Source organism: Pelobates fuscus, chromosome 8, assembly GCF_036172605.1.
Source record: "Pelobates fuscus isolate aPelFus1 chromosome 8, aPelFus1.pri, whole genome shotgun sequence".
NCBI classification, from domain to species: Eukaryota; Metazoa; Chordata; class Amphibia; order Anura; family Pelobatidae; genus Pelobates; species Pelobates fuscus.
In genome coordinates this window covers 169,593,675-169,665,763 of record NC_086324.1, presented here as the reverse complement: position 1 = coordinate 169,665,763, position 72,089 = coordinate 169,593,675, and the positions used below count along the sequence as shown (strand labels likewise).

At 40.6% G+C, this 72,089-nt stretch overlaps 1 protein-coding gene across 1 annotated transcript; it reads right to left on the bottom strand.

Annotated features, from left to right (window-relative positions):
• Window positions 1-23,921: 23,921 nt before the first annotated feature.
• Window positions 23,922-54,113, bottom strand: LOC134571356 (uncharacterized). The gene is made up of 9 exons (XM_063429558.1): window positions 54,107-54,113; window positions 49,275-49,604; window positions 48,679-48,978; window positions 48,153-48,437; window positions 46,698-46,811; window positions 41,007-41,453; window positions 40,345-40,656; window positions 24,858-25,208; window positions 23,922-24,385 (listed from the first exon to the last, which is right to left on the bottom strand). The coding sequence occupies exons 1-9, from the start codon at window positions 54,111-54,113 to the stop codon at window positions 23,922-23,924; spliced, it is 2,610 nt and encodes an 869-aa protein (XP_063285628.1).
• Window positions 54,114-72,089: the final 17,976 nt, after the last annotated feature.

Sequence of the window (72,089 nt, the reverse complement as noted above, 5' to 3'; positions counted from 1 at the left end):
CAGTGTCACAAATGTCACAATAAATACAGACATATAACATACCCCCAGATAGCTTAGGTCTGAGCGCACATTATTAGGTGAATACAGTTAAATCGCCATGGAGCCAAAGTCTTTAATTCCACGAACAAGCTCCATGGCATGCTATCTGGGTACCCTCACATGTAATACAGGATAAGACATAAAGTCCCGAATACTCCGCTGTTCGGTTCACGAACGGAGCTGAAGACCCGTAGGCTGGTAGTTCAGCAGTGCTTGGGAGGAAAAGTGTCCGCATTTGGTGTACTGAGGCTGGGCAGAGCACCGCTGGCTGTCCGGGGAAGCTTCCATAACACCAGCTATATGTAACCGCGACCACCCAGTAACAGGTAATTAAGCTGCGGTTAACCGCAGATACTGGGTGGTCAATTGACTGCACACGCCAGCTTCCCGGTGGTTGCGTATTCGGTAGTCTTTCGGGAAACAGGGGTCTGTACGGGCAAAGAAATAACCGAACAAACAGACGAATGGAGGGAGGAAAAACATAATCCAAAGACAGACGGTTCTGTCACAATTATTCTTTCTGACCCGTATTTAGGGTTTACTCATAAACGTCCGTAATATGTTCAGACTGTAACTTGAGACATAATGATGAGATAATAAAGTACTTGGCCGGGTCTGTCTGTATTCTCTGAAGCTGCTGTGATTTTATTTCTTGGGTATTTTTGATCCCTTTTTTCCGTCCTCATAAAAATAATAGTCTCCTGTGTGAGAGATAAAATATTTTGTCATTTGTAAACTGATACAAATATGATAGAATATATAGATTAGTTAGATGAGTCACAAGTTTAAAAAAAAAAAAAAATACAAAGTAGCAAGCTTTCAATATAATACTGTGAATCGATCCAATACTTGGTGACAGCTGAGAACATTTTATATCTGCTGAGAATATCTCTTATCATAATACCGGATTTAGTTATAGTATTTATAAAAAGCTGAATGTTTCCTTCTGTGTAAATAAGTGACAGGTTTTAATTTATCTTAAAGTCCAGTGAAAGCCAGTTTATTTGATTAATTAGTTTTGATTATTACTTTTTATATATAAATGTAGATTATGGGGTTATTTATAAAAGTTGTGCTAATAGTAAAAGTATAGCAATCCTTATGGAAACTGATGGAATATTTATGTTGTATCCATTGGTTTCCATGGTAATTTTCTACAAAGTTAATTTATTGCTTCACATTTCTGTTAGCAACATTTTTATATTTTTCTCCCATTAATGTTCCTTATTCGGATGCAGCATGATTTGTTTTCCAAACACCGGGGGCTAAAAAATCCAACTATCTACCTCTCTGCTTCTTCCTCATATAATCAAACTGGCAGCTTCTATCTCTCTATTCCTTTCCTTCCCACTTAAATTTTCATTTTTGACATTTAATTTAGATTCTTTTTAGTTATATATGAGATGAAGTAGTAAATACTATTAATTTTCATGTATTTTGAAAAAAGCATGATAGGGTCGCTATAACACCTATCCACACACAGGCATTGGTGGAAACGGGGGAGATGACAATGGTTGGAACCCTGGGATCCTAAAAAGTCAAAGTAGATTTTTGACATCATTATATTGTTAGCCCGGGTCCATCAAACATTAAGACTACAGACACTACAGTAAGAATACAACTGAAAATTAAGATCTAGAATATTTAAATAAGCAAGTGATGTATTATTGAGTGGATCTTCCAGAAATTCTATATCTTGATATGGCTTTAGCTTGTCAGCACTGACTCCTGGGTGAATTGAATGAATGCTGTTGAGTACACAGGCTCTGCATGTGGCTTTAGCTGCGAGACTAGTCAGTTATCCTACAGACAAAAACAACGCTGTCCAGTGACCAGAATGTGATTAGAAATTAAAAAAATAAACTTTTATTAGATTCAAAATTTAAAAAAGGCCAGAGAGATGCCTAGCTCTGGATGAATGCATATATAGGGCACTAAATAGACCCAATCAGAGATATAAGGGAAAACAGGGAGGGTATAGAAAGGAAAAAAGAATAATAGAAAAATCTTAAATATTGTCTCTAGTATAGGTGAGTCTGTTAAATAAGAGCAAAAAATGGCAATATCTAATTCCCAATGTGCTGTTTCAGTAAAAGGTGAAACAAAGTCTCCATGATAGAGACATCGATCTTTTAAACAAGTGTCTAATTAGCCAGAAAAAGAGAGGTTGCCAGTATAAATGCCTATGTCTTAGTTACAGACTGAGACAATGGAAATTCCAAGGTGTGGACTAAGTCTGATAGTAACCGCTGCAAAAAAGTGGCCCCGGTTGTCTAAACAGTGACTTGGGGTTGCAGGAAAAAAAAAAAAAAGAAATTGGTTCCACAGACCTAGAGTTTGAACAGTATGCAAAATACAAACTAGCCCAGGGTAGTACATACAACTAAGGTCAAAATAGTTATCAAATTACCCTGTCAGAGAAGATTACTAATCTGTCCTGGGCTAGCTAAAGACGTGTAGCTGTAATATGGATACAGTCAGGCTAGGTAAGTTAGAGGAAAATATCCATGATTTCTAACCATAGGCTTTAATACCTGCCTAAGCCTGACGAGTGTCTGATAACAACTTTCTAGTCTAAATGCTGGAAATCCGTCACTAAGATTCTAAAGCTCTCTAACCTATAATATCTCACTGATAGGGAGAGCATAGAATTACCGGCTAGCAGATGTACTACACTAATGATGTAGAATTATTAAAAACCTTTATTAAACATGTATTGAATTTTTTGTACTAACTCCATTTTAACTTCATTACATGACAAATTTCCTAACAGCATTTAGAATACTGCATAGAGACTGTATTTTCTAGAAGGACATGACTAACACCGGAATTATCAAGTTCCTGTAATATGAAACAAAGTATACTATAGCTAGGCCATGTGAAAACTGCTCTAATGAAATGTTCTTTCATAAAAAAGACCCTGAACCTGACCCCGAGTCTGACATCACTAACTACCCAAAATTACGCCCAAGCCCCCCTTCCCACCGAGTAAGCCTCGTGCTGGGAAAGATGGCGCTTGAGCCATCTGTCCACACCCGTGTCCAAAATAACGCCACCTCCCGGTAGGAGGACACCTAGCTAACCACTTAGTTCTTGAGCCAATTAGTAATATTGATGGGTGGACATTGACATAACCACTTAACACCTAATCCAATTAATGATGTTTATTTGTTGTTATCTTGATATACAATGATGATGTAATTTTGCTCTTATAAGGGTCTGCGAGCCCGCTTTTAATCAGATGCCATTACATTTTCTCGCAGTGCTTTTAACCTGAACTCCGTGTGTCAGTGTGAACTTACTTCTGCGTATACGCAATTTAATCATCTCAGATTTGGACAGGAACAGATAGACATTTAAACATATTTGTTTATTTCTAAATTAATCTACATCACTAACTCGTTCTGAATGCAATGGTATCGAATTTCAAACTTGCTAGTCTAATGCTCGGTTAAATGACTAGAAAAGATAAGAGGTAGAGCTACACGACGGAGCCCCGACGCGCGTTTCGCCAGTAAGCGGCTCTTCAAGGGGTAAAGCAATGCCCTCACAAGCTCGGTTTAAATATGGCGCCAAAAAACCTGATTGGCTAGTAGGAGGAGTTAGGAGATACGAAATTTTAACTCCTTCAGTGTCAATGGGACCCGTTATTATGAAACATTAGATCCTTGGAAACTGTTATATGTGACATATATCAAAGGATCAGGAATAATTAGAAGAGGATTTGGTGATATTAGTACAGGTAAAGGTTGGTGATGAATTAAATAGTATATTAAATACTTATTAATAATTAAATTTGAATATGAATTCAAATATAGTTGAAGAATTGAAGAACTGATCTGTGCAAATTTGCTTAAGTACCTGAGGTGTTGATCTAAGTGAATACTTGACCAACTATAATACTATGAGGATGTGTTTAAATCACAGAGTACTTATGACTGGTTTTACACATTATATAAGTAACTGAGGTTGGGGATCAAGGTGATATAATAATCCCCATTAGTCCCTGATGTGCTTACCATACAGTTAGTATACTGTGTGAAAAGCTTTTAAATACTCATTTAGGATGTATAGCACTGATAGAAAACCAGGTAAATACATCAAATGAGCCTATAGTCCTAAGGGTCTCCTGACTAAATACAATCATATCGTACAAAGTTGATGTCCAAAATGAAGTTCTATTTATGTAACCACTGATAAGGTATAATTTTGTGTGTTAGAATTAATAAAGATATGTATAGTCAAGGGCTACAAATGATGTTAAAGGGGACTCCTGTAAAGTTGATTGAGACAATTCTCAAATAAAAAAAAAAAAAATTTTTTTTTTTTTTTTTTTAATAAGTATACACACCAAATCTAAGTTGTATGGGGAAATAGTAGTAGTGGGTCAGACTACATATTTAATGCCGGAAAATTGGTAATGAGCAAAAAATATATAAAAATAGTAAATAAGGTACCCAAAGTGATAGGGTAAAAATCACACACGGACAAGATATCTAAAAAATAATGATAACTAAAATAATATAATGTATCCGAAAGACATAATGGCATTATTTATGAATGAAGGGAGTATAGTTATATTCTTCATTTAGACCATTAGGTGTCAGTGTCTTGAATTTGTAGATCCACTGAGACTCTTTTTGTAATAGCAATCTATTTAGATTGCCTTTTCTTGGGTTTGGAAGAAGATTTTCAATTGCTTGAAATTTAAGACAGTCCACTTGTCCACTGTGGAAATTCTGAATATGTCTAGCAATTGGAGTGGGGGTGATGGTGTTTTTGATGGAACCAATGTGTTGTAGAATGCTGCGTCTAAATTGCTGAAACGTCTTGCCGATATATTGTAGCCCACAGTTGCAAGGTATAAGGTAAATTATGTGAGTGGTACTGCAATTGATGAGAGCGTTAGTGTAGACCATAATCTCAGAACGGTTAGACTGGGTTGATTTAGATGGGAAGATGTACTTGCATGCTTTGCAGTGTCCAAATCTATAAGTCCCTTTGGTTTGTGTAAGTCAGTTAGAGGTGGCAGGAGGAGATGCCAAATGGCTGTGAACCAGAATGTCCTGCAAATTGGTAGCTCGCCGGGCTGTCAGTTCAGGATGATCTGGTAACAAATTATGTAATATTGGGTTATGACATAATATAGGCCAATTTTTTGATAGTATGTTAGACATCGTGGCCCATCCGTTGTCAAAGGTGGCTATGCATCTCGGAGCAGGGGCGTATTAGCCGCGAGGCAAACAAGGCATTTGCCTTGGGCGGCATTTTCCAGGGGGCGGCAAAAAAAGCCGCCCCCAAATGCCCAAGGCAAATGTCTTGTTAGCCTTGCGGCTAACAGACATGCCGGCGGGCTCCTGGGTGGTCGGGCGGCGCTGGTGGGCGGCCGGCGAGGGAGCACTTCCCCTGAGCTGTCTGCTCAGCTCCCTCGCCAGCCGCAGAGTGAGGCTGGGAGGCGGAGCCGGAATATGACGTCATATTCCGGCTCCCAGCCTCACTCTGAGGCTGGCGAGGGAGCTGAGCAAACAGCTCAGGGGAAGTGCTCCGTCGCCGGCCGCCCGCCCGCCCGGCAGTGCCGCCCGATCGCCCAGCAGCCACTGGACCACCAGGGAGGAAGAGACACCCCTCCCCCCCAGCATTCCCAAAGGTAAGGAGGCTGGGGGGGGGTGTTAAATAAAAAAAAATGTGTTAAAAAAAAAAAAAAAATGTGTTAAAAAAAAAAGAAAAATAAATGTGTTAAAAATACATTTTAAAAAATGTGTTAATGTGGGTGGATGAGTGTGTGTCTGTGTGTAATGCTCACTTGTTGACAAGATGGAAACAACTGCAGATTTCTGAAACTGATATTGTTTATTGCTTTAAAATAAAAAAGATAATCAATTTGAACTGTCTCTTTAATTCCTGGCAGGTTATAAACAGCAGCGGAGTTGAAGTTGTTTTAAGATAAGGCAATTTTAACACAACCAGCGAGAAGTTCCAAATTAGGATGCAGATGATTAATTAGTAGTTGAAACAAGGTTAGGAGGTTAGGTGGAGCAGATAGCGAACCACATAGAATTAGGATGGTTATATATCCAGCTTGAGCAGATCTGGTTTACTTAACTTATGAAGGAGCAATAATCCAAATTGGTGATAGAGATTCCACAGAGAATCGAGGTTGCAGCAGGCAAGAGAATATCCAAAAACAGTCCGAGGTCGTGGGAGAGGAGAAGGAGGGTAAACGATTAAACAGTCCGGGTCCGATACACAGTAGAAGTAGTAATAATTCAGTTTGAAGTTCGCGGGAGCTTTCGAGTTGATCCAGCACAGTGGTGTTGACGCGGTCTCTCTATGAATCCTGGGAACGACCGCGTCATAGGAGGGGGAGTGGCCGCGCTCCGAGAACCCGGAAGTCCACGGTTAGCGAATGCCGGAAGGTCTGACAGAACCCCCCTCATAAGAAGCAGCCACCGGATGCTGTCAACGAGGTCTGGACGGGTAGCGAGCATGGTACGCATTGATAAGTCGACGAGCATGCACCGCGGAGGACGACACCCATGAATCTTCGTCAACTCCGTAGCCCTTCCACCGGACAAGATACTGTAAGGAACCACGATGGATTCGTGAATCTAGAATCCTCTGGACCTCGTATTCCTCTTCACCTTGTACCAGAATGGGATCAGGAGTGGTAAGAACATCCCTCAGGAAAGGGTCGGAGTGGTGTGGTTTAAGCAATGACACATGGAAGACTGGATGTAGTTTCATGGTAGGTGGAAGTTTCAATCTGACCACGTTTTCGTTGATAAGCGACAATATACGAAAAGGGCCAAGGAAGAGTGAACTCAGTTTCTTTGAGGGACGGTTGGTGACAATGTTTTTTGAAGAGAGCCATACTAGATCACCAACCTTGTAAGTAGGGGAAGGTCGTCTACCAGTATCGAAAAACTTTTTCTGAGCAGATGATGCATTTTTAAGGTTATCACGTAACCTGAGGAAGAGGGCAGACATGAAAGAGTTATGGTTGGAGACGTATGGATTAGAAGAAGGAAGTCCTTGATCAGGAAATGAAGAGGGATGGAATCCAAAATTTGAGAAGAATGGAGTCATTTTGCTACTAGCGTGTACCGAGTTGTTGTATGAGAACTCTGCCATTGGTAACCACGTGATCCAATCATCTTGTAAGTGAGAGCAATAACACCGCAAGTATTGTTCAACACATTGATTAACTCTCTCTGTTTGTCCGTTGGTTTGGGGATGATAGGCTGAAGATAATTTACGTTGAATATTGAGGGAGGAACACATCTCATTCCAGAATTTGGAGGTGAACTGTGTTCCTCTGTCTGATATGATTTCTTCAGGAAGACCATGGAGTTTCACGATGTTATTGATGAATATTTTTGCAAGTTCAGATGAAGAGGGTAATTTCTTCAAAGGAATAAAATGGGACATCTTGGTGAAACGGTCTACCACTACCAGAATGGTGGTATGATGTTGCGAAGGAGGGAGTTCTACCAAGAAGTCCATTGAGATGGACTGCCAAGGTCTTTCTGGAACAGGTAGGCTTAATAATTGACCGAATGGTGGATGATGGTCAGATTTTGATCTCAGACAGGTTGGGCAGTTTTTGACATAAGATTCTATGGTTCTGTCCTGGCGAGGCCACCAGTAATATCTTTTAGACAGCTCCAGTGTTTTCCTTGTACCAGGATGACCAGCCAGAGGGGAATCATGAATCAAAGAGAGTATTTTATTCCTAAGCAAGGGAGGAATGTATAACCTGTCTTTGAAGTAGTAGATACCGTCCTTTTTTGATAGATTGCTTTGTTTGGGAAGTTCAAGATCTTCTTCCTTAAGATGTTTAATATCATCTATTAATGACGAAATAATACCTATGATTTTAGGTGGTTGAGTTTCGTTTACAGGAAGATCTTGGTGAATTCTGGACAGGGCATCTGCCTTTTTGTTTCTGGATCCAGGTCTGTAGATGATTTGAAAATTGAAACGGGAAAAGAAAAGATTCCAGCGTACTTGTCTGGCAGAGAGTGTTTTGTTGGAATGAAGATATTCAAGGTTCCTGTGGTCTGTATAAACAATTACAGGAGTGCGTGTGTCTTCAAGTATGTGACGCCAGTTTTCGAATGCAGCTTTAATACTTAATAATTCTTTTTCTCCTACAGGATAATTTCGTTCAGCAGGAGACAAAGATCGTGAAAAAAAAGCTACTGGATGGAGAGGATCTTGAGGCGTTTGGTGTTGAGAGAGGACAGCCCCGATAGCTGTGTCAGAAGCATCCGTTTCCATGACGTAGAGAAAAGCAGGATTAGGTAGTTGGAGAATGGGAGCACTTGTGAATCTCCGTTTTAATTCATCAAAGGCTGCTTGAGCCTTATCGTTCCAAGCAAAGGACCGTTTACTGCTATTGAGCAGGTTGAGGGGATGAGCAACATTGGAGTAATTTTTAATGAACTTCCTATAGAAGTTGGCAAATCCCAGAAAACGTTGTAAGTCTTTAGTATTAGTAGGAGTAGACCAGTTGACAATGCAATCTATTTTGGAGGTATCCATACTTATTGAATGAGGGGAGATAACGTATCCCAAAAAAGTGATTTCATTGACTTCAAATATACATTTTTCTGGTTTTGCGTATAATTTGTGTGTTCTTAATCTGGATAATACCCATCTCACGTGTTTTCTGTGTTCTTCAAGGTTGTTGGAGTAGATGAGAATATCATCTAAGTAAATGATGACACAAACGTCTAGGAGATCTCGGAAGATATCGTTGATGAAATGCTGAAAGGTTGCAGGGGCGTTACATAGCCCGAAGGGCATGACAAGATATTCGTAAAGACCATATCGGGTCCTGAACGCCGTTTTCCATTCATCATTGGCCTTGATTCTAACAAGGTTATATGCCCCACGAAGGTCAAGTTTAGTGTAGATGGTAGCTGTTCTTAATCTTTCAATCAACTCATTGATCAGGGGAAGAGGGTAACGATTCTTGATAGTTATTTTATTTAAAGACCTGTAATCGATGATTGGCCGTATAGTCTGGTCCTTGTTTCTTACAAAAAACATGCTGGAAGCGGCTGGTGAACAGGAAGGTCTAATGAACCCCTTACGGAGGTTTTCATCCAGGTATTCCTTGAGGGTTTTTAACTCTGATTCAGAGAGAGGATAAATATGTCCAAAAGGGATAGGAGCACCAGGAACAAGGTCAATCGGACAATCATAGGGTCGATGAGGAGGAAGTGTCTCTGCTTCCTTTTTACTGAACACATCAGCGAACTCTGAATAGCTGGAAGGTATAGTGGATTCCCCAGTAACTTGCAAAATGGGGATGTGTTGTAGACATGTTCCCTGGCAATATGCAGAGTTAAACGTGAGAGAGAAAGGAGCCCATGTAATATGTGGGTTATGAGTCCGTAACCAGTCTATCCCTAATATTATTGGATAAAGAGGAGAATTTATGACATCAAAAACAAGAAATTCAGAATGGATATAATTAGTAGTAGTCCTTAAAGGGACAGTTTCAAGGCGAATGGGCCCCGAGGAGATTAAGGAGCCATCAATAACTCTGACAGAGACGGAATTACGTTTTTGAACACAAGGAATTTTATTTTTTGTAACAAAGGATGAGTCCAGGAACACCCCATTAGCACCGGAATCAATAATGGCCTTAGTCGTAATTCTTTCTTTGTCCCACTGTAATATGAGAGAAACAGAGGAGAAATGAGAGATTGGTTTAGAGGGAAGCACACTCATAACAATTGTGGTGGAACCATGCTTACCACCTCGGGGACGTTTCAATAGGGGACAGTCTGGGACCACATGTTCTTGTGAAGCACAGTACATGCAGAGGTTCATTTGTCTTCTTCTGGTTCTCTCTTCTGGAGTAAGAGGACTTCTCACAACCCCTATTTCCATAGGTTCAGCGGGAGTTATAGGTTTCTCCGGTGCCTTTGAAGAGGTGAAGGGTTTTTTCCATAGAGAGCTAGTGAGTGATTTCTCAGCTTTTCTTTCCCTAAGTCTTCTGTCAATGCTGATTGACAGTTGGATAAGTGTATTCAGTGTAGTAGGTAGTTCAGTTCTGGAGAGCTCATCCTTGACAGCTTCAGATAACCCAATACGGAACTGGTTACGTAGAGTTATGTCATTCCACTGAGTTTCTGGTGCCCATCGTTTGAATTCAGCAATGTAATCTTCGACAGGCCTGTTTCTTTGCTGCAGTGTTCTAATGGTTAAATCTGCAGTCGCTTGTTTGTTTGGGTCTTCGTAAAGAAGAGACATGGCTTCAAAGAATTCATCCAGAGAATCCAATATGGGATCATCATTCTCAAGAAAGGAATGAGCCCAGGCCATGGGTTCACCTCTCAAAAATGAAATAACAGAACAAACTTTAGATCTTTCAGTGGGATATGATCGAGGTTTTAATGCAATCAACAACTTGCAAGAATTGATAAACTCTCGGTATTGGGACCTGTCTCCAGAGAATTTTTCGGGGTTGGAGACAGCAGGGTCACTAGCCGAGTGTGTAACTGTGTGAGGAGTATGTGTTTGCAAGTCCCTTACATAAGTAAGGATTCTTTCATTGGTGATCTGTAGATCTTGCATGCCTTGAGTAAGCGTATCCACTCTTTGGTTTAATCTGGTGATTTCAGAAGTGAGATCTGCTGTATCCATTAATTAGGCTGGATCAATCTGTAATGCTCACTTGTTGACAAGATGGAAACAACTGCAGATTTCTGAAACTGATATTGTTTATTGCTTTAAAATAAAAAAGATAATCAATTTGAACTGTCTCTTTAATTCCTGGCAGGTTATAAACAGCAGCGGAGTTGAAGTTGTTTTAAGATAAGGCAATTTTAACACAACCAGCGAGAAGTTCCAAATTAGGATGCAGATGATTAATTAGTAGTTGAAACAAGGTTAGGAGGTTAGGTGGAGCAGATAGCGAACCACATAGAATTAGGATGGTTATATATCCAGCTTGAGCAGATCTGGTTTACTTAACTTATGAAGGAGCGATAATCAAAATTGGTGATAGAGATTCCACAGAGAATCGAGGTTGCAGCAGGCAAGAGAATATCCAAAAACAGTCCGAGGTCGTGGGAGAGGAGAAGGAGGGTAAACGATTAAACAGTCCGGGTCCGATACACAGTAGAAGTAGTAATAATTCAGTTTGAAGTTCGCGGGAGCTTTCGAGTTGATCCAGCACAGTGGTGTTGACGCGGTCTCTCTATGAATCCTGGGAACGACCGCGTCATAGGAGGGGGAGTAGCCGCGCTCCGAGAACCCGGAAGTCCACGGTTAGCGAATGCCGGAAGGTCTGACACTGTGTCTGTTAGTGTTTGTGTCTGTTAGTGTTTGTCTGTGTCTGTTAGTGTGTGTCTGTGTCTGTTAGTGTGTGTGTCTGTTAGTGTGTGTGTCTGTTAGTGTGTGTGTCTGTTAGTGTGTGTCTGTGTCTGTGTCAGGGTACCTGTGGTCTCTACCTCCAAAAGAGGTAGAGACTTAGCTGTTCCACCATCCAGACGGTCTGATGACTCCCTTCCCCGCGGTCTATCCGGTCATGCAAGGCCGGCCGCGAGGGAGTGACTGCCTTTTACACCATCTAGGCAGGAAGTCATCATCAGGACACTCCCCCGGATCGACCTGTCAGTCAATTGCTGCAGGACCAATCAGGACGTCTCGGAGGTGTGGTTACTGCTCTGAACAGGGTATTTAACAGAGCTTCTTTCATTAGCTCATTGCCCTGTCGTGGTTCTAGCTTGTTCTAGTCACTCAGTGCTTGTGTTTTCTATTATCCCTTTTGGTTTTGACCCGGCTTGTTTACCTTACTCTGCTTATCTCTGTTACCCTTGATTCGGCTTGTCTCTCGCTTACCTGTCTTCCGTTACCCTCGACCTCGGCTTGTCTTTGACCATTCTATTCTGTACTACTTACGTTAGTCCGGCCATTCTAAGGTCCGGTATACGTATCTGGCTACTGTTTGTACTCTGCGTGTTGGATCCCTGTCCCGATCCTGACATTACGACAGGGCCAATGGATCCTGCAAGTACAAACAGTCAGCTGGCTTCTCCTGATCCTAGGTTTGAAGCCATGGATCACAGAATGGATCAGATGGCGCTTGCGCTACAGGCTCTATTATCTCATGCCAATAGCCCACCAGAGGAGATACGTAATACCCCTGTTTCTCCTGTCAGTTTAGGTCTAGAGGTAGCCACAGTGGGTGCTTCTTCTCGCATTACCCCCCCAGTACGCTATGGTGGGGCTCCTGAGAAGTGTCGTGGTTTTTTAAACCAAATTAGTATCCACTTTGAATTGCAACCCCGCTCTTATCCTACAGATAGGGCAAAGGTAGGATTTATTATCACCCTACTTATTGAGAAAGCTCTGAGATGGGCCAACCCACTATGGGAGAACGATAACCCATTAGTGTATAACTATAACGCATTTGTAGCTGCTTTTAGAAAACATTTGATCCTCCAGGTAGAAAGGTTAATGCAGCCAGATTACTGTTGCGCCTGAGACAGGAGAACCGAACACTGGTGGATTATGCACTAGAGTTCAGGTCTCTGGCGTCAGAAGTCAAGTGGAATGAGCAGGCGTATATGGATGTATTTTTGAATGGCCTATCTGAAGTAATCCTTGATGAGGTTGCTACCAGAGAACTCCCTGAGAATTTAGAAGATTTAATTTCGTTCATCTCTCGTATAGATGAACGTTTAAGAGAGAGACAGAACACTCGAGAGAGGAACCGGAGACCTTCTTTTAGGTTAGCCCCCGCTTTTCCAAGTCCTGACTCCACGGTATCTTTGCTTCCTGAACCTATGCAGATAGGTTATACCCGCCTCTCTGAGGAGGAAAGACAGTACAGGAGAAGAGAGGGTTTGTGTATGTATTGTGGAGCCAAGGGCCATTTACTCTCGAACTGTCCTAACCGTCCGGGAAACGCTCGCACCTAAGTCTCTCTAGAGGACAAGCCTTGGGTGTTTCTATTTTGTCCTCTACTCCTAATTATAAAGATCACAGGCTTCTGCTACCAGTTTCCTTAACTTGGGAGAAGGAAGTAGTAAGGGCTATGGCATTGATAGATTCTGGTGCTGCTGAGAATTTTATCGACCAAGCCTTTGCTATTAAGAACAATTTCCCATCCCAGCTAAGGGAGACACCCTTGGCCGTTGAGGCCATAGATGGTAGACCACTACTAGACCCTGTTATCTTTCGTGAAACCATACCCATTAGTTTAAATGTTGGTATCCTACACGTGGAGAATTTATCTCTTTTGCTCATTTCATCCCCTTCCGTTCCCATAGTTCTGGGGTACCCATGGTTGAAGAAACATAACCCTATTATCGATTGGGAGTTAGGGGAGATACTCTCGTGGGGCCAGGGTTGCCAGGATAGGTGTTTATGCAAGGTTTCTCCATTAGCTAATGTTAACATACCTGAGACTCCTATTCAGTCCACAGAAAGACAGATACCAGACCTTTACCTAGACTTAAAGGCAGTATTTGACAAGAAGAATGCCGATTCTTTGCCGCCACACAGGCCATTTGATTGTAAAATTAAGCTTCTACCTCGGACTATGCCTCCGAGGGGCCATGTATATCCTTTGTCTGTTCAGGAAAACTTGGTTCTAGAGGAGTATATTCGGGAGAATTTAGAAAAGGGATTCATAAGGAGGTCTTCTTCCCCGGCCGGGGCTGGGTTCTTTTTCGTAAGAAAAAGGATGGCACGCTGAGACCTTGTATCGATTACCGAGGCTTGAATAAAATAACTGTCAGAAATGCCTATCCTATTCCACTTATTACCGAGTTATTTGATCGTCTTAAGGGCTCCAAAATCTTCACCAAGTTAGATCTCAGAGGGGCATATAATTTGGTGAGAGTCCAGCAGGGACATGAGTGGATGACGGCGTTCAATACTCGGTACGGTCACTATGAATACACAGTTATGCCGTTTGGACTTTGCAATGCTCCTGCAGTATTTCAGGATCTGATTAATGAGGTACTTAGGGAGTTTCAACATGATTGTGTCATTGTCTACCTAGACGACATACTGATACACTCTAGGGAGATTGAAACTCACCATAGACAGGTCAGAGCGGTATTACAGAAACTTCTGCAACATGGTCTATACTGTAAATTGGAAAAATGCAGCTTTGATCAGTCTCAGATAGATTTTCTTGGTTACGTGATTTCTGGGGAAGGTTTTAAGATGGACCCTGACAAACTCCAGTCTATTTTAGATTGGCCATTACCTAAGGGACTCAAGGCTATTCAGAGGTTTATTGGTTTCTCCAATTATTATAGGCGCTTCATTAAGGGTTACTCGTCTATTATTGCGCCCATTACCAATATGACCAAACAGGGGGCAGAAACTAAGACGTGGTCTCCTGAAGCTCTCGCTGCTTTCAAGAGGCTCAAAGAATTTTTTGCTTCTGCTCCAATATTAGTCCATCCTGATACGACTTTGCCGTTTCTACTCGAGGTCGATGCCTCTGAGACAGGAGTAGGTGCGGTTCTGTCACAAAGATTAGCGGTAGATAAACCATTACACCCGTGTGGTTTTTTTTCCAGGAAACTTTCTGGGGCTGAGAGCAGATATGACATCGGAGACAGGGAACTGTTAGCAGTCATTAAAGCCTTAAAGGAGTGGAGACATTTGTTGGAGGGGACCCTACACCCTATTACGATTTTGACAGACCACAAAAACTTGTCATATATTGGGGAGGCTAAGCGCTTATGCTCTAGACAAGCTCGTTGGTCCTTATTCCTGACTCACTTCAATTATGTACTGACTTACAGACCTGGTTCTAAAAACTCTAAAGCCGATGCATTATCTCGCCAATATGAACCTTCTACTGTACCTGAACCAGTTCTTTCTTCTATAGTTCCGAAGTGCAATATCATTGCTAATACGAATCTCAGGATTCATTCTCCATTACTGGCCGAGATCATTAAGTTGCAACATCTCGCACCTAAACAGACCCCTGCGGGTCGTCATTTCGTTCCTCCTGCTTTTCAACTGGAACTTTTACAGTGTTTACATAATAGCAAGATGGCGGGACATCCTGGTATTCGCAAAACTTACGCCTTGATCTCTAAGGACTTCTGGTGGTCTACTTTACGGAGGGATGTTGAGGAGTTCATCGCTGCATGTGAAGTTTGTACTAAAACCAAACAACCCCATACGCTTCCATGTGGACTCCTGCAACCCTTGGAGGTTCCAGAGAAACCATGGTCCTGTTTGGCCATGGACTTTATTGTCGATCTACCTATCTCTAAAAGACAGACTGTTATCCTCACCGTGGTTGACAGGTTTACTAGGATGGCACACTTCATTCCCCTGCCTAAACTTCCGTCTTCTCCCGAATTGGCAGAGATATTCGCCAAGGAGATTTTTCGCCTACATGGGATACCCTCTCAAATTGTATCGGACAGAGGCTCCCAATTTGTTTCCCGCTTTTGGAGGTCCTTCTGCTCTCAACTTGGTATTAAATTAAACTTTTCTTCTGCCTATCATCCTCAGTCTAACGGAGCTGCTGAACGTACCAACCAGAAAATTGAACAATATTTACGATGCTTTGTTTCTGAACACCAGGATGATTGGGTCGGTTTGATTCCTTGGGCGGAGTTTGCACACAACAATCTTGTTTGCGATTCTACTCATTCAAGCCCCTTCTTCATGAATTATGGTTTTCATCCGTCTATTCTTCCTTCGGATTCTCCTTCCCAGGGGGTGCCGTCGGTTGATGTTCATGTTGCCAATTTGAGGAAGTTGTGGGATCAAACTCGACAAATCCTTGTGCACAACTCTATGTTGGTCAAGAAACACGCTGATAAACGTAGAAGGGCGGCTCCGGTCTTTGTTCCAGGTGATAGGGTATGGCTGAGCACGAGGAACATCCGTTTAAAAGTGCCCTCCATGAAGTTCGCTCCTCGTTATATTGGACCCTACAGGGTGCTGACCCGTATCAATCCGGTTGCGTATCGTTTAGCTCTTCCTAATACCTTACGCATTCCGAACTCGTTTCACGTTTCATTGCTGAAACCACTCATATGTAACAGATTTTCCTCCACAATAGCCCCTCCTCGCTCCGTTCAGGTGGAGGGTCAGGAGGAGTATGAGGTCAACTCTATTATTGATTCTCGAATCTCCCGGGGGAGAGTACAATATCTGGTTGATTGGAAGGGATATGGTCCTGAGGAGAGGAGTTGGGTACCTCAGGAGGATGTTCATGCTCCCCGTCTCCGCAGGGCGTATCACTCTCGCTTCCCATCTCGTCCCGGTTCATTCCACCCGGTGGGCGTATCTGAGAGGGGGGGTACTGTCAGGGTACCTGTGGTCTCTACCTCCAAAAGAGGTAGAGACTTAGCTGTTCCACCATCCAGATGGTCTGATGACTCCCTTCCCCGCGGTCTATCCGGTCATGCAAGGCCGGCCGCGAGGGAGTGACTGCCTTTTACACCATCTAGGCAGGAAGTCATCATCAGGACACTCCCCCGGATCGACCTGTCAGTCAATTGCTGCAGGACCAATCAGGACGTCTCGGAGGTGTGGTTACTGCTCTGAACAGGGTATTTAACAGAGCTTCTTTCATTAGCTCATTGCCCTGTCGTGGTTCTAGCTTGTTCTAGTCACTCAGTGCTTGTGTTTTCTATTATCCCTTTTGGTTTTGACCCGGCTTGTTTACCTTACTCTGCTTATCTCTGTTACCCTTGATTCGGCTTGTCTCTCGCTTACCTGTCTTCCGTTACCCTCGACCTCGGCTTGTCTCTGACCATTCTATTCTGTACTACTTACGTTAGTCCGGCCATTCTAAGGTCCGGTATACGTATCTGGCTACTGTTTGTACTCTGCGTGTTGGATCCCTGTCCCGATCCTGACAGTCTGTTAGTGTATGTGTCTGTTAGTGTGTGTGTCTGTTAGTGTTTGTGTCTGTTAGTGTGTGTGTGTCTGTTAGTGTGTGTGTGTCTGTCTGACTGTGTGTGTCTGTTAGTGTGTGTGTCTGTTAGTGTGTGTGTTTGCCTGTGAGTGTGTGTGTATGTTAGTGAGTGTGTGTGTCTGCTAGTTTGTGTCTGCTAGTGAGTGAGTGTGTGTCTGTTAGTGTGTGTCTGTTAGTGAGTGTGTTTGTCTGTTACTGAGTGTGAGTGTGTCTGTTAGTGTGTGTGTGTTTCTGTTAGCGAGTGTGTGTTTCTGTTAGCGAGTGTGTGCGTATCTGTCAGTGAATGTGTGTGTGTGTATTCAGAATGCGGGGCGGGGGGAAAGGTTGGGTGGGGGTGGCGCGGGGGGGGGGAGGGGGGGCGCCTGAGTTTTGTCCTGCCTAGGGCAGCACAAAACCAGGATACACCACTGTCTCGGAGTGGAATTAGTAGTCTTGGTACGTGTGGATCTCAGACTGGTGAGTCTCTGTTTGGCTTGCTCATTGATAAGCCTTTTTAAGAACTCTGTTGGGATAGCCAAGTGACTTGAAACGAGTTTTAAGTAGTTGGCATTCCTGATAGAAAGCACGGTCCTCGGAGCAGTTTCTTCTAGCTCGAAGATACTGACTATATGGGATGGATGCCCTCAGACTATAAGGATGGTGGCTCTCCCAGTGAAGAAGACTATTGGTTGCAGTTGTCTTTCTATACAGCTGTGTCTGTATAGTGCCATCCTCCTTAAGTATAATACGGAGGTCCAAGAAAATTAATTCTTGTACATCAATGACTGAGGTCAATGCGAGGTTAATGTCATTGATGTTGAGGGCATTAACAAATTGTTCAAAGGTTTGGATGGAGCCAGTCCAGAGGAGCAGCATGTCATCGATATATCTATACCATTTAAGGATGTAACCATGGTATATCTGATATAGAGAAGAAATGATGACATGCTGTTCCCACCAACCCAGAAACAGGTTGGCGTAAGTAGGGGCACAAGCCGTGCCCATAGCTGTACCCGTTAGTTGTAAATAGTAACTACTAGTGATGTACCGAACTGTTCGCCGGCGAATAGCTCCCGGCGAACATAGCATGTTCGCGTCCGCCACCGCGGGCGAACACATGCGGTGTTCGGTCCGCCCCCTATTCGTCATCATTGAGTAAACTTTGACCCTGTACCTCACAGTCAGCAGACACATTACAGCCAATCAGCAGCACACCCTCCCTAGCAGACCCTCCCACCTACTGGACAGCATCCATTTTAGATTAATTCGGAAGCTGCAACCATTTTTTATTTTTTTCAATTTATTATTTTTTTTTTTTTAGTGCATATAAATGTTACAAGTAGATACTACCCCCAGACACTCTGTGTTACTGCAGATACTCCCTCCAGACACCCTGTGTTACTGCAGATACTCCCCCCAGACACCCTGTGTTACTGCAGATACTCCCCCCAGACACTCTGTGTTACTGCAGATACTCCCTCCAGACACTGACACAGAGCAGAATAGGGACTGTTCCCCCTACATAGGGTCACTTGGCAGATATGGATTGACACCTATCCTAAGGATCCCTGATAAACACTGACACGGAGCCCTCCATGGGTGAAGATGGATTAATTTTTTTTTGTGCTCGGGTTTTTTATTTTATTTTTAAGTTCGACAGGTATGATGGCTTTTTATTTGGCCTTTTTTGGGGCTAAAAAAATGAAGATTTTAGAAGAAGAAGACGTTGAATAGTAAGTTGAATTTTACTTTACAGGGTAGTAATTTTATTCCCCCTTCACTATTTTTTAGGGTGAGGGGGGTAGGTAGGGGCTTTTTTATTTGGTTGTGTGACTAGGGGCTTGGGGACACACACTGCATACACACTATACACACACTACACACACAATATACACACACACTGTACACACTATACACACTATGCACACACACACTACACACACTGCATACACACACTACACACACTATACACACACTGCACACACTATACACACACTGCACACTATACACACACTATACACACACTGCATACACTATACACACTCTGCACACACTGCATACACTATACACACACTGCACTAACTATACACACACTGCACACACTATACACACACTGCATGCACTATACACACACTGCATACACACTATACACACACTGCATACACACTATACACACACTGCACACACTATACACACACTACACACACTACACTATGCACACACTGCATACACACTATACACACACTGCATACACACTATACACACACTGCACACACTATACACACACTACACACACTACACTATGCACACACTGCATACACTATGCACACACTATACACACACACTACATACACTGCATACACACACTATACACACTCTACACACTATACACACTATACACACTCACTATACACACAATATACACACACTGTACACACTATACACACTCACTATACACACACAATATACACACACTGTACACACTATACACACTCACTATACACACAATATACACACACTTTACACACTATACACACACTGCATAAACATACATTTAAAAAAATTGCAGCAGTTTTTTACATTTCAAAGTTGGGGAGGGGGGTGCCAAATAAAGGATCCGCCCCGGGTGGCAAATGCTCCAGGTACGCCCCTGTATAGAGGGGAGCCATGTTACTCTGTATATAGAGAGGAGCCATGTTTACACTGTATATAGAGGGGAGCCATGTTACACTATATACAGTGGAAACATGGCTCCCTCTATATACAGAGGGGAGCCATGTTTACACGGTATATAGAGGGAAGCCATGTTATTCTGTATATAGAGGGAGCCATGTTTACACGGTATATAGAGGGAAGCCATGTTACTCTGTATATAGAGAGGAGCCATGTTTACACTGTATATAGAGGGAACCATGTTTACACTGTATATAGAGGGAACCATGTTTACACTGTATATAGAGGGGAGCCATGTTACTCTGTATATAGAGGGGAGCCATGTTACTCTGTATATAGAGAGGAGCCATGTTACTCTGTATATAGAGAGGAGCCATGTTTACACTGTATATAGAGGGGAGTCATGTTACTCTGTATATAGAGGGGAGCCATGTTACTCTGTATATAGAGAGGAGCCATGTTTACACTGTATATAGAGGGGAGCCATGTTACTCTGTATATAGAGGGGAGCCATGTTACTCTGTATATAGAGGGGAGCCATGTTACTCTGTATATAGAGGGGAGCCATGTTACACTGTATATAGAGGGAGCCATGTTACTCTGTATATAGAGGGAGCCATGTTTACACTGTATATAGAGGGGAGCCATGTTTACACAGTATACAGAGGGAGCCATGTTACTCTGTATATAGAGGGAGCCATGTTTACACTGTATATAGAGGGACCCCATGTTTACACAGTATACAGAGGGAGCCATGTTACTCTGTATATAGAGGGAGCCATGTTTACTCTGTATATAGAGGACTGTTTGCGGTGCGTTAAACGGGGAGTTTGGTCTGTCACTGTGAAGCGGGCGTAACCCTTACACTACCTGATCGATACAACATCATACCTGATGTTTTAAAGCACGTTATTCCAAACAATTTAGGAATGTTAGGTGATTTATGCCCTTTATGGATTAAAACCAGACTCTGCATCAACTATGTAATTTTCCATGGGAGTTTTGCCATGGATCCCCCTCCGGCATGCCACAGTCCAGGTGTTAGTCCCCTTGAAACAACTTTTCCATCACTATTGTGGCCAGAAAGAGTCCCTGTGTGTTTTAAAATTCGCCTGTCCATTGAAGTCTATGGCAGTTCGCACGGTTCGCCCGTTCGCGAACATTTGCGGAAGTTCGCGTTCGCCGTTCGCGAACCGAAAATTTCGGGTTCGCGACAACACTAGTAACTACCATTGAAGGTAAAGTAGTTATGAGTCAGAATGAATTTTAGTAACTTTAGGATGAAATTCTTCTTAGAGGGATCATAGGTGGATTGATCCAAGAAGAATTCACAAGCTTGAATTCCTTTTTCGTGTGGAATGTTGGAATACAACGATACCACATCTAGGCTCGCTAAGAGGGTATAGGGGGGGACCTGTAAGCCCTCTAAAGTTAGCAGAGTTGATTTAGTATCTTGTAAGTATGATGGTAGTGTAATGACCATAGTGTCAGGGTACCTGTTGTCTCTACCTCAGAGGAGGTGAGACACTTAGACGTTCGTCCTCTCAGAGGGGCTGACTCACTCGTTCCTCGCAGTTCTCTCGGCCGTTTACACGCCGGCCGCGAGGGACCCGCTTCCTTTTATGACGCGGCGCTCGGTAGCCGACGTCATGACGACAATCCGTTCCGACCTGTCAATCAAGTCCCGAGCACGAATCAGGACTCGTCGGGGGCGTGATTACCTATCTAGAACCAGGGTATAAAGTAGGGCTTTCTGCATTTGTTCATTGCCCTGTCGTGGTTCTAGCTTGTCTAGTCACTCAGTGCTCTTGTTATCTATTTGTCTCTTTGGTTTTGACCCGGCTTGTTTGTTCTACCCTGCTTACCTCTATTACCCTTTGACTCGGCTTGTCTCTCGCTTATCTGCTCTCTCGTTCCCTCGACCTCGGCTTGTCTCTAGACCATTCTTTGCTTACTCCTTACGTTAGTCCGGCCATTCTAAGGTCCGGTATACGTACCTACCTCCTGTTTGTACTTTGCGTGTTGGATCCCTGTCCCGATCCTGACACATAGGTCGTAAGATTTTGTCAATGAATCTGCTGGATCTTTCTGTTAGACAATTATTGCCTGAGACTATAGGTCTACCAGGTGGACTTATAGGATTTTTGTGTATTTCAGGTAGACAATAAAATGTAGCTATAGTCTGATTTTTATGAGGTAGTAGATATTTATATTCTTGAGACGTAATGATCTGTAGTGATTCAGCTTCTATCAAGATATTATCTAGTTCCTTAAAAAAATCAGTTGTAGGGTCCTTGGATAAAGTTTGATAACAGTTATGGTCATCTAGATGTAGCATACACATTTCAATATACTTATGACGATTTAGCAAGACAATACTTCCACCTGTATCTGCCGGTTTATCTCCTACTAGCCAATCAGGTTTTTTGGCGCCATATTTAAACCGAGCTTGTGAGGGCATTGCTTTACCCCTTGAAGAGCCGCTTACTGGCGAAACGCGCGTCGGGGCTCCGTCGTGTAGCTCTACCTCTTATCTTTTCTAGTCATTTAACCGAGCATTAGCCTAGCAAGTTTGAAATTCGATACCATTGCATTCAGAACGAGTTAGTGATGTAGATTAATTTAGAAATAAACAAATATGTTTAAATGTCTATCTGTTCCTGTCCAAATCTGAGATGATTAAATTGCGTATACGCAGAAGTAAGTTCACACTGACACACGGAGTTCAGGTTAAAAGCACTTCGAGAAAATGCAATGGCATCTGATTAAAAGCGGGCTCGCAGACCCTTATAAGAGCAAAATTACATCATCATTGTATATCAAGATAACAACAAATAAACATCATTAATTGGATTAGGTGTTAAGTGGTTATGTCAATGTCCACCCATCAATATTGCTAATTGGCTCAAGAACTAAGTGGTTAGCTAGGTGTCCTCCTACCGGGAGGTGGCGTTATTTTGGACACGGGTGTGGACAGATGGCTCAAGCGCCATCTTTCCCAGCACGAGGCTTACTCGGTGGGAAGGGGGGCTTGGGCGTAATTTTGGGTAGTTAGTGATGTCAGACTCGTGGTCAGGTTCAGGGTCTTTTTTATGAAAGAACATTTCATTAGAGCAGTTTTCACATGGCCTAGCTATAGTATACTTTGTTTCATATTACAGGAACTTGATAATTCCGGTGTTAGTCATGTCCTTCTAGAAAATACAGTCTCTATGCAGTATTCTAAATGCTGTTAGGAAATCTGTCATGTAATGAAGTTAAAATGGAGTTAGTACAAAAAATTCAATACATGTTTAATAAAGGTTTTTAATAATTCTACATCATTAGTGTAGTACATCTGCTAGCCGGTAATTCTATGCTCTCCCTATCAGTGAGATATTATAGGTTAGAGAGCTTTAGAATCTTTGTGACGGATTTCCAGCATTTAGACTAGAAAGTTGTTATCAGACACTCGTCAGGCTTAGGCAGGTATTAAAGCCTATGGTTAGAAATCATGGATATTTTCCTCTAACTTACCTAGCCTGACTGTATCCATATTACAGCTACACGTCTTTAGCTAGCCCAGGACAGATTAGTAATCTTCTCTGACAGGGTAATTTGATAACTATTTTGACCTTAGTTGTATGTACTACCCTGGGCTAGTTTGTATTTTGCATACTGTTCAAACTCTAGGTCTGTGGAACCAATTTCTTTTTTTTTTTTTTCCTGCAACCCCAAGTCACTGTTTAGACAACCGGGGCCACTTTTTTGCAGCGGTTACTATCAGACTTAGTCCACACCTTGGAATTTCCATTGTCTCAGTCTGTAACTAAGACATAGGCATTTATACTGGCAACCTCTCTTTTTCTGGCTAATTAGACACTTGTTTAAAAGATCGATGTCTCTATCATGGAGACTTTGTTTCACCTTTTACTGAAACAGCACATTGGGAATTAGATATTGCCATTTTTTGCTCTTATTTAACAGACTCACCTATACTAGAGACAATATTTAAGATTTTTCTATTATTCTTTTTTCCTTTCTATACCCTCCCTGTTTTCCCTTATATCTCTGATTGGGTCTATTTAGTGCCCTATATATGCATTCATCCAGAGCTAGGCATCTCTCTAGACTTTTTTAAATTTTGAATCTAATAAAAGTTTATTTTTTTAATTTCTAATCACTTTCTGGTCACTGGACAGCGTTGTTTTTGTCTGTATGTTATTTCGTTCTATGGGTTAACCCCAAATATTTCTGTCCAGCTACTTTATATATTGCTTTATCAATTTTCTCTTTAACTAGTCAGCCATCCTTCATTCACTCACTAAATCCCATCAGACTTTCTGTGTATAACTATACATTGCCATTTGGATGAGTCAGACGAGTCTTCTAATTCCTTCTTTATAAAGGATGATATAACAATAAACATAACCCCAGATATAATAAACCCAGTAATTCTATCTGAGGGACATTTACCATATGAACGCTGGAAGTTGTGCTCTACCGGAGACCATAGGCTATCATGTTCCACCACCACCTTGAAATAGATGATATCCAGATTTATACGATCTATCCGTGTCAGACCTTCACACCTGCTGGTTAGTCTGTAGGTGCGATCGTTATTCTGATGTGATGTATTCTGAATGGAGGAGTCAGGGATTCTCTTATAATTCTCTTGTTTATTCTCAGCCCGGCTCCAGGTTATCGTAATATCCTTCGGGTAAAAGCCATCAACGTCCAATGAGATATATCGATCCTTTTGTACAAAGTTCCCTATTACTGGGATTCCTGAAAATGGTCAATTGGGAGAATTAGTGAAACATATAAAAGAAAAAGATGTACCCCGGGGGGTGGGGGGGGGGGGGGAAGGCATGGATTTAGATTATTCCAAAACTAGCAGTAGACTCCAGGAAACAAAGCAAACCAGCACTTCCTCAAAATGTTCCTTGTCCCTTTACTTAGTTGCACAAAACATACTACAAAAAATTAAAGCCTTAAAATGGGCATTTCTGACGTAGTAATCATATCACACAGTGAGTGTCTTTAAATAGTAAGCAGAAAGGAAAGTGAAACGTTTAATGTCCCCATGATATAGTAATCACATGTAAACTGCTGCTGTATCTGACCAGGAGGTAGATGTTACTTTACTGCAGCCTCTCCGCCTCTCTGCACTAAACAGGTGTCAGGCAGCGAGTAGTTAATAAGTAGTTATTGTACATTGTGTGTCTGTGTTTATGGACCTGCTGTACACCAAACCCACCTTTCACACTTAGTTCCCTTGTTCTTCTCTCCAAGGGTCTCTCCACACTGGGATGTCCCACCTGGCAGATGAATTCCGCTCCATGATCAGTTCTAGCAGACACTGTGACAATCAGACTGGCTGTACAGGTATAAGTCCGATCCTCCTGTCTGGTTACATCCATCACTGGGAGCTTGTATTTCTCACTGGGAGACACAAGGTACAGTTCCTGCTTTCCAGGTTCCCTCCTGAACCATTTCACATCCAGATTATCAGGGAAATAGCCAGAGATTGTACATTGCAGCTTGGCCTCAGCGCGGTGTAACCAATCCGGTATTATTATATCTCCTATCTGAGGGCGCCAAGGGGAGTCTGTAACAAGAAGAGATACAATGGTCACATCAATCAGGGAAGAGACTGGAGGTTAGTAAGAACTTGGAGGTATTGAGAGTTAATTTCTCTTTGTGCAGTAAAAACTATTAAACTATAAAAGAGCCAATAAGGAAGCAGTTCACCTGCGTACAAGCACAATGCATGTTTGATGTTCTACAATACCATGTCAAAGCATGTGAAGTATGGCATCCTATGCTGTAAGCCTATGGTATTAGTATGATTTGCAAGATTAGAAATTTGCCCACAAAAAATGTACATACAGGTAAAGGTAGAGGTTAAAATTTATCATTTATTTCATACATTAAAATAGAAGAAAGGTTTGTTATCACACAGTGAGAGCAGAGTGCTATCGTGAAAAATATAGTATTTTGTAAACCATAAAGTAAGAAGAAAAGTATGTATATAGCTGTACTCTAGCTAAAGGGACACTCCAGGCACCCAGACCACTTCTGCCCATTGGAGTGGTCTGGGTGCAAACTCCCACTACCCTTAACCCTGCAACTGTAATTATTGCAGTTTTTCATAAACTGCTAAATTCCTTGGAGAGGTGGGGATATAAAAAGATTTTAGGTAAAAAAAATAAATGTATTGGGTGTTTCTTTTAAAAAAAAAACCTTAATGCCAATTTTTATTTGTTTAATTTTGTTATAATTTTTTTTACAATACTTTTATACTTTTTATGCATATATGTTTCTTTGTAACTATCTACTTATGTATATATTTGTATTTAACATTAACAGTTTTTTTCACCAGACCGTATAACCTCATGCTATTAGCAAATATTCAAGTTTGTTTAAATATGTCTATTTTAACTCCTTTTATAATTCCCCTCCTAAGATGACTGATGTGTTAGTATACAATCGTTTTCCCTGTTAAATTCCCCTCCCAATATGGCCACCTGCCAGAAAGTTGTTTACATATATATTAAATAAAGAAAGGTGGTTTTGTCAGAGTCCATACAGATGTTTAAACTGCAATTGGATAAATACTTCCAAAAACATAACATACAGGGATATAATTTCTAATTAGTGGGGTAATAGCTGCTTGATACAAGGAGACATCTGACTGCTATTTTGGGGTCAAGAGGGAATTTTTTCCTAGTTTGTTGCAAAATTGGAAGCGCTTCAGACTGGGTTTTTTGCCTTCTTTTGGTTCAACAGCAAAAACATGTGAGGAAGGCTGAACTTGATGGACACAAGTCTCTTTTCAGCGATGTAACTATGTAACTATGTATTTAAAGAAGTAAAAAAGTTTTTTTTTTTTAAAAGAGCTGTCTCTCGTTGATGTAATTTTCTATTTTTTTCTGTTATTTCCTATAAAAGCTGTTTGTTTCCACTTGATAAAGCCCTATGTGGTGAAACGTGGATTTTTTTTAAAGCATTTTAATTAAAGTGTTTTTGGTTACTTTTATACTGGGATTGTGCCATTTCCCTTTTTTTATTGCCTTTTATTTTTGTCTGGCATCCTGTTTGTCACGCCAGAGAGAAGAATGGCCTATCGTCCTGCGCCTCTATTGGTCCTTACCTTCAATTGCAGAGGATTGAATATATCCGAAACATAGGTCCCGCTAATTGAGAGAATTAAAGAAAAAGCATATCTCCGTGGCATTTCTGCAGGAAACTCATTTCATGGAGGAAGCTGCCCTTCAGCATTTTGATCACACATATTCGATTAATTACTTTAACAACCACCCCACATTACGTATGGCTGGAGTGGTGTTTCTGATAGCTGCAGCGCTGCAGTTCCAGGAAATTGGTTCCAGACACAGAGGCAGGGCCGGATTAACATAGGGGCTGATGGAGCTGCAGCTCCAGGCCCAGGCCCATGGAATAGGCCCATTTAAAAAAAAAAAAAAAAATGTTTTCACATTTGGTGGGACTGCCCTAAGATAATCCCATTCTGGGACTTGGTGAAAGAGGCAGTGACCTTAGAGACTTAGAGACGCTATCACTTTTGGAACACAATAAGCACATGACACCCAAACCTCAATATTCAAAAAGTCTATCTTACAACACCTTCTTAATGGGAAAAAAACAGTAGGTAACAAAACACGGACACCCGTGAACAAGTGATAAACACAAGAGAAAAAAAACTGATGGGTACACGGCTTCCCACGGTTATCTCCCAGCTGATAACCATATAACAAGACTGTATAATTGATAGGAAAATTTTGGGATTCTGCTCGTGTGCCTATAATAGAGGACAAAACATAGTGCAAATATTGCTAAAACACTGTAATAAAGCTTCTAGTGATCAGAATGCACTCACATATTCCAGGAAAATAAAGTGTATTATGGGTGCCTCCCCTTGATGAAAATGGGGGGTATGTTCCTTTAAAATTCCCTCCTCAAGTGATAGCCAATAGGGTATCCAGGTCAGCGAGAAGATCCAAAAACCGCAACCAAATCCAAAAAATTAATCTCTCTAATTAATCTCTTGGCGAGAGTCTTAAATTATAATCATTTTAATTGAGATGATGAACAAAAGACATAAACTCGACCTCTAACCCCCTCCAGACTATTACCACATAGTCGATGTAGCGACGCCATAGGACCAGGTTCCCCACCCAGTCATGCCAATATTTACATGCGCAGATGGGAAGACCTCTGCGTGTGGTCGGGACATGACTAGGCTGGGAACCTGGTCCTATGGCGTCGCTACATCGACGATGTGGTAATAGTCTGGAGGGGGTTAGAGGTCGAGTTTATGTCTTTTGTTCATCATCTCAATCAAAATGATTATAATTTAAGACTCTCGCCAAGAGATTAATTTTTTGGATTTGACCCTTTTGGGTGAAGGACCTGAAATAAAAACCAAATGCTTTTTTAAGCCCACAGATGGGAACAGTTACGTCCACCAACAAAGTTGCCATTATCAGCCCTGGCTGAAGGGGATAGTCAGAGGACAGCTGATGAGAGTTCGACACAACTGTTCCCATACTAACGATTTCCATACCCAGGCGCAACATATAGCTGACAAACTTGTACATAAAGGCTACGGTCGTAAAAAGATTGATAGAGAGATACGTGATATATCCAGAATAGATAGAAATGAACTACTAATAGAGAATCCAAAAAAAAGGGAAACTGAAAGAGGGAATTTTCAACAAGCATTTTTCACCCAATTTAATAGTGATCATTCAAAAATCAGAAGAAGTTTGCAAAAATATTGGCCTATTCTTTTGGAGGACCCTTTACTGGGGAGCCTTCTACCTGCTAAACCACAAATTGTGTACAAAAGGAGAAAATACTTAAAAACCTTTTGGCCCCTAGTTACCCCTTAAAAAGAAACATCAGTTCAAATACCAAAATTCAGATCAATGGTTTTAAAGGGTGTCGATCATGTAAAGCATGTTCCCAGGTGAATACTAGTCAGGCCACCACTTTTCTTGGTTCTTGTCATGATCGTCCATATTCTATACGGACAGGTATTGGCTGTCGCTCTGATTTTGTGGTGTATTTACTCCAGTGTCCGTGTGGCAGCCAGTATGTGGGCCGTACAAAGAGGTGTCTAAAAGTGAGATTATTGGAACACATTAATAATATCAAAAAGAAATTGGAAACCCACTCTGTTCCCCTCCATTGTAATAGCTGCCCCCTTTTTTCTTTGAAACAACTACGTTGTATAGGTATAGAACGTGTATTACCCCATTGGAGGGGAGGAAATAGAGAAAGGAGATTGGCACAGAGGGAAACATACTGGATCCGCGAATTAGGAACATTATTACCAAGGGGTTTAAATATAGATGTGGATCTAGTGTGTTTTTTGGGATGTTAGTCATTCTAACATTCTGGTTCCAATATATTTATACTTCCCCTTTTTTTTTCCCTTTTTCTAAACAGCTATTTTTTTGGAACATTTTTTTGAAATTGTCTGGTTCTGAAATATATATATTTTTTTTTTCCGAGGGAATTACTAATATTGAAAGCCATATGAATAATACATATGAGGAATAAAAATGTTTAAAATATTCATGTCTTCTGGATAAATGTATATTGTATACTATAAATACATGGTTAATGTATCAGCACAATATGGATTTGTAATTTGGTATTCACTGTACTAATTTGTTATGGATAAATTAAGTTTGTTCTTTATATATCATTTCAAGGCCAGTTCTGGCACTATTTGTGAAATAAATTTGGTAGTAAGTGTTCTAATGAAAAAAGGATAAAACTGTAAAATAAATAATAATATTTTTCACTTTTTTGACACTTCATCTTTTTATCATTTTTCACAATGAAATTGATTGAATTAAATATATACACATTTTTGTTGTATTTAATTATGTTCGTATTTTTAGAAAAGTATATATAAACAAGTGGGATGCTGTGATAAGAAGTCCCATTTTGTTGTATAAATAAGATAAAAATTATTATATATTAATTAACAGGATGTTTTCTGTTGCATAATACTATTCATTAATAGATTTTCATTTAGATACATTGGCGGTAATTTCTCTCTGCGACCAGAGGGGGAGACTGTAAGTTTATGCATATCTTCGCCCCTTGGAACGCACGGCCATGTTTGATGGAACGCAAGTGTACCACGTGTACGAACACGGAAGTGCTGATAGAAAAGGCGATCAGAAATTTCATCAAGCCGGTAACGCTTAACATATGGGAGAAAACCAACGAGCAAATGGCAAAGTCTGAAAAAGAAGACGCCCATCTTCTTCACCAATGAACTATAAGGGTTAGCCCTATTTAAAGCAGTTTGTTAGAGTGGATTGTTAGATTATTTTTCTGATTAATGTATTTTGATCATTGAATTTTATTACTTGGTCCCTGAGGAAGTTCTTGCATAGAACGAAACGCGTAGGACCTGTGGACTTTTTTATATTTTATATTATCATATGTATATTGATACAATTTGTTATTTTGTACTCTTGATTTTATTTATCAATTAAACCGTTTTTCTGGGAGCTGTTTGGTGAGGCTGGATCATTGGATCATCCTAGCAACCGGGGCACCCTGCGGTCATTATTGAAGGAAGATTTCTATTAAAAAAAACATCGTGGGGAGGCACCTCTAACACGCCTTAAACGCTCGAGATTTGTGAGTGTAATGTAATACCCTGTTTTATATTGGTTTCAGACAATATTGCACTACGTTTTTGTTCTTTATTCTAGGCACTTCAGCGATATTCCAAAATCCCCATCTTCCTATACATTTATGCTATATGGTTACCAACTGGGAGGTAACCGTGGGATGCTGTTGTACCTATAAGTTAAGTTATTTTATATATTTTGTGTTTGCACTAATCACTTTACTACTGGTGGTTTGCATTTGTTTCTTTTAAACTAGAGAGGAGGGATTGCTGACTGTATGAGGGAGTGTTTCTGTGTTAATTACTGTTCCTATTGGTTTGTGTCCCTTTTGTCCCGGTGTTCCATCAGGTCCAGGGGGTGTGCCTCTGGCCTGAAAATGTGTATAAAAGAAATGCCTTTGTGCTCATTAAAGCAGTTTTACTTGACCCTCAACTCGCAGCCTCAACTCGTGTTTGGAGGGGACAGCTACAATCACTACAGGGATTGCTATGCTTTTCATACCCTTAGCTTTTCTATACCAAATTTTTTACATTTATAAAAGAAATTCCCAAAATCAGTTAATGTACAGACAACATATTTTCCATTTACAGGTAAAAGGGATAAAAAGCTATCAACAAGGTTCTAATACTCTTCTTCTTTTTAATTGTGAATTAAAAAATATATTCAGTACTAGTATTTTAGCCAAAGGTTTAAAATCCATTTGTTTTCACTTTACTATGAATTAGTGTTACATGAATAAATACCAACAGCTGAACTCTAGCTTGTTTCCCTAATTAAAAACCCTCACCCTCCCAAAAAGATATGAGGAGGAATCCTATACTACACAATAATAGGTGCCAGGTATTGCCTGACTGAGGCAGAATTTACAGGTTTAATTAGTAATAAGCAGCTGAATGGATAATGGCCAGAACCAGGGGCATACCTAGAGCACCCAGGTACCCAGGGCACATCCTACATTTGGCCTCCCCCTCCCACTTTAAAATGTAAAAAAAACACCCACATATTTTTTGTGGAGTGTGTGTGTTTTCAATGCATTTAGCACTGAGCATTGTTTGTGTGCTTGAATGTAAGCATGTTTTTTTTTTTTAGTCTCTGTGAGTGAATGTAGGGGTGTGTTTGTAATTAATGTTGGCATTTAAATGCAGGAGTGTGCTTGTGTGTAGTGTGGTTTGTGAATACAGTGGTGTGATTATATATAATGGTGGTGTTTTAAAGGAACACTATAGTCACCTAAATTACTTTAGCTAAATAAAGCAGTTTTAGTGTATAGATCATTCCCCTGCAATTTCACTGCTCAATTCACTGTCATTTAGGAGTTAAATCACTTTGTTTCTGTTTATGCAGCCCTAGCCACACCTCCCCTGGCTATGATTGACAGAGCCTGCATGAAAAAAAAACTGGTTTCACTTTCAAACAGATGTAATTTACCTTAAATAATTGTATCTCAATCTCTAAATTGAACTTTAATGACATACAGGAGGCTCTTGCAGGGTCTAGCAAGCTATTAACATAGCAGGGGATAAGAACATCTTAATTAAACAGAACTTGCAATAAAGAAAGCTTAAATAGGGCTCTCTTTACAGGAAGTGTTTATGGAAGGCTGTGCAAGTCACATGCATGGAGGTGTGACTAGGGTTCATAAACAAAGGGATTTAACTCCTAAATGGCAGAGGATTGAGCAGTGAGGCTGCAGGGGCATGTCCTATACATCAAAACTGCTTCATTAAGCTAAAGTTGTTCAGGTGACTATAGTGTCCCTTTAATACAGAGGTTTTTTTGTATGTAGTGTTGAGGCTTTAGTGCAGGTTTGTGTTTGTATGTAGTGTTGATGTTAAGAATGCAGGGGTGTATTTGTGTATAGTGTTGAGATGCTGAGATATATGCACATACACACATACACACATACACACATACACACATACAGATACATAGACACACAGGTGCCCACTGACAGACAGATACACAGGCACACACACAGACCCACCTACAGACAGGCAAATACATAGGTATGCACATGAAGATACATAGACACACAATCACTCACACATACAGTTACACAGACACTAATATTCACACACATAGAGATACACAGACACACAGAAACACTGACAAGCTTACAGATAAACAATTACACGTACATATACACACACAGACACATACTGACACATATACAGATACACACACAGACATTTACAGACACACACACACACATACACACACACAAACACACACACATATACACACACATACAGATACACACACATACAAACACAGACACATACACACATACAGATACACACACACTCATATAGACACACACACACAGATACACTTACTGACACACAGGTAACAGACAGGTTCAATGACGATTTGATGATCCAGGCTCAAGGGATTTTATTATCTACAATCGTTTCAAACTTTGAAGACCAAATCTCATTATAGCAAGCCAATTTGCCATTCATACCGTAAAAATATTGTTCCAGATGTCCTTGATATGATATATATATATATACATATATATTTTATTATATGTCAGATAGATACATTGACATTGTATAGTTATTTAAACTATTACATAATATAAGCAACTCCAAGGTCTCTTTAGCATTATTAATACAATGTTTCTTGTTTTCTTAACTCAAGCAGAAGAAAAATAATGGGTTTAACCTTTATTTCCTCCTATATTTCCCTATGGATATATTTTATTTAAAAGATCCGGTGTTAAGTACCATCTATTGGAAAGTTTAAACTGTAAATCTGTCAAATTTAAGCAGTGGACGTGTTTATATCATTTATTAAAAGAACTTTTCCAACTTTCCTCCTCTATTTGTGTATGAAGATCTTTTTCCCACTTTTCTTTTTTTTTCATTTCAATTTTTTATTTTACGAAAATGTATTACAATAGACAGTACAGGACTTAAAAAAAAAATAGACAATAAAACAATAAATAAGTTTCGACAGTTCTAGCCCTCTAAGATACTGAATATTTTAATTTATTATCCTTAATTATCCTCTTAATTATAAATTAGACGACATACACATTTAGTATCTTTACTTCAACTTGAGAGAACCTTAAATAGCTATCTACTGTCTATGATAAACCATGTAAACGTAAAAACAAAACAAACATAAAGTCATACTGTGCCGAGGTCTATATATCCTGATAGATAATGCCTTACTATGGGGCTTGGTATTTTCCCCTTTACTTTTTCCTTTTCTTCTACTTTCTCTTTTTTTGTTTTAAAGAAAATGTACGTTATTAATAGCCGAGAAGACGGCTTTATATAGAGATGCAAAATATAGAAACATTACAGCCCCAAGACGTATCAACAGTGTTAGCTCTGTAAGATGTGAAATTATTAAGACATTTTTCTGATCTGTCTATATTCATAAGTTATTTGTCACAGTAAGTTTATCATCTTTTATTCTTCTCAAAAAAATTTTTTTTTCTATTATTGTTCGCTACATAGTTTTTAACAGTAGTGTCCAATACTCATACTGTGCTAAAATCAAATAATGAATACCACTATTTTCCTTATGTAGGGCTTATCTTTTTTACCCATTCCTCCCATTGTTCTATTCTAGGATTAGTATAGTTGTCTTGTCTCAGGATTCCAATCTCCATTTTGCAATGGTTCAGGACCTGAAGTTTTATCATGTCCCAAGAGATAATCAGATAATTTCCAATATCTCGCCAATGTTGCTTTAGTCTCCGTTAAGATGTGAATCACTATATCTTTTTTGCTTCTTGAAATTCTAGGCCAACCTAGATGTAATACGAAAGACTTACAGGTAAAGTCAAGATCTACTTTTATCACCTCTTGACAAAATGTTGCTACTTTATTCCATAGTTGACTTAGGTTTGGACATGACCACCAGATGTGGACATAGTCTGCTCTAGATGAGCCACATCTCCAACACTTATATTGAGAGGATGGGTACATTTTTGCCAGTTTAGTGGGGACGTAATGCCATCTATTAATGATCTTATAATGACTTTCAGATGAATTTAAACAATGGATAGCCTTAGTTACGGCATTATTTGCATTTATCCACTCATTTCTTGTAATAGTAACCTGTAGGTCTTTTTCCCAAGATACAAGGGCTGGAAATGTTGGGCTTGATTTATATAGTTTGGCACAATGTGATACTAAATTTTTATCACTTTTAGAGTTAATTAAATTCATGAATGTATGTAATCCTTCAGATGACTCTATGGCCCCATGTTTATGTAAGAAATGCTTTATCCTTAAATATGTAAAGTTCTCTCTATAGGGAAGGGAAAATAGCTGCCTAATGTCCTCAAAGGACATAATTTGATTCTGTTGCATTATTTGGTCTATATTATTAATACCATTAGCCGTCCAGTTTTTTATATTTAAATCTTCTATATTGACTGTCAAAATGTTGAAAGGTATATCCGTGATAATTTTATCCAGTATCTTAAGTCTCTTTTTCCAATTTTTCCACTGCCATAATAAATTATCCATAATTAGGCCTATGTTTGTATTATTTCTCTTTTGTAGACTCCAAAATATAGCTAATAAGTCTGGAGATCCCAGTCTTGTGGCTTCTATTTTTGCCCAGGCTTCCTCTGCGGAGCTCTCCTTTAGTGATATAATTAAATGAGCCAATGCGCATGTCTCATATGTCTCTAGAATATCTGGGACCCCCAACCCACCCTTTTTGGAACTCATATTTAGTATTTTTTTTATTCACCCTCGGTTTTTTTTTCAGCCATATAAACTTCTCAAAAGCTGTCTGTATCATTGTAAGCCATGGTTTGGGAATTTTAAGAGGTATCTGTCAGGGCTTACCTGGGTGTGGGAGTCCGGCAGGCAGAGAAGTATGCTCACCCTTGCAAGAAAACACAGGCCAAGGTGATCAGGCAAGAATTCACCTGACCTGTGAGTCGGTGCACGGGGGCTGTGCAGGGTAAATCCAAAACGCGGTACAGGAACAATAAACCAGGAGAATAGTCGTGGGAAGCCAAGGGTCAAAGGAAGCCAGAAGTCAGGATAATCGGTGTACCAAGCCAGAGGTCAATAACAAACTGGAGAACAGGAAACAGCAGGATAATCACCAGAGTCAAGGAACTGACACTGCCTTCTGGGAGAGGCAGTGTTATATACCTGGCTAACGAGACATCAGGCTCAGGTGTAACATGAGTGACAGGAGATGTTCCAACAAATGTCCAGCTACAGTACTAAATACTAGACAGGGCTAGATACAGGAAACAGAAGCGGAGAGATGGCTCAGAGGTAAGCCAAAGCACCAGAGCTGCCAAGGTCCCAGGTTCGAATCCTGACATTACCCCCTCCTCAAAGACGCCTCCAGGCGAGAAAAAACAAGAAATGAAAAAACAAGTATGGCCCAGGAGGTCACTTCTTTGACCTCTTGTTTTTGGTTTTGCCAGCAGGATCGGAGGACATAGCTATAAGGGCCTTCTCAAATGTTTGCAGGTCCTCCTTCCGGACTAGAGTCCCATTAGAGGCATAGGTACAGCCAGGAGGAGGATCGTTCTTCCCCGAACAATTAGCATTTTCAGGTACTACTGGAGAGAGGTTAGGGTTGGCAATGGATACAATGCAAGTGGCAGGTAACTTGATCCCAGGAGTCTTCTTCTCTGAACCTTTTTCCTTCTGTACGTCACCATTACAGACGGTAAGTAACTCCTCTTTAGGTTGACAAGAAGGGATGATAGTACCAGCTTTAACAAAAGTTTCTACCGGCGGAGGTTCAGATTTCTCAGGAGCACTGGGTAAGTTATACAGCATAGTTTGCGTACCCTTCTGTGTCACATAACGGGGACATGACTGGCAAAAACCTTGGCAGCGTCTAGACAAAGTTTCTGAGACGACTGGATGGGTACGTAGGGCACTCAATAGAAGGGGTCTTTGCTTGGGTGGACGAATTGGGCAGAAAGAAATGAAATGCCCCCTTTCTCCACAATATAGGCACAAGCCATGGGCTCTCCTACGATCTCTTTCCGTTAGGGTTAACCTAGTCCCGATATATCCAATCTCCATAGGTTCGTCTGGGTCGAGAGGAAGGCAGGATTGCTCTGGGGCCTTCATAGGATCAGGAGCATAATGAGGCAACACGGGGTTGTCGTATAGGTACAGGTTCCCTTTGTTTCTGGGAATCTGGGATCCTCTGGGACGTGGTGGTGGCTTAGGCACAGCGGTCTTGCTAGGAGTCTTGCAGTGTGCTTCCATGGCAGACATGAAAGCATCCCATCCCGCAAGGACAGGATTCTGAGACAGCAACATATCGTGTGCCCACTATATATCGTGTGCCCAGGTTTATAGCTGCTCGGACCTTTATGAAATCATTGGCATAAGTCCGAGGCTTCAGGGAAAACACCAATTCACAATCCACTCTAAAGCATAGGAAGGAAGCTTGGTTGCCATCAAATCTCTCCGGCATAACTGTAAATGGTTCAGGAAAAACAGGTTCCAGGGCTGGGCGTACTGTCCCTTTAAGAAACAAAATTTCTCGCTGTAGCTCCAAAACAGTCTGGGCCAGGCTAGACACTTGCTGGGGCAGGGGTGAGCACATCTCTGCGGACTCCATAATGGTCAGTTCCTTATGTCAGGGCTTACCTGGGTGTGGGAGTCCGGCAGGCAGAGAAGTATGCTCACCCTTGCAAGAAAACACAGGCCAAGGTGATCAGGCAAGAATTCACCTGACCTGTGAGTCGGTGCACGGGGGCTGTGCAGGGTAAATCCAAAACGCGGTACAGGAACAATAAACCAGGAGAATAGTCGTGGGAAGCCAAGGGTCAAAGGAAGCCAGAAGTCAGGATAATCGGTGTACCAAGCCAGAGGTCAATAACAAACTGGAGAACAGGAAACAGCAGGATGATCACCAGAGTCAAGGAACTGACACTGCCTTCTGGGAGAGGCAGTGTTATATACCTGGCTAACGAGACATCAGGCTCAGGTGTAACATGAGTGACAGGAGATGTTCCAACAAATGTCCAGCTACAGTACTAAATACTAGACAGGGCTAGATACAGGAAACAGAAGCGGAGAGATGACTCAGAGGTAAGCCAAAGCACCAGAGCTGCCAAGGTCCCAGGTTCGAATCCTGACAGTATCATGCGGAATATATAGCTCCATTTGGGCATTAAATATGATTTTACAACATTTATTCTCCCAATCCATGATATCTCTGCAGTTCTTAAGTCTTTAAGTTGTTTATTTATTTGTTTCATCATAGGGAGAATATTGTTCTCTATGATTTTATTTGGGTTACTTGTAATTTTAATACCTAGATATTGCAAATGTTTCTTAGCCCAAGCGAAGTCATATCTATTCCCAATCTTCCCTCTATCTTCCTTACTTAGATTTTTTGCTAATATAGTTGTTTTATCTACATTCAGCTTGAGATTGGAATAATTTCCAAATTCAGTTATAACTTTCAGCAATTCATCCAATGATGGTACAGGATCTGTAATGGAGATTAGGACATCGTCCGCATATAGAGATAATTTGTAATCTTCCTGACCGATTCTGACACCTTTAAGTTTTCCCTAATTTCACAGGCTAGAGGTTCGATATATAGCAAGTAAAGCAACTGCGAGAGAGGGCACCCCTGTCTCGTCCCGTTGCTTATTTTAAACCAGTCGGATATTATACCTCTCCCTATAGTTCTAGCCCTTGGAAAAGAATATAAAGCCATTACAGCGTCCATTAGCCATCCACCAAAACCAAAAGCCCTCATAGCTGCTATCAGGAAGTCCCACCTGACCCTATCAAAGGCCTTCTCTGCATCCAATGATAGGGCCAGAAATGGGACTCCCGAATCGTTAGTGCTGTCTAGAATATCAATTATTTTTCTCACACTATTACTGGATAGTCTACCTCTTATAAAACCGACCTGATCTTTATGAATTATAAAAGGAAGGACAGTTTGCATCCTGTTCGCTAGGATGCTAGCATATATCTTTATATCCGAATTTAGCAGGGAAATAGGTCTATAGCTTCTTACTTGATCTGGTGGTTTTTCTGGCTTATGTATAGGGATAATATTTGCGTATAGCATTTCCTCCGGGATGACCTTTTCCTCAACAATTTTATTAAATACATTTTTCAAATGGAGCGCCAATTCTTCCTTAAATTGCTTATAGAATATGTTAGGGTAGCCATCCGGGCCTGGAGTTTTATTCTTTTTTAACGTGTCTATTGCCTCCTTAATCTCTAATTCAGTGAAAGGTTTGTTGATACTATTAACCTGTTCTGCTGTTAGCTGTTTCATCTTTTTATTTTTAAAATATGTTTCTGGATTGTTGGGTTGGTTAGGCAAGTTATATAGCTCTTGATAAAAAGAGTTAAATGCTTTGCCAACTTTTTCAGGGGTTAGTTGTGGCCCTTCCTCAGTTATAATTTTCTGTATCCTCGTGGCCATTCTAAATCCTTTCACTTTATTTGTAAGCATTTTATTTGCCCGGTTACCTCTGTAATACCATTTTATTCTTAAGCGTTCCAATTTTTTAGCGGTTTGCTGCCATAGAATTTCATTAATATTTTCTTTAATTTTATCTATGTTCTCACTCATTTGTTTGGAGGGATTATCTTTATTAAGCCTTGTTAGAGCATTTAACGAAATATATAGGTCTGTCAAGGAGGAACTTCTACGCTTATTTCTTATTGAACCCATTTTGATAAAGTGCCCTCTCAGGACTGCCTTATAGGTGCACCATACTACTTTTTCCCACTTTTCAATTGCTCCGGACAGTTTATCATGTCTTAACTTGTATAAAACTTTAACACATTTAGACAGCATGTTTTAACAGTTTTTTTTGTTCGACAAGTTGAATAATCCCTTCTATTTTACACTCTATATTCTTAATCATATATGCTGAGACAAACCCTTTAATTCTAAGGGATCATTTGGTGGGATACAGAATTCCTCACTTATTTGTTGAAAGGGCTTTATTTTATAATCCTCCGTTATATCTATGATTTTATTTATTCCCTTGCTCTTCCAAGAGTCGATCTTACTATTATCTAGCATATCATTAATCATTGTGATTGGTAGTGTATCTATTATTCTGTTCTTTAATGCAAATCTTTGTCTAAATATATCCCACTAACCTGCTAGATCTCTAATTATATTTGATTTGGATCTTTTCTCAGCTATAAAGTTTGTATTGAGATCTAAAATCCAGAATAGAGAGGATAAACTCTCTACTCCTGTACAATCTTTCTCTATTGAATACCATTTTACTTTTCTGCGGATGTATTCTGTGATAACATTATATGAAACAATCTACTGGCTTGATAACATTGATGGATTTCTTTTTTCTTTTTCCTTTACTTGAATACATCTTCATAACTCTATTAATCCCTCATTAATTTGTTGATAAACATATATGGCAATTTAGTCTTAAGTGTATATTAATTAGCACCTCAAACATTTGGTCAGTGTTATTTAACTTGTGAATCCTCTCTGAGAAGGAAAAAAAAAAGATGTGATATCTGATTAACTATTAAGGAAAGATTTTATAGCAAGCAAAATATTAACTGCTAGATATCAGCTAGATTTATCCAGCTCTAAATGAAATAGCCAAGTGGGAGGTTTTAAATGGAAACTTAAATTAGAGATAGCTGTAGATATTTTTATAACTTCATCATTAATCTGTTGCAACTTTGGGCATTGCCACCAGATATGATACAGCATGCCCTGAGTCTCAATGCATCTCCAGCAGCAACTGGAAGCTGATTGATCAAACGCATTAATAGATGAGGGAACACGATACCACCAGTGGAGTAACTTATAGAATGTTTAATGTACATTAATAGCGTAAACACTTTTTTTTAAACTGCAGTCCATGCCTCATGCAAATTATCAACTGGAAATACAATCTTAAATTCTATTTCCCATTTCATTTTTACTTTCTTGTAATATGCTGATTGTTAATTATTACATTTTTAAACTAGAAATTAATTTGGTTAACATACTGTTTTCCATTGAACTCATCTAATTTAGCTACAACCTTTTTGTTTTTAATTAATAACAATCCTAAAACCACAAATACTGGAGTTGCGGGCACATTACCTGCTGCAGACACTTCCCTCCATCCAGGTCCATCCATGGATTCATGTCTCCAGTGGACACGCACTTTAAATCCTGGCTCTTTGAATAGGTCACCAGGAATCCTGCATTCACTGTCAGCATTAAACGTCTGCTGGGAATTTACTGTAACTGTCTCCTTAAAGGTCTCCAGATCCTGATAATGTCCAACTCCAGAGCTCCATCTGATCTGAATATCTTTAGGACTGAAGTTCTGCAGACTGGCCGAGCAGAGCACATCACCCAAGTCACACAGCGATAGTTTAATAGGGGTATCATCCGATATCTGGGGTTTTACTGGGAAATAAAACAAAATCTGTAATGACTGGGATATATCTAGAAAAGCAGGCTGTAATAGTTTGACTTTTTTTCTGGTATTTTACACTTTGTATATATATTTTTGCAGCTTGCATTTATAACTTTAGACAAATTTTTGCCAACAAAAGCTTTTGTAATAAATAAAGATGGATTCGTATCCTTATACTTAACATTATACTAACATTATTTGAGTACTGTATTATACAATTTTTTTTTTATCTATACACCAAACCACTTCGTTAAGCTAAAGTTGTTTTGGTGCGTAGAGTGTCCATCATGTAAGTACTAGCTTTATTACAATAAATAAAAAAAGAAAAAAAATTTCTTACGTAGTTGAAATTTCCAGTTGATTTTTCTCTCCTTGGTTTTCCTGTCACAGATAAACTTACAGACAATTTTTGTGTCTCTGTGTTTTGATACACTGGGTGTGATGTTTAGTACAGTGATAACATTGTGCATCCCGTCAGCCTGTGATTGGTCAGTTCTTACAGTATAATCACTCAGTAACTTCTCATTCTCACTCTCTCCATCTGACATCATGACGCTCTGTCCATCAGCCTGTGATTGGTCAGTTCTTACAGTATAATCACTCAGTAACTTCTCCTTCTCAATCACTCCATCTGACATCATGACGCTCTGTCCATCAGCCTCGGTCACAGTCCATGTCACCTGGACCTCCTTTGGGCAGTTGGAAGCCGTACAATACAGGGTGACCTTTCTATCCTCACCCCACATCTCAGGCCTGTATATTGGGCTCACTCGAAACTGCTGGAAGTCTGTAGAAAGTATAGATATAATGTTACATTACCTGACAGGTAAAAAAAGATTCTCAAGAATCAAACAAACAAAAAAATAAAATTACTAAAGGAAATGCCCTGCTATATTTATTGAAACGAAAAAGGAGAGCAGCTATGGTCCTAAAATTGAGTGAGATATCTTTGGTTTGTTGTTTTGTTTTATTACCTACAGTTAGTATGTTTAAAAGTATATCTGTCAATGTCTTTACTGGTCAATTAGCCACATATAGAAATAAATTATAATATAGTATATAATCATATAATTTACCAGTAAAGTCCAAAATAGACATAATAAACATGTATATAATTCAATAGTATAAGTTACATAAAGTCCAATTAATAAGATAGGAGATAAAGATTAATTTATTTAGATCTTCATAATTAAGGCTAAGAACTAGAAAAATACATATGTACTGTTAAGAATGTGTGTAAGAATGTGTGTAAAAGAATAACGTTAAAAAACTTCAACAGGCAACATATCGCTAACTATGTATCTGTCAAACCTATATTTATTCCAGGTCTCAAAAAAGGAGCCATTTGTCTCCCCAGAGCTCAGACAATAAATGCAATAGAGCTTTAATAAAATGTTGATCTAAGCCTTGGGGTGCCTGGAACTTTTCCTTTCTTCAGTGATTTTAGTTTCAGTTTCTTAGTCAAAGCTTTAGATGAACTTCATACAATGTGGTTGGTTCCTTCTTGACCTCAAGTGTAATGAATAAACCTTAATGTCTTAATGTCTCATCTAGGTGGTAGAGTGAAATGTGCCATGGCAAGGCATACGATAAGGAGGGGGCAATCCTCTAGAAATCCTGACGAGAGTCTTGGATGCGAGAATGGGACAGTAATCATTGGCGGAGTGACGAGGCAGAGCTGGAGCATACTTACTAGTGAGGGAGGAGATGTAAGCAGGGCGCAGTTATGGAGCGCTTTGTAAGTGAGCACAATAATTTTGAACTGTATCCTAAAGGAACAGAAAGGCAATGTAGAGACAGACAGGTGAGATGTGAGAGTTGATGGACATAAGGTATAGGCTGGCAGAGGCATTCATCATAGACTGTAGAAGGACCAGCAAGCAGAGGGTTACAGTAGTCAAGGCTGGAAATTCTGAGAGCATGGAAAGCATTTTAGTTGCCTCCTCAGTTAGAAATGGGTGAATGCAAGAAATGTTTTTAAGGTGAAAGCTACAGTATTTGGTGATAGATATTATGGAAGGGGTAAAGGAGCGGTTGGAGACAAAGATTACACCAAGGCATGCACCTGCAGGGTAGAGCTTACGATAGTTCTGTTGACCTTAAGGAAAACAGGTGCAGATGTAGCTTTAGGAGGAGGAAAGACATGGTGTTCAGTCTTAGAGAGGTTGAGCTTTAGGAATCATGAAGTAATCAGAAACAGAGGATGTATAATTGGTAATACATTCCAGCACACAAGTAAACAGATCAGAGAGGTGTATTTAGGTATCATCAGTGTACCGGTGATATTGAAAACCATAGGATGATATAAGGTGTCCCAAAAAGTCAGTATAAATTGAGAAGATGTCCCAACGCAGAGCTTAGAGGAACTCCAACCAACAAAGGTACAGAAGGGAAAGAGAAAGCAGAGAAGGAGCAGAGAAAGCAGTCAGGAGCACTGAGGCCCTGGTCACAAAGGATGAGGAGGAGAAGCTGGTGGACAAGAGCGTTAAATCCAGCAGAAAGATCAAGAAGAATAAGTGTCAAATAATAGCCTGTAGATTTAGCCATCAGTAAGTCAATAGCCGCCTTGGTCAGGGCAGTCTCTTTGGAATGATGGGAGCGGGTGCCAGACTATAGCGGGTCGAGTAAGGAATTGGAGTTCAGATAATCCTTGTGATTAGTATAAACAAGTCTTCTAAGGAGTTTGGAGGCAAAGGGAAGGAGATAAGGTGATAGTTAGGCAAAGCAACTGGGTTAAGAGAAGGCTTTTTTAGTATTGGCATGATCAATATATATTTGAAGGACAAGGGGAATGTGCCAGAGAATGTTGCTTAAAGCTGGGACTGTTGAGGATGAGAGAGATTCGGTAAGGTGTGAGGGAATTGGAAAAAGTAGGCACAAAGTAGGGGAGAAAGAAAACAAAAGTGCAGAAACCTCCTCTTCAGGAACAGGAGGAAAGAAACTAAGTGTAATGGAAGTGGCCGGGCAGAGGGTCAGGCAGTTGAGGGGAGAAGGCAATTTCTTTTTGGATGTTATCAATCGTATCACTGAAGTAGGATGCAAAACTGACAGCCTTGAGAGTATGAGATGGGAGGCCATATTAAGTGCATTAGTGAATTAAAAGCTTGAATGAGGCATTTGGTGCATTCAGGGTTATCCAAGAAGATGGAGATGAGGTAGGTGAAGTATATTTGTTTGGCGATGGAGAGAGTGTAGGAACACAACTTAGATTTGTATATATCAGCCAAAATATGAGACTTCCTCCACCATCAAGCACCTTTGGAGGTATCGGGTAGATTTGGTATGCCATGGTTGACATTTGTATTGATGGACAGGGCAGAAAGTGATGGGGCATAGTTTATCTAGGGTACTTGAGACTGTAGAGTTGTAGAGGGTAGTTACTATAGAAGGACATGTGGTAGTAAAGTTCAGTGAGAGGAGAGGTTAAATGTTGACAGAAAGCTGCTACAGGTTAATGGATTTCAGGTTTCTGTAGCGTCTAGATGGAGAGGTGTGTTGGTGAAGTTAGTGATAGAACAAAGGTTGGAGAAGAATTCTGTGTGAGTCCCATTGAGGCAGTCAGTGACAGGAATTTAGAGGCCTTGGAGGTAGTTGGTGCATTTATAGAGATGGTAAAATCTTCAATGATAATGGATGGAATGCCAAAAGACAGGAAATGAGGGAACCGTGCCAAGAAGTGTTGCAAGAAGGGGCCAGGGTGGACAGGAGGGGGATAGATGACCGCAATGCGTAGCAAGAAGGATTGAAAAAGGCATATTGTATGGACCTCAAAAGAAAGGAAAGAGAGTGTTGGTACAGAAGGAAGAACTTGAAAAATAAAGTAAGGTGAGAGAAGGAGCCTCACCCTTGCCATCACAAGGTCTAGGAGTACAGATTAAGGAACAGCGCACACATAAAAATACTAAAGTGTGATCTTAAGTAGCCTTATAAAATTAAAACTGTATTTTTATGTCAGCGCTGTTCCATAATCTGTATTGTGTATAAATATTGGTCTCAATGGCAGCACCATTTCTGTAGAATGCATGTTCCAGGGTGTGTCCTCAATTCCCTTCTTGTCTTTACCAGGTCTAGGAGTATGTGAGAGTTGAAGGCCGCCATAAGACAGGGAAGCAGGGGTAGCAAGATAGGGGGAGAGCCAAGATCCAGTGAGGGTGAATAGATAAAGAGATTTGGAAATAAAAGTTGTGAATTAATTGATTTGGCAATACTGCAGACAGATACACAAAAAAAGTCCTGCGCTCAAACTCCCCACTACTACTGGGCGGCAGCAATGACCATAGTACACATCATCCCCAATACATGCAATACAAAAAAACAAAAATGTTACCTGCTCACTGTTCCAAATCCCTTTTAGTTCCACTCCAATGGCCAGGAGATGTGCACCCACCTGCCTTACATCTAATGGTCTCTGGAGAGGAACTTAAAACCTCCATGTATATAAATCTGCACAGGGATTTGGAATAGTGTGCAAATACCTTGTTTTTCTTTGGTTTTTATTGTAATACTGCAGCAACGGAGCAAGCATTTCAGAGGATGCAGCAAAGACGGGGAGCAGATATGGAACCAGAGGGAATGTGTATTACTTTAGAAGGGTTCTTAGGGTTAGTAGAATAAAAGGGAGCCGGGACAGGGCTAGGAGAGATATCCACAGCTGCCAGGAGCAAGAGAAGACAAAGTGAGAGCCGGATGCGAGTGGCAAGAGAAGGTGCGGGAGGGAAATTGATGTCTAAAAGAATAGATAAAAGGAGGAGGGGGAAGAGAATAGAGATTCATTGGTGGAGAGAAGGGGAGAGTGTAAAAGAGTGGTAGAAGGGTGCAAAGTAAAAAAAAAAAAGAAAATTCAGAGGAGAACATTTTAGGAGTGAGGTGGAAGGATAGATTGGAAGTAGTTGGATAGATTGTGGTTAGAGACATCGAGGTAAGCAAGAAAAAAAGGGTACGTCAGAGGTTAAATGTACACAATAGGCATCAAAACAACTTTAGCTTAACAAAGCAGTTTTGGTGTATAGATCATGCCCCTGCAGTCTCACTGCTTAACTCTCTGTCATCTAGGAGTGAAATCCCTTTGTTTATGAACCCTAGTCACACCTCCCTGCATGTGACTTACACAGCCTTCCATAAACACTTCCTGTAAAGAATAATCTAATGTTTACACTTCCTTTATTGCAAATTCTGTTTAATTTAGAATTTCTTATCTTCTGCTCTGTAAATAGCTTGCTAGACCTTGCACGAGTCTCCTGAGTGTGACTAAAGTTCAAATTACAAAGAAGGAGACAAACATTTCTAAAGTAGCATCTGAATGAAAATGAAACCATTTTTTCATTGCAGGCTGTGTCAGTCATAGACAGGGGAGGTGTAGCTAGGGTTGTATAAACATAAACAAGGCCATTGAACTCATAAATGACAGAGAATTGAGCAGTAAGACTGCAGGGACATGATCTATACACCATAACTGCTTCATTAAGTTAAAGTTGTTTCGATGCCTATAGTGTCCCTTTAATGTGAAACGTTTTTTATTATATAGATAGAAGGCTGTTTGTTATAGATAGATACTGAGTCTAATATCAACTGATGTGCACCTGATTTGTAACAAGTAGTTCAGTCAGAGCCTGGATGAAAATGTATCACTGTGAGGGGGAAAGAGGGATGGTTAGTCAAAACTCATATTGAAGGGGGAGAGGTTTATAAAATATGGGGGGATTGATGGTCATTGAAATAATTCTGTTTATTTACCAGATATAAGCAAATAGTTTACACAATAAGAGTGCAAATGTAAGAAATTGAAAATTTGAAGTATATGGTCCAATAGAACGAGAGACAGTCATTTAATATCTTACAGGCTGGATGCAGTGAGGATTGATGTGTATGTGAAGGTAGACCTGGTTCTAGGGATGGAATGAGGTGAAGGACTTGAATGGTGAGCGTAGTTCAGTCAGAGTCTGGATAAAAGTATATCGGTCTGCTTATTATTAATAATATCATACAAAATATCTATATGCTTTAAATAGTTTTAAAAAAAAATTATTATTACATTTTTCCTTATATATCTTATAAAATACAGCCAGAGATACAATTACTGTTACAAGAAAGGATCCAAAGATGGCTGCCATGACACTGGAAGTGCTGGTCCCCACCTCAACCTCATCTGCAAAAAAATGTAAGAATAGAAAGTAGTCATTTAATTAGCAATAATTTGTATTTGTAATTTTATTTTTATTTTAAAATGGCTTTTATGTGGGTGCTATAAGTAACAATCCTTCAGTATCTTGACTTGAAGAGATGAAGGCCTTCTGGACTATATTTCTGGATTTGGTTTCTCCTTGACCACTTTTCCTTTGTGCTGTGGTTGGATCTCCTGGTCTCTTTAATGTAAGTAGTTGCCTTGTATTAGGTAATTTGGTTTGCTTTTGTCCATTAGACTTGTTTATTTGGTTTTTAATGAATTGCAATTTGTCTAAATATATGCCAATCCACTGGTCATCAAAATTCGGTAACTCCGAAGTGCCATATAGCTATATACAACAAAGGAAACAATACACATATTGGACAAAGACTTTTGTTTGATTTGCGATTTGGAGTTCCCCATGTGGCACAAAAAAGAAGAAATGATTGGTGGCTATGGGTCCGCCACTAAATCAAATAAAGAATAAAAAATGAAATCACGTATATAATAAAAATTAAAACAGGATAGCTGGACCGAATGCTTACAATAACTGGATGCTCAAAATCGAGAATATTGACTTAATGTGGACCGAATTTGAATGGTAAAATCCTGTTACATTTGGTTGGAATTCGGCCAGTATTTGGTCGACCGAATTCCAACTAGAATCAGCTTCAATAAAATGGTGCAAATATGAGCCTGTCACTGTACTGCAAAATATAAAAAGATATAACATAAATATTATGTATGTATTTTGCAGTACAATGATAGGCTTATTTTGTTTAACCGAAGCATTTTCCCCTGAATCATTTGTACAGATGATATTTGAACAAGTAGAACAGCCGTATGGGTGAAATCTGGTTGAACAAATAAAACATTCATATTTTTTTTGCCTAACTGGTTTATCCGAACCGATTTTTATTTATTTATTTCTACGGTGCACAAGCCTAATGTTCATTTATTTATTTGCATCCTGTTTTAGAAGCATGATGAGGAGTTGAGCGCCATATGTCCTACTAATACCTTGATTACACCATTACAAATCCTTTTGGATCTTTATGGTGTTTCTCCACACATGGAAATCCTCAACCAGCGTCCCATTTGGTTAATTATGGCCTAAATATCTGTCACATGGGAAGGCTGTGTGTGTTGGTTATCACCAATAGCAATCCATAAAATGAGGCTGCTGAAGTAAAGATGTGCTACAGCTGGAATGGGAGGAAGATTAAGGGGCTCTATAATTACAGAGATCTGTGGTTGCATATAATAGAGAATGTATTAGTCTACATGTATAATTCCCAGCTGAATACTTTACCATTAACTCACCCTCCTGTGGCAGTCGCAATGTCTTGATCACAGGATCCATCAATGTTTCATGTTGGACCTCACAGGAGATATTTGTTACTTTGTTATCGGGTGAAGACTGGACACGGTAGTAACTTTCCTTATTAAAACTGCCATCTGCATTTTTACTGGGGATCTCAGCCTTTCTTCTGTTCAGCAGCCAGTTTACTGTCACGGGCTTGGGGTAAAAGCCTCGAACATCGCAGAGAAAGACATGTTCCGGGTCTTCACGTCTTCTTGAAGAGAAGATCTGTACGCTGGGCACCGCTGGAGAATAATGAATAGATGTTTAATTAGGTTTTATTACAGAGTTTAACATTGTACATAAAATGTCTCGATTTGTTTCATCATTTGTCTCGAATTAGGAGTCGACGATAGGGCAGGTATAAGGACTATTTACTATTAGTTTGGTCTGATATTGTACTGTAATATTTTCTGTATTCTCAGTTTAAACCTAAATTATTTAACAAATACATTTAACAACATGACTAAATTATATTGTTCTCACCTCCATATACCACTGTATAGTTATCCTTTATAGAGTTCACCAGTGATTCATGCTCCACCTGGCACTCAATGAGCATGTTATCCTGGGTCTTAGTTGGGGTTATAATCACGGAGCTGTTTACGCTGTAGGTGCCATCTGAGTTCCTCTGAGGTTTGCCCGTGTCAGACGTAATCAGAATCTGCCCATCTTTGAACCATGACACTTTAATATTACTTGGGTAGAAGTCTGTGATGTAACAGTGCAGGCGATTTTTCTCATTCCTTAGGAAGCTTTTTTTAATTATGTTGACCTTTGGAGAAGCTGCAAAATGATACATTGATTCAATGAATGGTACCTTTCTAACAGAGAACCGATATACTCTTTTAAGGTCCCTGATAGGGTTTGTGTAAACCCTGTGGATGCTTATTTTTGGCCAGTGTTTGTCTCTCCTGTATGAAGCAGAACTTTATTTAACAAAGTCATATTTACTGCCACTGGAGCAAAATCCCAAGTAAAACCATACCTTATATATTTACATTACAATATGAACTTCACTATGTAGACCCTGATTCTGACATAATGTTCCCCAAAGAAACATCTGTATAATTTTTTTTTACCTTGAACATGTAACTCAATCTCCTTTTCTTGTCTGTCTGGGCTGTAAATTACTAAACATGTGTAGATGCCTGCATCAGAGATGGTCACATTGTCTATGGTCAGAGAAACATCTCCACTCATCGCAGCCTGACCATCTATTGTCATCTTCGGACTGGCAGATATTCCTTTATCATACTTCAACAGTTCTTGCCCCTCAAATTTCCAAAATACAGCCAGGAAGTTTGGGTTCACAGGAGGGGTATCCACAGAGAAACTGCAGGGCAGAAGAACACGGGAACCAACCGACACAGCTTCCAGAGTATTTGGAACTGTTACTTTCAGCCCAGAACCTGCAGAGACATGGGGTAAACATAATTTATTTCAGCATGGTGGGAGCTATACACTTGCATTATTTTTCATTCATCTCTTTAAGAATGAGTGAACTACTTTAGTTCCATAAGGGGATGGACAAGAAAGGACAACCCTGATAAAATATAAAGACAAAAACACAATTAAAAGTGAAAATGAGGTAGTTTTTATATGTGATTTTAATTGTAAGAATAAACAGGTAAAAAAGATTCTTAATAAATACTGTCCATTTAAAAAAAAAATGATGACACATTAAAACCCTACTTTCCGATAAGCCCACTATCGTGTATAGAGAAGTTTCCAGTTTGAACAAAACTCTAGTCCATAATCACATAAAAGAGTGAGATACCAAACGCTTTCTAATTGACTCAAAGGTTTTTTTTGGTTGTGGCATATGCGGACCTTGTAAAAACACCCTAAGCAAAAAAATAAATATTACGAATTTTAGTCATTCGCAAAATCACGAACAAACTTTTGTTATAAATTAACGTATTACCTGGCACTCAAAAAAAGTCATATACGTTACGTGGCTTATTTTATGAGGGTCGAACTATCCACCCACTATATGTACGAATCCAGGAACATGTCAGGAACATAAGAAATGGTTTTGAAAAACATAGTCTTTCCCTACATTTTATGAAAGAACATGTCAAAAACCCTAGCAATCTTCAACGTATGGGGATTCAAGAAATAATACCGAACGTGAGGGGGGAAGATTTGATAAAAAAGATGATCCCTCCACCTGATTTTTACACATCAATCATCAATTGTAACTCCTTATGCTTATTAACCCCTTTTTTAGATTCTATAAAAAATATTTTGTGCAGAATTTTCTTATATACTTGTTATTTATTTAACTATATATCCATCTTTTATATATTTTAAACCACAATACTTATACGTTCAGACTCCCCTCCTTATGATTCTTACTATGTGACTTGGTATGCACTAATATTTTAGGGCTAACAGAATATTATACACCAAATCTATCTCTAACATGTTTTTATCACATATGATTAATATGCTTTTTGTATCATGTCCTACTATGTAAATACTGCCATACAAGGACTTTTAGGACTAACCATCACTACTACAATTCTTCTACATAAGACGGAATGATGTTGCCAGGACTTTGCCCTTTATCAATATGACCCGGGATGATTCAGAATAGGCGCGATGAAGAAGACCGATACGTCACTTTCGGGTGACGTAATCGGAACTGACAAACCATGCCACAAAACATTACATTACTCCTAAGCTTAGCGGTTGGTTCAAACCACGGAACAGTTAACCTATACGGACATTAGATTGGATTTAAAAAGAAATCTGATTGCCATTATGGAGTCGGGAATGATTTTTTCCCCCTTTTTTATGTCTTCTTTTGGATCAGCAGCATACAAGAATAGGGTTTGGGGGTAAACTTATGGAATTTAGTCTTTTTAAAAAACCTTGATTACTAAGTAACTATAGTGTGAATACTTGGAAATTTATAGCGAATTTCAACTGTTTAACAAACATGTCCAGACAGAAAAGATAGCTAGCTTGGAGAATTTAGTTAAGTGTACATTGCTGGGAATGTCAAGAGAATTGAAAGTGAGTTTCAAAACTTCCAAAATTACCAAATTAGAAACATTCTCCATCTCTATTCTATTTTCATTTTGGCTATTTTGTCCTTAAATTTGTGATTCCCTTGAATTCCTGACAATTCTCACTTCATTAAATTACACTGGCTTCTGCTTCTGGAGCTATATTCCTGCTTACTACTACTTGTGACCCTCACTGGTTAATAAGTTATATATTACGGGAACAATAGCCGTGTGAGTGTCAAGTGTATGTGAACGCACAGCCAGACCTTTCATATGCTTTATTACATTATAAAACACTCCTTAACAGATGGGGCATTCAGAAAGCCAGAGATCAAAGACTATTTTTCCTTAAAGGGACACTTCAGGCACCCAGACCAGGTCATTTCAATAAAGTAATGTGTGTGCCATGCCATGATTTTTTTTTTATCGCAGGCTCTAGTGGAGCTTCATCAGAAATAGGCAAGTAGAATCTGCTTCTATCAGACTGTCGGATAGAGGCAGGGCCACTGTGAGGGTAGATAGGGCAGCAGAGGGCCACCACCAGAGAGAGAGATGAGTGAGATGAGCTGGGGGAGAGAGAGAGAGATGGAGCTGGAGAGAGTGAGAGAGATGGAGCTGGCAGGGAGGGAGGTAGATGGAGCTGGGGAGAGCGAGAGATGGGGCAAGGCAGAGATGGGTGGCTGGTCTCGAATGTGAGTTGTGTATAAATATGTAACAAAGCTTCATAACAATAAAACTCACAGTAATATGCAGAATGTAGTTATATATATCAGAGCTCCCTAGAAATAAAACTCGAAATATTGTACAATATAAGAGTATCACCGAACTCCCTCGCAAAAAATATAAAAGTCAAAGTCTGCTTTGTTACTGTGTGTGTCTGTTTGCCTGTAACTATGTGTGTGTGTGTCTGTCTGTAACTGTATGTGTGCGACACGTGTAACAGTGTGTGTGGGACTGTATGTGACCGTCTGCCTGTAACTGTGTGTGTGACTGTCAGTAACTATGTGTGACTGTCTGCCTGTAACTGTGTGTGAATGTCTACCTGTAGCTGTGTGTGACTGTCTGTAACTGTGTGTGTGACTTTCTGCCAGTACCTGTATGTGTATGAGTCTTCCTGTAACTGTGTGTGCATGACTGTCTGCCTGTGACTGTATGTGTGTGTGTGTGACTTTATGTGACTGCCTGCCTGTAACAGTGTGTGTTACTGTATGTAACTATGTGTGGCTGTCTGAATGTAACTGTGTGTGAATGTCTGTCCTTAGCTGTATGTGACTGTCTGTAACTGTTTGTGTGAGACTGTATGCCTGTAACTCTGTGTGTGTGTGTGTGTGTGTGTGTGTCTTCCTGTATCTATGTGTGTGACTGTCTACCTGTAACTGTGTGTGTATATGTGGCTACCGTTAAGTGTGTGTGTGTGTGTGTGTGTGTGTGTGTGTGTGTGACTGTCTCCCTGTACCTGTGTGTGACTGCTTGTAACAGTGTGTTTGACTATATACCTGTAACTGTGTATGTGAAGGGAATGATTATACTCACCAGAATAAATACAATAAGCTGTAATTGTCCTGGTGACTACAGTGTCCCTTTAATTAATAACAATATTTAATTTACGTATAAATGAATTCCTTCGAAAAGCCAGGGCTTTATTCACCAAAGATCATGAGCCACAAGTTTTTTGAGGGGCTTGGTTCCCAGCCTCTTACCCCCGGGACTTACCCCAGCCTCTTACCCCCGTGTCCCAGGGACACTGCCAGACCAGTTTAAACTGGCTGCTTTGTCCCTCCTCAATCTCCCATCAGCCCTTGCTATTGTTTTACCGCATGGCGATCTAACTGTATTCGTGAGATCTGTGCGCTTTTCGGACATATTAAGTGCTCAGATCCAAGCTATTTTAGGATATGTTGGACATATAGGTTAAACATTGTATTATATGAGTTATGTATTTTTATGTGGTTTTTGTAACAGTTTTTGACTTAGAGATATTTCCTGTACCTGGAGATAATTAAGTTACCACAGCCACTTAAGCCAATTATCTCCAGGATAGAGGAGAAGATAGACCGGCCGCACAGCCTAAATCTGCGGAACTGTTTTGGGCATGAAAGCCATACTTGCGGTCGGTCAAATTTGACTTCCATAAAACTTTTGAACCCCTGCTCTGATCTGGGTGATTTTTGGATATGTTGTTCACCCAGATCAGGGCTATCCAGGGATGTTTATGGGGATATGCTGTTGTTTTAGGGTGTTTCTGGACTTTTGGTAAAACTGGATATTTTCTGCCTGTGGTAATTAAGTTAGTCCATTGTGTTTGGTAATCGTATCACAAGGAGAGGGGAGGGTTTGTATACATTATCTGGTAGTGTTTAACTGTACAATAGTGTGTTGATTGGCTGTTGTGAATTTGTGTCCTGTGCTCCACAAGATCCACGTGGGTGGTAACCTTGTGGGGAAAACTGTATATAAGAAATGCATTTGTGCTCAATAAATTAGATCATCTTGTACCTTCATGAAGTTTTGGCTCATGTTTGGAGGATTGGAGAACTACACTCTGGAGATTGCTATAATCACTATACTCCCCAGGGTATAATCACTAAGCTTTGGTAAGAGCTTGTTCCTGCTCTCTGGATTTAAGATAGGTCTACCCACTGGGAGCTCGACCCTGGTCTTGGGTCCAGGGTGGGTAGGAGACGGCGAGACCCCAACCAAGCTGCGGCGGTTCGTGGGGTCTGCAGTGGTTATGGTCTCTGGTGGAGTGCTTGGAGCCCTCAGGATGCACTAGGAGCATCTGTCAGCAGAAGGTACCCAGTTGGGGCGCCAGTAGTTCCGTTACAAACATCATCATGTATTAGGTAAAAACAGTAGAATTTGAAAAATTCATAAACTCAATAATTTTTCAATGTTACCTGACATTACGCACAATTCACAATTTAGTGAGCAAACTCTAAAATGTTAAAATAAATCAATTATCTGTCGAACAGTCATTAACGACCAAATGTATCAATATGGGTTATATGCCGTAAACAGATAACAATTACGCCAAAACAACAGAGCGCGGCTCTGTCATATGAAATGAGCCTGTATCTCCCTCCCAACCCCGGAGCCCAGAATTAGGCAGCCCCCATACACCCTGACAGAGCCCTCATGGGATCAGCATTTAACTCACATGTCTGCTGCAGGAAAACCAGGAGCAAACAGCTTACTATCGCCATTTCATAGGGAAAGAAAATGTGTATTTCTCCCTCAGTCTCAAAGTCCATGAAGGACACAATGTTACTTTCAGTTTCCCTGAGTAGTCTGGAATGGAGGGAATATGCTATGGAACATGGACTGCAACTCTCATCACCCTCTATCATCCCTAAAGGCAGTCCATTAATCCTTAAATAATCTGTTTGGGGGCATGTGATTGTAATTACATCCTGCCTGCCCCCAAATAAGAATTAACCTGTTATATGCTTATATTATATTATGAATATTAACCTGTTATATGCTTATATTTTATTATGACTGTTAACCTGTTAGGGGCTGCCAGTATGTCACTTACTTCTTCTTTCAAAGGTTAACTGCTTTTCATACCTAAATATAATATGCATATAGTTGTTTATTTTCTAGCTTGAAGTCTACATATACTTTTATACTGTGCACAGGACCTATTTTTTTGTATTTGCTTTTGTATCCCACAGCCATGTTACAATGCTGCTGCCCACCCCATGTGTTCCCTATTAACCCCTTAAGGACCAAACTTCTGGAATAAAAGGGAATCATGATGTGTCACACACGTCATGTGTCCTTAAGGGGTTAAAGGACCACTTTAGTGCCAGGAAAACATACTAGTTTTCCTGGCTCTAGAGGGTCCTTGGGTCCCCCTCACCCTCTGGGCCCCCTCCCGCCAGGCTCTAGGGTGAGGAAGGGGTTAATCCCTTACCTTTTTCCAGCGCCGGGCTCCCTCGGCGCTGGAGACTCTCCTCCTCCTTTCCCCGTCATTGGCTGAACGCGCATGTGCGGCACGAGCCGCACGTGCATTCAGTCAGTCCATAGGAAAGCATTCTCAATGCTTTCCTATGGACGCTGGCGTCTTCTCACTGTGAAAATCACAGTGAGAAGCGCAGAAGCGTCTCTAGCGGCTGTCAATGAGACAGCCACTAGAGGCTGGATTAACCCATTTTTAAACATAGCAGTTTCTCTGAAACTGCTATGTTTACAGCAGAAAGGGTTAATCCTAGATGGACCTGGCACCCAGACCACTTCATTAAGCTGAAGTGGTCTGGGTGCCTATAGTGGTCCTTTAAGGGTTAATAAGTATGTAGGGGGTTTAGAAAAAGACTCCTCTCTGTCTCATTAGCTGATGGAAGCACGGTGAATTGTTAGTTTAGGACCCACCTAAGAGGTTTGCCTTGACTTGGCAGGTGGACTTACACCTAATGGCCATAACCTCCAGTTATTTAAATATGCACAGGGATTTGGGATAGTAACTCTTATAGGTTATAAACTCACTCAAGGGTTGATATGCAAATATCATGCATTATACATGTCCAGAAACTATTATTACGACATCTAAATGTATAATGCATTGTGCACAGAAGATGGGTTTGTAAGAGAATGAAATACACTGATCAGCCACAACATTAAACAACTGAAAGGTGAAGTGAATAACATTGATTATATCGTTACAATGGCACCTTTCTAGGTTGGGATAAGTCTGGCACCAAGTGAACAGTAAGTTCTAGAAATTTCATGTGTTGAAAACAGAAAAAATGGTCAAGAGAAAAGATCCGAGTGACTCTGACAAGCACCAAATAGTGCTGGCTAGTTGACTGGGTCAGAGCCCCTCCAAAATGGCAGGTCTAGTGGGGTGTTCCAGGTATACAGTGGTTAGTACCTACCAAAACTGGAACAAGGAAGGACAACTGGTGTCGGGGTCATGGGTGCCCAAGGCTCATTAATGCACGTGTGGAGCAAACACTAGCCTGTATGGTCTGATCACAGAAAAGCTACTGCAGCTCAAATTGCTGAAAAACGTAATACTGCATGTGGTGAACACCACTGGTTCTTCGAGGGGCCTGCTTGCCAGCCTCTTGCCCCAGGACTATGACCCATGTATTAGACCTTGGTTCAGGACTGTGGACAGGTGTCTCTTCCCTGTTATGGTTCGGTATATGGGGCTTACCGAACGGATTGTACTTATTCTGTTCAGTTACCGAAAAGATGGACCACCCAGAACAGCAGTGCGCAGCCTATTAACCTCCCTGACTTATGTTTAACCGCAACGTTCTAAGTGGTTAGTTGGGTGGCCCTCGTTCGTATGTGCGAACACATGGCGGCGGCCAACTTTAGCCGCAAACACATACAGCGGTGTTTGGTCGTCGCGTGCATGGAACTATAATCGGACACTTGACGATGCGAACACCGCTGGGGCTTCCAAATCTCCATACGTTCGTCTGGAGTCGTTTCAGAAGAGCGACATTCGGTAGGTACAAGTTCCCGAAAGAGAAACATAGACTAAGTACCGGTACCCATACGAACTCTTACGTTTGGTATTTTGACTGTTTTATGTATTCCCGAAATAGACCGACCGCACAGCCTGATTTCATGGAACTTTTTTGGGCAGGTTGGTCAAAATGTGACTTCAATGGAAATCTTGAACCCCTGAACCCATCTGGGTGATCTTTGGATATATTGGTTCCCCAGATCGGGGCTTTCAGTGGATATAACTTTTGCGGGGTTTCCATGGGTTTTGGTGATACTTTTTTGGGTAATGTTAAAAAGTATGTTTTTCTGTGCTTGGATATAATTGGATTAGATTAGTACAGTTCCTGAGCCAATTATCTCCCAGGCACAGAGGAGGGATCGTCTGTTTAGGTATGGGAGTGTCCTGGATCTGAGAGCCAATGTGGTTGTGTGTTTGTTTATACTGTGGTTTACTCTCAGGTCCAGGGGGGAGTGACCCTTGCATGGGGACATGCATATAAGACCAGTTGTGTCTACCAATAAAGGAGTTCCTGCTTACCCTAAAACGGCTGTATCAACCCTGGGGATTGCTATATCACTATAATCCCCTGGGATTATAATCACTTGCTCTTTTAATGTAGTGTGGCCGAGCGCTACCAGGGTCGCAAGGGGCCCGGCCGCCCCTGCGACCCGGATTGTACCCACTGGGCCAGCCTCTTCCCCTGGGGGGCCCAGGAGCCGGCCACCTCAGGGCCCCCCGAGGATGGCCCTGGTTTCACCGGGCGTCCGGTTCTGCGGGCGCGCGAGGGAGCACTCTTCCATGTGTGCTTCCTCTTCAGCTCCCTCGCGCGCCGCATACTATAACAGTGAAAAAAAAATGTGTTTTTAAATGTCAAGCTTAAGCTATTGTGACACCAGATATGAGTGGTGGCACTGGGCAAGTGGGCACAGTATCCACTGTGAGCCTGACACAGAAGCTGGCAGACAACTAACTGCTATTCAATCTATAACAGTGAAAAAAGTTTTTTGCTTTTTAAAGGCACCCTATTGTGACACCAGATATGAGTGGCAAAGTGCACTTGCAGAGGTTGGCAGAGTACACGCTGAAGGCCTGACACCCACTTGAAGTACACTGACTGCTATTAGCTTACAGCGAAAAACTTTTTTGCTTTTTAAAGGCACGCTATTGTGACACCAGATATGAGTGGCAAAGTGCACGCTGAAGGCCTGACACCCGATTGAAGGACACTGACTGATATTAGCTTACAGTGAAAAACTTTTTTGCTTTTTAAATGCACGCTATAGTGACACCAGATATGAGTGGCAAAGTGCACTTGCAGAGGTTGGCAGAGTACACGCTGAAGGCCTGGCACCCACTTGAAGTACACTGACTGCTATTAGCTTACAGTGAAAAAACTTTTTGCTTTTTAAAGGCACGCTATTGTGACACCAGATATGAGTGGTAAAGTACACTGGCAGAGGTTGGCTGAGTACACGCTGAAAGCCGGACACCCAGACGCTTGCAGACAACTAACTGCTATTAGCTTACAGTGAAAAACTTTTTTTATTTTTAAAGGCACGCTATTGTGACACCAGATATGAGTGGCAAAGTGCACTTGCAGAGGTTGGCAGAGTACATGCTGAAGGCCTGACACCCGCTTGAAGGACACTGACTGCTAATAGCTTACAGTGAAAAATTTTTTTGCTTTTTAAAGGCACACTATAGTGACACCAGATATGAGTGGCAAAGTGCACTTGCAGAGGTTGGCAGAGTACACGCTGAAGGCCTGACACCCAGACGCTTGCAGACAACTAACTGCTATTCAATCTATTACAGTGAAAAACATTTTTTTGTTTTTAAATGCAAGCTTAAGCTATTGTGACACCAGATATGAGTGGTGGCACTGGGCAAGTGGGCACAGTATCCACTGTGAGCCTGACACAGAAGCTGGCAGGCAGGCAACTGCTATTCAATCGATTACAGTGAAAAAAAAAAGTTTGTGGGTTTTTAAATGCACGCTATTGTGCCACCAGATATGAGTGGCACTGTGCACACTGGCAGAGTACACGTTGTTGGCCTGACACCCACTTGAAGTACACTGACTGCTATTAGCTTACAGTGAAAAACTGTTTGCTTTTTAAAGGCACGCTATAGTGACACCAGATATGAGTGGCAAAGTGCACTTGCAGAGGTTGGTAGAGTACACGCTGAAAGCCTGACACCCAGACGCTTGCAGACAACTAACTGCTATTCAATCTATTTTGTTTTTAAATGCAAGCTTAAGCTATCATGACACCAGATATGAGTGGTGGCACTGGGCAAGTGGGCACAGTATCCACTGTGAGCCTGACACACAGACGCTTTCAGACAACTAACTGCTATTCAATCTATTACAGTGAAAAAAAAGTTTGTGGGTTTTTAAATGCACGCTATTGTGCCACCAGATATGAGTGGCACTGTGCACACTGGCAGAGTACACGCTGTTGGCCTGACACACAGATGCTTGCAGACAACTAACTGCTAATTAATCTATTACAGTGAAAACATTTTTTTTGTTTTTAAATGCAAGCTTAAGCTATTGTGACACCAGATATGAGTGGTGGCACTGGGCAAGTGGGCACAGTATCCACTGTGAGCCTGACACAGAAGCTGGCAGACAACTAACTGCTATTCAATCTATTAAAGTGAAAAAAAAATTGTTTTTAAATGCAAGCTTAAGCTATTGTGACACCAGATATGAATGGTGGCACTGGGCAAGTGGGCACAGTATCCACTGTGAGCCTGACACAGAAGCTGGCAGGCAGTCAACTGCAATTACATTACACAGAAGAAAAAAAAAGCAGACTGATGTTCTAGCCCTAAAAAGGGCTTTTTGGGGTGCTGTCCTTACAGCAGAGATCAGATGAGTCCTTCAGGACTGTAGTGGACACTGAATACCCTAGCCTAGCTATCAATTTCCCTATCAAATGAGCAGCAGCTACACTTTCCCTCCTCTATCTAAGAATGCAGCTTCAGAATGACTCTAAAATGGATGCTGTACAGGAGGTGGGAGGGTCTGGAAGGGAGGGACTGCTGCTAATTTGCTGGAATGTGTCTGCTGACCGTGAGGCACAGGGTCAAAGTTTACTCAATGATGATGAATAGGGGGCGGATCGAACTGCGCATGTGTTCGCCCGCTGTGGCGAACGCGAACACGCTATGTTCGCCAGGAACTATTCGCCAGCGAACAGTTCGGTACATCACTAGTGATGATTAGACTTGGAGATTCGTTTTGGTGCAATGTCTCGGAATTTAGGGCAATCAGGCTCCTAGTCTAAATGTACCTGAATCACAATCAAGCTGTGTATTGCTGAACATGTTTGCTTTGATTCACAATTCAGAAGTTATTCACAGATAAAATAAGAAGTGACCAATAGAGAAGAAAAAAGGAGTAATAAGTAAGCTATTGTCATGTATAAAGAGAGGCATAAATTCTCGGGATGAAAATATAATTTTGCCTCTTTAATAATCGCTGGTAAAACCGCACCTTAACCCCTTCAGGACGGAGTCAATAGTACACGTTCTGATCGAAACAAAACGTAAACAAAAACTGGAATTTGCGCTATATGTCTGTCCAACCGTAGTTCCTTTCATATTATATGCACCCACACTTATTATATATCATTTTGTTCAGGAGAAACAGGGCTTTCATTTTCTATCAAATATTTATATATGAAACATAATTTATTATGAATAAAATTTAAAAAACTGTGAGAAATTAATTTTTTTTTTTTTAAATTTGTAGTTCCGCCTCACATTTTAGCTGTACATGTCATAATACTGTTAGGTTTTACTGCAACAAAAAGCACATATTTGTAATCAGCGATGTCTCACGAGTACAACAGTACCCCCTATTAACAGGTTTTATGTTGTTTTGGAAAGTTACAGGGTCAAATATAGAACGTTACATTTTCAAATTGAAATTTGCCAGATTAGTAATGTTACCTTTGAGACAGTGTGGTAGCCCAGGAATGAGAATTACCCCCATAATGACATACCATTTGAAAAAGTAGACAACCCAAGGTATTGAACGTGGGGTATGTTTAGTCTTTTTTTAGTAGCCACTTAGTCACAAACACTGGCCAAAGTTAGCGTTCATATTTGTTTTTGTGTGAAAAAAGCAAAAAACTAATATTTGGCCAGTGTTTGTGACTAAGTGGCTACTAAAAATGACTGGGCATACCCCATTTGCAATACCTTGGGTTGTCTACTTTTGCAAATGGTATGCCATCATGGGGGTAATTCTTATTCCTGGGCTACCATACGATCTCAAAGGCAACATAACTAATCTGCCAAATTTCAATGTCAAAAAAATGAAATGCAAGCCTTATATGTGACTCTCTAACTTTCCAAAACACCATAAAACCTGTACATGGGGGGTACTGTTATTCTCGGGAGACTTCACTAAACACAAATATTAGTGTTTTAAAACAGTAAAACATATTACAACAATAATATAGTCCATAAAAGTGCTGTTTGTTTGAAAAAAATGCAAAAAACTTTACTTAAAATATCATTGTTTTAATAAAATTTACCAGTTTTAAACACTAATATTTGAGTTCAGCGAAGTCTCCCGAGTAAAACAGTACCCCCTATGTACAGGTTTTATGGTGTCTTGGAGAGTTACAGGGTCAAATATAGTGCTTGCGAATTACATTTGCTGCATTTTCTCCCTGTGTTGTCAGGCATGTCAATCAAATTTTAATTAATCAAATGACATAATTATGTTAAAAAATGACTTAAATATATACGTAGAATTTTAATATATATGCATTTATAGGTATTTAAATTCTACGTGCATACTAATGTAATCTTTTATGTAATTATATGTATTTATCTATATATATATATTTGCGGTTATTTGCATTTTATATATAGATAGATATATATAGAATGTCATTCTAAGTGTATTATGTTACCAATATATATATATTAATAGCAAAATACAGTTAGAATGAAATTACATATGCATATATAATTAATTTTAAATTTTGTTTCAATATTTTATTTATTTATTTTATTATTTTATTTATTTATTATTGTAATTAGACGTATTTATATATAATATACGTGTATATATCTATTATATATATAATATATATACATATTATATATATGTAACGTCATTCTAAGTGTATTTTAATATTAATATATATACTAATATTAATATTAAAATACACTTTGTATGACGTTACATATATATAATATGTATATATATTATATATATAATATATATACATATTATGTATATATATAAATACTTTTAATTTAATTTTACACATGTTTAATACATTTTTTTTACTCTTCCTACCAGCAGGGGGACTGTCTAATATTTTAGACAGTCCCCCTGCTGGCAGATCCATAGCCAGCTATAGGGGGCCATGTGATCGCTCTTTGAGAGCGATCACATGGCCCCCGGGGGCCTCATTTGCCGGAGGGGGGCTGCCTGGGCTGTCAGGCAGCCCCCCAGAAGAGGATCGCGGCAGAGGTAAGTAGGGGGCTTTAAAGCCCTTTAAAGCCGCGACGGCATAGAACGCCGTAATGGCGTTAAGGGGTTAAATATGCTGTGCAATTTTGGGCACCTGTTCTAAAAAAGGGTAGTATGGTACTAGAAAAAATGCAGAGACGAGCTACAAAATTGATAAAAGGAATGGACCATTGTTAAAAAATATAAATCTCTTTCCGGCGCCTAAGAGGGGATATGATAACATTATACAAATATATCCGGGGCCAATACAAACCATTGTGTGGAAATCTATTCACGATTAGGACTATACATGGGACGCGAGGTCATGCGTTTAGACTGGAAGAAAGAAGATTTCGTCTAAGGCAAAGGAAAGTTGTTTTTTTTACCATAAGAACAATAAGGATGTGGAATTCTATGCCTGAAGAGGTGGTTTTATCAGAGTCCATACAGATGTTTAACCCCTTAAGGACACATGGCATGTGTGACATGTCATGATTCCCTTTTATTCCAGAAGTTTGGTCCTTGAGGGGTTAAACAGCAAATGGATAAATACTTCCAAAAACACAAGATACAGGGATATCATTTCTAATTAGTGGGGTAATAGCTGCTTGATCCAAGGAGACATCTGACTGCTATTATGGGGTCAAGAAGTAATTTTTGCCTAGTTTGTTGCAAAATTGGAAGCGCTTCAGACTGGGTTTTTTTTGCCTTCTTTGGGATCAACAGCAAAAACATATGTGAGCAAGGCTGAACTTGATGGACGCAAGTCTCTTTTCAGCTATGTAACTATGTATTTATATAATTATATGCTATATATTTTAATAAATATATAATGTCAGAATATATAATAATCAAAATATAGTTACTGTTTCTTACTTGATCTGTGAACCAAATGTGTGTACTGCAAAATATATACATTATATCATCTGATTCGTTTCTGAATCAGGTTTTCAGTACAAACATTCTGCCGAGCCAAACCGAAATGGGGCCAAAATTCAGCCGTACCAATACATTTTCTATTTTCAGGTAAAATGGTTCAGCTGAACAGAATTTACTCTATGTGAATATGTCCGGTGTTTCCAACTGGCCATCTAGTGGTATATAACTGGTATAACATATCAATATATTGTTGCATATGGTGAATGGGGGGTTTAGTTTAGTCATTGTGTAGTTAGAATATGATTGTAGTCCGATACAGGGATGTATTTACCACAAGGCAAACAAGGCATTTGCCTAGGGCGGCAATTTCGGGGGGGGGGGGGGGGGGGGGGGGGAGGGTGCCAAAAAAGCTCCCAGACAAATGCCTTGTTTGCCTCGTGTTCTGGGGCTGTGAGTGAGTGTAGCTGTCAGTGTGTGTCTGTGAGTGAGAATAGGTGGGCCTGTGAGTGTGTGTATGTAATTTTATGTGTATCTGAGAGTGTGTGCCTGTCAGTGAGTGGGTGTGTCAGTGTGTGTCTGTCAGTGAAAGTGTGTGTTGGTTAAACTGTGTGCTAGTGACTGTATGTGCGTGCCAATGACTGTGTATCTGCCAGTGAGTGTATATCAGTGCATGTATCAATGAGGGCATGTGTCAATCAGTCAAAAAAAATGGCCTTGACACGAATTGGGCGGGCAAATTTAGATTTTGGGGGTGCCCGAATTTAGTCGTGCTAGGGCAGCACAAATCCAAAATACACCACTGGTCCTATACATATCATTGGGGCCTATACAGTTACAGACAATACACTAATTGTAGCAATTTCATATATTTTCACTTTCGAGCACAAATATTTTTGTTTATTGTAAGTTCCCCAGAGACTATTATTAGAATACATTGTATTACATTTATCAATGAAAGTTAAATTTTAATCAGTTTTAAGGTTGGTGGCTTGGGAAACGTTTTCGAGATCTGTTTTCCCTACAGGTTAATAACTGATTTATCATTATCATTGAACTTTAAAGGGGACACTCTAAGCACCAGAAATACTACAGCCCTTTATAATGGTTCCCTTATTTGGTGTAAAACAGCCTTTAATTATATGATCAACTTATCACTGTTCTTCAAATATTGATAAGACTGACATTGTTAATGACGTATAACTTCATAATAGCAATATGGTGATTGACTTGGGAACACAGACCTGGGAGACAGTGTCTGTAGCCTGCAAACTCTATTACGAATAGAGCAGCTGTAGTATTTATGGGGCTTATATTGCCGTTAGGGCATACTGGCACATCCTGCAGTTTTGGTGTGAGCAGGGAGGCCCAGGTACCACAAGTATCAAGTGGCTCCCCTCTATCACCTGGGGTCATTTTTAGTGGCCCCAGACTGACAGATGAGCTAAAGTGTTATAAGTCAACGCTGCATCCAGAAATAGGCATTTAAGTGCCTATAGCTATTTTGAAGTGTGAGCAGGGTTAAATCCCTGCTCCCATCAGGGAACCCAGGAATCAAACGATAACTAAGCTCTCCTTTCCCTTTGCTGACCAATGAGCTGCATGCAGTGCTGAAAATCAGTGCAGCATACTGCCCTTTAAATCCTTTCAGAATACCGTGGATGAGGGGTCTGAATAGACCCTGACAAGGTATCCCTTTATGTCCCCAAGCAGTTTGTGATTGGCGTTTGGCTTTCCCTACTGCCCAGCACCAAGTCACAGTGTAATTGGCAGAGAAAGCAGAGTCCATTCATAATTACTAGACATGTGCAATTCGTTTTGGTCCGTATTTAAATTCGGACAAATTTTGGCAATTCGGTCATTCAGATGCTTCCGAATGTCCGAATTGCCTAATTTCCGAAGTGCCGAATTTCGAAAGTGCCGAACCGAACCGAAATGCTGAAGACCTGAATTGCCGAAGTCCTGAAGTGCTTCAGATTTCTAAAAAGTGGCAAAACAGGAGAGGGAGGGAAAATTAAGGGTATGATGACAGGAATCTAACCCTACCCTTAACCCTAACCCTACCCCCCTACCTTTAACCCTAGAAGGGTTAGGGGTAGGGGCATGGGGTAAGGTTAGGGAATTGCCAAGTTCCAGAATTGCTGAAGTCCGAATTTCAGAAGTGCCAACTCGAAACCAAAGTGCCGAATTTCTGAAATCCCGAATTTTGGAAGTGCCGAACCGAACCAAATTTTTTGCAAATGTACGCTTGAATCCTTAAGAAGTGTAATCCTATAATTGGGGAAAAGGAAAACAAACACTAGCGCAATATTGTCTGAATGAAAAAGTTGGAATGGATAGAAATATGTATTTACACTAACAAGTAAAGAGCCAGTAAATTCTCAGCTCAAGATATCAGCGTGGTGGGATTTTGTGGGGTCCCACTCCCTCTTCTATATGCTGCAGTAACTTCAGCTCATTGATAGTAGTCACCAATTCAATGATTCATATAAGTGCTTTATTTCCCATAAAGTGCACAAAGATTTAAAATCAATACAATTTAGAATAAAAAGTTAGAATTTTTTGCCCATGCACATCACTAATACTGTAATTACATAGAATGTCATTATAAAAAAACATTGAAGAGTGGTCTGTGACTGCCATCTACTGCCTGTTTTTACTATGAAGCCCATCCATCAGAACTGATATTAGCAGAGGATTCCTTGGGGTTAAGGCAGGGCCGGCTCAACCATTAGGCAAACAGGCATTTGCCTAGGGCGCCAGCCTACTGGGGGCGCACACCGGGATATTTCCTGGTGGTTTGCCTGCCCCTGTGTTGGGCCGCAGCTTTGGGCGAGCGGCTCTTGAGCCGCCTTCCCCTCGGCGCTAGGCCGATCCTCAAGTTGGGGACTCCGAGAGGAGCACTGTTAAAGGGGAGACAGGAGTTGGCCCTCTGGTCACCTCAGGTCGCCTCCAAAACTGTGCTAGGTAAGGCAGAGCAGGCACCTGCTCACCTTGATGGCAGGTGCCTGCTCTGCCAACAAATGCCGGTGACCGGAGGAGAGGGGGAAGGCAGGCGGCGAGGTGCAGTATGACATATTTAGGATTACTGAGACTTGGTTGGATGAAACACTTGATTTGGCTATTAATTTAAGTGGCTATACACTATTTAAAAAGGATAAAAAGAATAGAAAATGGGCCATGGGATGTCTTTATATTAAATCTGGTTCGAAACCAAATGTTAAAGAAATTGTATGTGATGATACAGGTGAGGATGTGGAAGCCATATGGGTAGAATTATGCATAGGAGGAATAATAGAAGGAATTTGTTACAAGTCCCCAAACATTAACCCTGATGGGGAATAGTAACTGCTATCTCAAATTAATAAGGCTGCACAACAGGGTAATTTGTTAATTATTATAGATTTTACTTATCTAGAGATTTATTGGGGCAGAGGAATTAATTGTACAGTAAGGGAAACAGGTTTTTGAACCTGATAAATGATAATTTCATGTCTTAATTAGTAGAAGAATAGATGCTTGTCTGGATCTTGTAATATCTAATAATGTTGACTTATTTTCAAACATTAGGGAGCACTTGTGAAATAGTGACCATACTATGGTATCACTTCAGATTACTTCAATTTGTACAAAATGTCTACAAAGTACATTTCTCAATACATACCATTGGGACACAAATATAAAATAAGCAAATTAAAACCTTAGTACAAGGGTCAGTCAAAGTACAAAAGACAAAAAAGGGCATTCAGAACATTTAAAGGGACACTCCAGGCACCCAGACCACTTCTGCCCATTGGAGTGGTCTGGGTGCCAACTCCCACTACCCTTAACCCTGCAAGTGTAATTATTGCAGTTTTTCATAAACTGCAATAATTACATTGCAGGGTTAACTCCACCTCTTGTGGCTGTCTACTAGACAGCCACTAGAGGTCACTTCCTAGTTTCTAGCACAGGTTTCCTGTGCTAGAGCGTCGCTGGACGTCCTCACGCTGTGTGAGGACCTCTAGCGTCGCTCAAAACCCCATAGGAAAGCATTGAAATTATTTTTCAATGCTTTCCTATGGGGAGACGTAATGCGCATGCGCGGCATTTCCACGCATGCGCATTAGGTCTCCTCGGCCGGTGGGCGAGATTAGTCTCGCCCACCGGCCGATGTAATCACAAGGAGGAGCGTTGTGGAGGCGGAGACAGCGGCGAGGGACATCGCCGCTGTCCCAGGTAAGTCACTGAAGGGGTTTTCACCCCTTCAGTAACCGGGGATTGGGGGGTGGGAGGGAGAGGGACCCTCCAGTGCCAGAAAAACGGATAGTTTTTCTGGCACTGGAGTTTCCCTTTAAATCAGAGAGGTTAATAGCATCCAATAACAAATATACGCATGACAGCAGGGCTTGCAAAGGGGCGAATAGATAGGCTAAACTTGAAAATGAAAAGCTCATACCCAAAAAGAGCATGACCAACCCCAAAAGATTTAAGTATTAAGATTAAACGTGTTAGTCCATTGGAATCAGAGATGGATGGTTAATCAAGGAGGCTCAAGACAAAGCAAAATTTCGAAATATTTATTTTTAATGCAAATACCTGTTAAATCAATTTGCAAATACCTGTTAAAATATCCATACAGCAAACATGTGGTTGGTTAACATAAGATAAGTTGCTACAGCAACTAATTAAAGTTAATGTAAACAAAGCCCCAGGGCCAGATGGTATTCACCCTTGAGTGGCTTAGTGTAGAAATATTCACTCCACTGTCTTTATTGTTTTCAGGATTGTTTTCTCTCAGATATTGTACCAGAGGATTTGAGCATGCAAAGCAAATGCCTATATTTAACAAGTGTTCAAAAGCTCAAGCTGGAAATTACAGACCTGTGAGCTTTACAACTGTGGCTGGGAAATTATTTGTAGGGCTGTTACGGGATAATATTACGGTAATTTTGAAAAACAATATTGTTAGCAGAAAACAACATGATTTTATGAAAGACAGGCAATGCCAAGCAAACGTAATTGTGTTCTGTAATCTATTTAGAAATGATCGGCATTGAAAATAATTCCTTGGCATTTGCAGATGACACAAAACTGTAAGGTAATACAGTCAGAACATGATTTAACTTCTCTATAGCGGGATTTTGATAAATTATGGGACTGGGCAGGCAAGTGGCAGATGAGATTCAATACAGATTGGAGCACAGCACCAATCAACATCTCCTAATAGAGATGCTTTGATTCAATGGCAGTGCTGCACACTATGCAGCATTGCCCCTGGAAGCACCTCTGGTGACCATCTGAGGCATAGCCACTAGAAGTGTTCCAATGCTGTAATGTAAACATTGGCTTTTCTCCGAAAAGGCTGTGTTTACATTAAAAAGCCTGCAGGAACTGACTATACTCACCAGCAAAACTACATTAAAGGAACACTATAGTCACCTAAATTACTTTAGCTAAATAAAGCAGTTTTAGTGTATAGATCATTCCCCTGCAATTTCACTGCTCAATTCACTGTCATTTAGGAGTTAAATCACTTTGTTTCTGTTTATGCAGCCCTAGCCACACCTCCCCTGGCTATGATTGACAGAGCCTGCATGAAAAAAAAAAATGGTTTCACTTTCAAACAGATGTAATTTACCCTTGCAGGGTCTAGCAAGCTATTAACATAGCAGGGGATAAGAAAATCTTAATTAAACAGAACTTGCAATAAAGAAAGGCTAAATAGGGCTCTCTTTACAGGAAGTGTTTATGGAAGGCTGTGCAAGTCACATGCAGGGAGATTTGACTAGGGTTCATAAACAAAGGAATTTAACTCCTAAATGGCAGAGGATTGAGCAGTGAGGCTGCAGGGGCATGTTCTATACACCAAAACTGCTTCATTAAGCTAAAGTTGTTCAGGTGACTATAGTGTCCCTTTAAGTGGTAGTTGTTCTGGTGACTATAGTGTCCCTTTAAGTGGTAGTTGTTGTGGTGACTATACGGTGCCTTTAAGTCCCATGATTTCTTAAAAGCTTCCGTGTAACTTGACTTTTAATCGGTCAGTGTGATACCGGAGAAACTGACGGAAGCGAAGCACAGAGAGATGGACACAGGTTTCTTCAGGAAGGAAGAGATTCTTTATTGGATCACCGATCGGGACTCAGAGGGACTAGCGTCACCAAAATACCACAAGTTCTGAGCCCCGGACAATAGTGCAAGCTCCTTATATAGGCACATAACTCCTCCCATATTAAGCTCCACCCGCACATTCTCTTGACCAATCAATACAAATAAGAATTAACTTCCTGCTTGACCGCATGGCCTGTCCAGCACAATGGAGGAGGGGAATACTACATCCTGTATTCTTGCACATGCTCCGTACACTACTGATCGTATCTTGCCTCGTGCAACCAACTGATCGATACGTCAGCATATGCACGTACACATGCCACGTGGTAATCTCGGCCTACTAAATTTATTTTTACCGAGATTCCACCACATTCCCCCCTTTGATGCCTCTTGATATTTCACAATTACTTGAGGCATCACTTAACCTTAGTTTGCATACACCGCAAGTTACCTTGAACCAGACCAGACTTAACTTATGATGTGAATCTTCAACACTCATCTTCCTGCATTGGTTCTCCCTGATCTAGAGCCTTATACTTATAAATTGCCATTATCTGTGCAGCAGCCTTCCTTTCTGCTATATTTTCTATCAGGCTTTGCACAGACCTAACTACTAAGGGTATAAGACACGGCAGGAGTAGACACAACATTAAAATCAGTAGGACTCCACCTACCACTGCCTTAAGCCCTCCAAACCACTCATACCAGCTACCAAACCAACTACTTGGATTATACCCTTTCCATACCTGAGTAGGCACATGCGCTAGTTTAACCATATGGCTAGTAAGCTCAGCTATTGCTTGCCCTTCGTCATCTATTTGAAGACAGCAATTGCTCAGGTTAAACTTCCCACATACACCTCCCTCTACTGCCAAAAGGTAATCCAAGGCTAATCTATTTTGGTAGACTGCTGTCCTCATCCTGGTATTATTTCTCGTAACAGGAATCTCACAACTTCTCCTGCTTTCTCTGTACGAGTAGGACATGCTTCTACCCAGCCTGAATAGGTGCACACAATTACCAGCAGGTAACGATGTCCACCCGATTTAGGCATCACTGTAAAGTCAATTTGTAAATCGGACATGGGGAGTCCCCCCATAAACTGGACTCCTGGTGGCTTTACTGGTCCTTGTCTTGCATTATTCTTAGCACACGTTACACATCTTCGTACAATGGCCTGAGTAAAGTTGGACAATCTTGGTATGTAGAAATGTTTTCTGAGAGATTCTTCTGTGCTGTCTCTCCCAGAATGTGTCCCGTTGTGATAATTTTGGACAATTTCTACCGCTAGTGATGCTGGAATGACTATTCTTCCATCTTCTAACTGATACCATTTGTTCTCCAAATACTTTCCAGATTCAGTCTTTAACCACTCCTCTTCTTGAGCTGTATAAACTGGAGTCCATTGAGACAGTGGAGTAGGTATAAGGGCAGCTATATGCCCCACATACTCCTGTCTTCCCGATTCAGCAGCACGCTTAGCTGCACTATCTGCCATCCGATTTCCTTTGGTTACATCACCATCTCCTCTCAGATGCGCTCGACAATGTATGATACCGACTTCTTTCGGCTCCCACACTGCTTCCAATAGTTGTAGAATTTCAGCTGCGTACTTGATTTCTTTGCCTTCTGAATTCAGTAGTCCTCTTTCTTTATACAAAGCTCCGTGGGCATGAGTGGTTAAAAACGCATATTTGGAGTCCGTGTAGATGTTCACTCTTAAACCTTCAGCCAATTGTAACGCTCGTGTCAGTGCTATCAATTCTGCCTTTTGTGCTGATGTTCCTTTCGCCAGTGGCCGAGCTTCTATCACCTTGTCTATTGTTGTTACTGCATATCCTGCATAGCGGATCCCTTCTTTCACATAACTACTGCCGTCGGTGTAACATTGAACATCGGGGTTCTGGATGGGAAAATCACGAAGATCTGGTCTACTTGAAAATACTTCATCCATTACTTCCAAACAATCATGTTGACTTTCAGTAGGTTGTGGCAAAAGGGTAGCTGGATTTAAGGTGTTTACAGTCTCTAAATGCACTCTTGGGTTTTCACACAACATTGCTTGATACTTGGTCATACGGCTGTTACTAAACCAATGATTTCCTTTGTAATCCAACAACGTCTGTACTGCATGTGGGACTCGTACATAAAGTTCTTGACCCAGAGTGAGTTTATCGGCTTCAGCTACCAGCAGGGCGGCTGCAGCTACGGCTCTTAGACAAGGTGGAAGTCCGCTGGCCACTGCATCCAGTTGCTTATACATGTAGGCGACAGGTCTTTGCCATGATCCCAAGTACTGTGTCAATACTCCCACAGCCATTCTTCTTTGCTCATGTACATACAGGTAGAATGGTCGTGTGTGATCAGGTAGACCTAATGCTGGGGCACTCATCAAAGCCTTCTTCACATCTTCAAATGCCGTTTGCTGTTCTTGGGTCCACAAGAAGGGGTCGTGCTCTGTACCTTTGATAGCTGCGTACAGAGGTTTTGCCAGTATCGCGTAGCTGGGAATCCATATCCTACAGAAGCCTGCTGCCCCCAAGAATTCTCGCACTTGTCTTCTATTCTTGGGTATCGGTATTTGGCACACAGCTTCTTTTCTCTCTGGCCCCATAATTCTTTGACCTTCAGAGATATGGAATCCCAGATATTTGACAGTTGGCAAACACAACTGAGCCTTCTTTCTAGACACCTTGTATCCTGCCTTCCAGAGTGTAATGCCTTAACTATGGTATCCTCTTACTTCCTGGTTCCACGGAGCCTAGCCACACCCCTGTATGACACGGTCTGCCTATTTAATCTGACTGCACCAGCTGATCAGGGCTGGATTATTGAACTACGTTCCTTACTCACAACCCGGCTACAACTTCATGGTGAAAGCCTCTGCTACCAGACCGGACTGAAAGACTCTGCAAAGTTCCCTTCACCTCTCCTCATCCACGACTAAGGATTAAACACTCTTCATACG

Coding starts and splice junctions, on each gene's coding strand:
- LOC134571356 (XM_063429558.1), bottom strand. Junction 48,979..49,274: donor GATTGAGTTACATGTTCAAG/GTAAAAAAAAAT, acceptor ATCATTTTGCAG/CTTCTCCAAAGGTCAACATA. Junction 41,454..46,697: donor TAAGATATATAAGGAAAAAT/GTAATAATAATT, acceptor TACTTTCTACAG/ACTTCCAGCAGTTTCGAGTG.